Source organism: Uloborus diversus, unplaced genomic scaffold (genome assembly GCF_026930045.1).
Source record: "Uloborus diversus isolate 005 unplaced genomic scaffold, Udiv.v.3.1 scaffold_831, whole genome shotgun sequence".
Lineage (NCBI taxonomy): Eukaryota > Metazoa > Arthropoda > Arachnida > Araneae > Uloboridae > Uloborus > Uloborus diversus.
Genome location: NW_026559046.1, coordinates 28,570 through 90,212, shown reverse-complemented (window position 1 = coordinate 90,212; position 61,643 = coordinate 28,570). Strand labels below are relative to the sequence as shown.

At 33.3% G+C, this 61,643-nt stretch overlaps 1 protein-coding gene across 1 annotated transcript; it reads left to right on the top strand.

Moving 5' to 3' along the window:
- Nucleotides 1–1,755: 1,755 nt before the first annotated feature.
- On the top strand, nt 1,756–31,094 carry LOC129233959 (seipin-like; the record flags this gene model as incomplete). The annotated part of the gene is made up of 4 exons (XM_054867871.1): nt 1,756–1,890; nt 8,290–8,387; nt 11,910–12,121; nt 30,874–31,094. Coding segments are annotated over 4 exons (666 nt in total), but the record flags the coding sequence as incomplete, so codon positions are not given.
- Between the last annotated feature and the right edge of the window lie 30,549 nt (nt 31,095–61,643).

The window sequence follows — 61,643 nt, the reverse complement described above, 5'->3', positions numbered from 1 at the left end:
CAACTATATGTTCTGTTCTTAATTTTTATACAATAATATGAGAAAAATGTAAATCATACCAAAGTCTGCTTCTTCTTTCTTTAAAAATGTGAATAGCTCAACATTATAATTTGTGTTGTAAAAGGGTTTTTCTCAAGCTAAAACTTTTATATGAACTGGAATCAAATCAACCTTTATTTTATTAGTTGTAACAAAAAAATCATGCTTTCTAATAGTCCTAATTAGTCTTTGAAAAAGCTTATTTTATCTTACAAAAGTCCTTGAATACTCCTTGAAAATTCTTTCTAATTCTGTGTTCAAACCATGGTCAGTAAAAAAAATATTTGTATGCATTTAAAATTGTTATGCTTATTTTACTTATTTTTAGTGAATATTTTGATGGTTATTTAGTGCATATGAGCCAGATTCTGGATATTGCTAGCAGGGTTCGTTGATATATATCAGTTGATATATACCACAATATTTTTCTGATAAATCTAATAAATAAAAATTTTTATTTATCAGATATTTATTTTGAAAATATCATGATAGTTTGATATTTTTGATATTTATTTTTTCAGCTACGGTATTTTCAATACAAAAAATATATTATTCATTGTAATATTGTTCCTTTATTATTAAAAGTAACCAAAAAGTTATGTACTATATATTTTTATGATGCATTTATACATAATTGATGTAACAAAGTAATATAATATTCCTTTTTTATTTTATAGTCATAAAATGATTAGTAATGTAACAATTTTAACTCATATTAAAAGTGCCTAATTAAATATTAAATGTTGGTCAGAAAAAAAAAAGAAAATGTCTTATGACTGTGCACCGACTAAAGCACATTTTTTTAATTTCTGAATCATATAACTGTGTGAAAGCGGCTAACAGAAGAAAAATGAGTACAACAGCTAATACTAAATCAACTCCATTAAAATTGATAAAAGATTTAAATGAAATATCAGATACAAATAACGAAAGAAACCTTAAGTTTAAGTCTACATGTCGCTTTAATAATAATACAAGAAAATAAAGAGTGATTTGAGGATTCATTTACTATTTATTATTACCGCCAGCTCAGTTATTCCATCCGAGGACTGCAGTTTCATGCTTTTTAGCACTCATCAGCCCGGAATAGGAATCACGTGAGCTGGAGGCGAAAAATCTCTTAAGGGAGCCAAGAGAGCCAAACAAACTGGTAGCTAATGCAGAATTAGCAAGCCAGATGAGCGACCGATGTGATTCCTATTCTGGGCTGATGAGTGCTAAAAAGCACGAAACTGCAGTCCTCGGATGGAATAACTGCGCTGGCGGTGTATTTTAAGTATTTCTGCCTTAGCCCTGGCTTTAGGGTGGTAACTTACTACAAAATACCTTAGCTTTGCCATCTATCTTTGAGTTGAACCGCACCATTGCTGGGGTCGCTCATCTGGTTTGCTTATTCTGCATTAGTTACCAGTTTGTTTGGCTCTCTTGGTTCCCTTAAGAGATTTTTCGCCTCCAGCACATGTGATTCCTATTCCAGGCCGATGAGTGCTGAAAAGCACGAAACTGCAGTCCTCGGATGGAATAACTGAGCTGGCGGTGCATTTTAAGTATTTCTGCCTTAGCCCTGGCTTTAGGGCGGTAACTTACTAAAAAATACTTTAGTTTGTGCTGATCGAAAATATAGGATAGATATCAAAATATCGGATATTTTCTAAAATATGATATTTTCGAACCCTGATTGCTAGTATCCAGTGACGTGGTATGTTTTTGTTGCAGGCACTGCTCCATTACAAGACTCCATTGTTCAAAATCATTTACACCTTATTCTTCGCCCCGGGGCTCCTCGTTGGATCTGTGGAGGAAAAGCAGACACTCGTCATTTCGCTGTTTGAGAACTTCGTGGAAGATGGCGTAAGTATCTGCTGGTTTTCGTTCTCGGAATTATGTCGTCCTTTTCGAATTTCTCTCGTAGCCTTTTTTGGAAAGATTTGGAGCTGCTGTTAGGGGCCATTCATTGATTACGTGAGGATGAGTTTGGCAATGGGGTCGTTTCCAAAAATTTAAATGTATTTTTTTCTGAAAGAGCATGCTTAAAAACATAGGATCTGACCATTTTTTAGATAATTTGACCAAGTTTAATATTAAAAAAACTTAAATCAGTGCGCTTTCATTGTTTACGCTTCTGCTGATGACATCCCAAATGATGAAATGCCATTCAACGTTGCCAATCACTGAGCAAAGTATTTAATTCACATCTTTACTCACGTGTACTGGCAACGATAGGGTTGATAGCAAGAGTAGGGCGCAATGTTTAATTTGCTTCTTGATTATCATAATGTGGAAACGCAGTAGAAAGATGCGCTAAACTGCATCATTTGTGACGTCATCAAGACCAGGGCTTCGCAACCGGTGTGCCGCGGCACACTAGTGCGCTGCGACAAGGAAGTCGGTGTGCCGCGGTATTTTCGTAGTTATACAAAAAAGAAATGGCCTTGGTGTATTTTAATTTAAAGTTACGATCGAAGAGCGTTTGTAGCGTTCTGTAACTTCTTAATTCACCCTGTCGATCATGTGCAATCAGACATACCCAACAAGGGGAAAGGCGGGATTTGCTGGCCCACCTCTCCCCAAAACTTCTTGTGATCCAATTACTTTCAGTTTTTGAAAACGGATTCTAATTTCTACGAAATCGTCTGATTATATAGAATTTTTTCTAAATCTTTCGCAAAATCGTCCCCTTCCCCAGGCAAGGATCGTGCCCTCCTGCCCAGAATTTTAGCCCTAGCTTTAGCTTTTATTTTCATCTTTTCCAGTTCCAATACAAATTTCTTTTATTGTACTTTCTGAAAGCTCAATTCTGAGACTTAGCAAAATAGAAATTAAAATAAAGCAAAAAAATAAAATCAAACTGAAAAAATAAAATCTAGGAAGAATGAATATTTTTTCAAACATACTTTTTCACATAAGTATTATTCACCAGCAATGACATTCTGTCTTCTCTTCATACGCTCAGTGTGTTATTCGGATTGGTGCAAAACATCCGCTATAATTACGAATGTGATATGGAAAAACTCTTGATTAGAAAAGGCTCATCAGCTGCTAAGTCTGCGACTGAATGTACTGATACAGATGGAACTCCAAATAAAAAGACTAACTCACTGAGTAGGCAGTGCAGGGAAGGATACCTGGCTTACGGGATTTTGGGGATCGAAGATGTAAAATCATCAAAACTTGAGTGGAGTGTGTCATTTGCAGGGAGAAACTTTCAAATGAAGCGATGGTCCCTAGCAAATTAAAACGTCACCTGTCTACTAAACATCCTTTTTGCCTAGGCAAAGGCATCGGTTACTTCAAGCGATTGCAGGAAGAGAACTGGAAGCAAAGTTCCTTCATGAAAGCCTGAGCAAAAGTTTCTGAAAGGGCTCAAGTGACTAGCTATAATGTTCCACGGTTAAATGCCAAAACGAAAAATCCACACTATCAGTGAAACGCATATTTTACCAGCGTGCAAACAAATTGCACGGGGAATGTTAAAACCCGGAGCAGAGATGGAGGTGGTCTGAGTGCCGCTTTCTGATGACACTATCAGAAGACGGATTGATGACATGTCGGAAGACATAGAAGCAACATTGGCAGAGAAGTTATGAGTAGCTGGAAAACTTGCATTTCAAGTTGATGAATCAACAGACATCGGAAGATGTGCACAACTCATAGCCATTGCGCGCTTTGTTGATGAGGGAAGCATTAAAGACCATTATCTTTCCTGCAAAGAACTTCCTGAACGTGCAACCGGTGATGAGATATTCCACATTACAGATGAATATCTGAAAAGCAATGGGATCCAGTGGCAAATTTGTACAAGTGTTTGCACCAACGGAGCTGCTGCAATAACAGGACCTATCATAGGGTTCCTGCCGAATATGAAAAATTGTAACCCAAGTGTTCAAACCATACACTGTTTCCTCCATCGTGCAGCTCTCATGGCAAAGAACTTACCAGATGAACTGAAGCCAACTTTGGCTAAAGTCGTGAAAATCGTGAATTTCATAAAACCGAAGCCGCTCAATTCTCGTCTTTTCTCCGTACTTTGTGAAGAAATGGGGGCAGATCACTACTCCTTACTTCTTTATACAGAGATTCGCTGGCTTTCGCGTGGTAAAGTACTATCAAGAATTTTTGAATTAAAGGACGAGGTACGACAGTTTTTTGTTATAAAACATGAAATACAGAACGCCAGTTTGTTGCAAGACAAATATTGGCTGGCAAAACTAGCGTACATGGCTGATATTTTTGAACATCTCTAACGAATTGAATAGGAAAATGTAAGGACATAGAGAGAATTCGGTTACATGTGTGGACAAGCTGAACGGGTTCAAATCAGAAATTCAGCTGTGAGGAGAAGAAGTAGATCGGGGCTCATTGGACATTTTCAGACGGACTATCAACATGGTATGTGAAGGAAATGACATGAAAGAAAAGCTGTGAATGTGGTGACAGATCATTTAGTCATACTTCAGGACAAGTTAAAGAACTATTTCAAAAATGCTAACATAGCACAGTATGACTGGATTCCCGATCGATTCTCTTCATCTGCGGATGCATCATTTAAAGACCTTTCTTTGAAGGGGCAAGAAGAATTTATGGACCTAGAGCGACCGTACTCTTGAACTTAAGTTGAGCGAAATGCCTCTGGACGAATTTTGGTTGCTGGTTAAAAATGAGTATCCCACCATCTTGCTATTGATGGGCTACTACCATTTTTAACTACATATCATTGCGAACTCTGCTTCTCAGCGCTCACACTTATAAAAAATAGCAATAGATCATCTCTAAAGAGCCTGAATTCATGCAACTCGTTCTAGCATAGAGCCGAACATCAAACGTCTTTGCATCTCAAGGCAGGCTCAAGTGTCTCATTAGCAGTCAAGTTAGGTGTTTGGTTTTAATTTCTTGCTTGCTTCTTTCTTTGAAACATTTTTTGATAAATCGTTTAACTGCAGTGTGCACTTAAATGACATGTTTGACAGAAATGCTTTGAAACATATCAAGCATAATTTTCTGTAAAGTCTGATATAGGTAGTTTTGTTGTTCATTATCAACCTCAATATATTCGAAATACTTCTACTTTCTAAATAAATTTAAATACACTACGTTAGTTTGGTTATTTTATTCATATGAAAAAAGTCTCCCTCCCCCATCTTTTTACTAGTGAATGATAAAAATATTTCTATATTAACATTGCGAAATTAAGTTCAGTGTGCCTCCTTGATCTAGAAATTTCTTAAGTGTTGCGCAAAGTAAAAAAGGTTGAGAAGCACTGATCAAGACCACGCCTTGTTTGAAAAATCGGACATTAAAAAAAATGAATTAAAAAATAACTGTTGGGGAAATGTATTTTCTAGATCCATGTTATTTTTTTTTTTTTGCTTATTCTATCGATTTCAGTGACTAAAAGTAGTATTCCTAACTGAAGGAAACAACCCTATTTTTGCCCCCCCCCCCTCTGTAAGGTTACGTAAGATTCCCCCCCCCCCACACATTCTTACGTAAGATTCCATTTCATTTTTAAAAATAATAAAATGTTGTTAGAAAAGGATCAGTTACACTAAAACTCACAGTTTGACGTAAATCAAAGATTTTTATTTTTCAAATATATAATGTGTTGCGATACTAATTGATACTACCACATGCTATGAATAGTGAGAGTCTTTAATTATGTTTTACGCTATGCATTTTTTGAAAAACAAAAAGCAAATAAAATATGAACTCTTCCAAACTACTTGACCGTGCAATTTCTGATATAAAATAACGACTTGGAAAATATTATGTAAGAATGGGTTTGACCCCTCCCCCTCGAGACCCTTACGTAATTAATGAATGGTCCCTTAGCTTTTGCAGTACCTTTCAGAAAAAAAAAGAAAGAAAGAAAAGAAAACAAACAAATTGAAGAAATTAAAAGCCTCTTGAACATCAATTTTGCAGGAAAAAAATAATTCACCCACATGATAGGAATTTTCCCATTGACCAATTTCCAACTAATAAAAAATATTTGTAGAATTTTTCAAAGGTATTACCGTATTACCCCACATTATCCAGCATGCCACAAAATTTGGGGGTCACCAGATTTAATACCACTTGCCCGGTCCTTTCCGGCATGCCGGAAAAATCGCCAAAAAAATTAATACTACAAAAAATATGTGTTCCGCTTAAAAATGAATACAAGTTTTATGCATATCTTATTAGTTTTAATAAACAGTTTAATTTTGTAAAAATATTTACTAACAATATCATTTTTTATTTTAACATGAAAAATAGTGTTTAATAACGAATAATTTTATGAAAATTAAATTAAAACTAAGTAAGAAATCGTTTAAACAGTAAGTTACCACCCCTAAACCAGTGCTAAAGAATTTACCATAGCTATTCGATAAATAAAAATTAAACTTCCTCTCTAAAAGGAAGGTAAAATAATTTATTAAAAAAATTATGAACAAATCGCAGTAGCAATGATTGCTTCTGAACTGATTACTTGATTGGCATATAATTAAATCCATTAATAATGAGCTACCATAAATAACAAGCATATATTTATGCAAAATACAATTTTTTGAAAGAAGGTAACGTTCAGGATTTATTTATTTATTTCCTTACAGTGGTTTGCTTTCTGATTGGAGCTGAATGGGAAAATTTACCTTTATTTTGTTGCAAAATAAACCTTAAATTATTTGGCATGTCGGAAAATTTGAATTTCCTGGCATGCTGGTCTACCTCGCTTTTTTCCGGCATGCCGGATAATGTGGAGCAATACGGTATACATTCTATGTTCAGCAATACTAAAACCAGATAAGTGTTTGTCCAAATGACATAATACATTGTCATGTTTATTTCAATCTTAGTAATGAGAAACAAAAATTTTGATCGAGAAGTCACTCTTTCTGGCTTGTCACATTTCTGCCCCTGAGCCCTTCAAATATTTGGATTCAGAGAAGATAATTGTTTTTTTCACATGCATACTTCAAAATTATTAATTTTTTGCTTTAAAATAAAAATAATTTAAGGGCATAAGGAATGTTAGTAAAATTTTTACATAAATGAAGGTTTAAGTTAGGAGTATACAAAAAATATTATGTTGTAGAGGGGATTGGAAAAGATTAATTTTAAAATTTCAATATAGTATCGAGACTCTTTGAAATAAAAGAAACTTCCATTCTTCTGCCCTGTGCTAAGCCCGGAAGTCGTATCTGCACTTTAAATATCAAAATTGAGTTACTGTCACCAGGTGACTCTTTGTGACATATTTTTTTACCCAAATGCAATGTTTTATGAGAGAAATGCTTGTGAAAGAAATGCAGTGTAAAATATATTTTATTTAATTATTAGTAAACCTAGAATACAAGCAGTCTTACATGAGAAAAAAAGCATAGTACTGTGCGTATACTTATTGTTCTAATCAGTCAAAGTTTTAATATTCAAAATGACAAGGTACTCCTTTTTAACCCCCGACACACAAAGGAAGGGGGTTATAAGTTTGACATGTCTGTTTTTCTGTCTGTGGCACTCTAGTGCCTCAACGGAAGGATCAATTTTGAAAAAAAAAATTGTTCAAAAGGAGATTTGATCGTGAGTGTTCTTAGCTAGTTTGCATCTTTGGATGACATTCATTAACGAAGATATTAATTAAAAACCTCTAAAAAGGTTTTTTGCCATTTTTGCAGGTGAAAACCTAGTTAAAAATTTTTAAATTTAATTCCAAAATTAAGAGAATTTTTTTCCGCGCCTGATAGAATGTGTTTGGAACTTCCATGTTTCATAGAATTCGAATTATAACGTTTTTTAAAGCAGATTCTAATAAGGGCCAAGCCTTTATTCACTTGATTGATATCCGAATTCATTGTTGGCCGACAAGGAAATAAAACGCAATGATTTAAAATTTTTATCTGTTACCAGTTTCTGTTTAATAGCAAATAAAATACCTGTCATTGATTTTTAATAATATAAGGCTTTTAAAATGGTTTTCAATTTTCCCTCTTGATTCTACAGTTGCGACTCAGTCGGGGTTTTTTAAAAAATTTTAATTTCATTGTTGCTTGTAGGAACCGATGATCAAGTGTTTTTATTACATGTAGCAGGCTTGATGAAGGAACAATGCTAACTTCAAAAATTTCACTTACCTTACAAGTATTTCATCTTGGCGACCTTCGGATTATGGGGGTTTTTATGTATTGGTATTGAAATGACACTGGTCTATTTTATGTGGCTTCAAGATGTGATGTACTTTTATTCCTGAAGTAATATTTAATCTTTTCTCAGCACAAACCCGCACACTTTGCTTACATCGAGATACAAGGGAAGACGACGGAAATTTATTCTGCTTCGCTGAGGATTCATGCTCGCTTTACCGGGCTGAGGTATTTATGAATTAATTAACCTTTTCTGATAACAAAGCTCCCATTAGCGATTGCAATATCATTATATTGGACACTAATATTTCATGCTTTTTGCAATTTCGTAAAACCGGTATTTGATAAGAAAAATATACCCATACTTTCGGTAATATAGCTGCAAATAGAAAAAAAAAAGGGGTTTTAATTTAGTTATTTTAAACATGTATTTTTCTGATTGGACAGTTTCAAAATCCATCATTTAATGAAATTAATTGAGTAAGAGTTTCTATATATAAAGAATGCAAAAAAATATTTTCACTACTACGAGGTGTGATCCATCACATTTCCATGAAAAAAAGAAAACTTTTTTATGTGATACTATATTGTTTATTTGGTATACATTTTGTTCTTTTATTCTAATGATTCATTTTTGTCTCTTTTTCATTTTTAGTGTTATAAGTTATTATACTGCTTTCATTTGTAATATTTTATTACATCATGTGTCCCTTCATTTTTTGTTCTTTATTCATAATAAAATTGCTTATATTTTCATGGTTTATGCATTTTTTTGTATTATAAAATATGACTATAAAACAAGTAGGGTAACTGCACAAGGGCCGCTCCATAATGGGGGGAGGGGGGTAAGTGGGGGCTCAAGTCCCTCCCCCCTTTAGAATTAGAACTTTCTTGCTTTTAGTACTTTTTCTTCGCAAAAATGTGAAAACATTTCTTCTCCAATAATTAATGAATAAGTTATTACAAATGTCAAATTTTAAAAACTCTAATCTATACTGAAATCAGTTTCTAGGGGGAAAGAACTCTCACTCAAGAAGAAAAGATAAATATTTTTCTGCAAATAAATATTTTTTAGGGTTTTCAATTCGGTTATTTTAAACATGTATTTTTCCAATGAGACAGTTTCAAAATCTACCATGTGATGTAATAAGAAGGTAAAATTGAGTAAAAGTTTCTAAAGAATGCAAAAAGATATTTTCACCACTAGGGAGATGTAACCAATCACATTTTCATGAAAAGAAAGAAAGCTTTTTTAAGTGATATCATTTGTTTATTTATTTTTTGTTATAATGGTATAAGGTAAACACACCAGTAGTGGCCAGTGCTTTAGTAGTGGACGACACTTTAAGGTTTATATTTGAAAAAAAAAAATTCCTGGTTTCCCAATGAATTCAATTGATGCACTTTTGAATCCATTGGGAGACATGGAAAAAACTTTTTAAAGTAGTTAAAATGTGTTTTCATTATTTCAAATATATATAGGTGAAAAATAAATTTGTTTGGGCAGCATGCTAATATCGAACACGTGCGTTGCCAAAAATGACTCGCCATGTTTGAGAATTCAACCCTTTTCCATCCTGTTAATATTTCATTTCTTTTGAAAGTTGCAAGCTATTTTCGCATCTTCTATCTCAATTCAATATTTATTGTAGTATTTTCTCTATTTTACCCCTTTATTTTTTTTGTTATTAAATAAATGGTAGTTTTTAACTGTCTCAATAATTCACTTTTAATGCATTTTATAACATCTTGATTTATGTATGCAACTCAAACTGCCTGTTCCTTTTGTGGTAATTTTTTATGTACACATGAAGTTCAGCTTTTTAAAATAGCACTTTCATACATGGGCGCACATATGCAAAATTGTAAGGGGGGGGGGGTTCAGATATTTTAACGATGGTTTAGCAGGATAATTTCCCCATGGAAACCGATTTCAGGACAGATTAGAATCATTAAAATTGGCATTTTTAATAACTTATTCATTAATGGCTAGAGAGGAGATGTTTTTACATTTTTTCAAAGAAAAAAGTACCAAAAGCAAGAAGTTCTAATTTCCAAAGGGGGGGGCTCGTGTTATGTACAGAATATCAAACGCCATTAGCGAAGATACCTGACATATTCTAATACTGTCTAACTCTAAGCGGAATGAATATGACACATTATAAGGAAAGATACTTCTGCTATAAAAAGCTTTTATTTAAAAATCTAAAATAGTTGGTAAGTTAAAGAAATTACAGTGTACGTTTCAAAACAGGATGGATGAACATTTACCTGTAAGGTGAATATTCTAAATATCACACACTATTCGGACATGAGGAAAAAGAGCATCATGCTAAAAGACAGCCACACACCAAATACCACACAAACCCTCTGTGATCTTACTTCTTATATCCCACAGAAAACATAAAGTTGATGCCCACTCGTGGCGCTATCTACCGGACTGTGAGACAAACAATGAAAAAATTGATACGTATATATTTATGATGACAATAGAGCAGGGTTGGCAAAAACCCGGGTTTTTTTTAAAAAGCCCATGGACCCAGGGTTTTTTTAAATAAAACCCAAAAAAAACCCAACTAAAGCTGGGTTTTTTAAAAGAAATGTGCGTTTTTTTTTTGTCTTTTTTTTAGGGAAAGTGTGGGGTACTTGTAGCATATTGTAGCGTAAGTATATTGACAAAGCGCAAAAATTGTCTTGGGGTAAAAAAAGCTGGAAAACAGTTAAAATTCAGCGTTTTCTGAAAAAAAGTATAAAATATGACAAAACCGAAGAAAGTTTCAGATTTTTTAGTTTCTATTTTTACCAACAGTTAAGGCAAATTTACTTCTTGAGTGATAAAATCTATTGTTCATTTGTTTGTTTTTAATTACTTTTTTTTTTTGCATTTTACTTTATTGTATTTTATTTTGTTATGCAGAACTACTGTAAGACCTCAAGTAGTTTAAATCCCTTTTTACTGAATTCCAGTTTAATCAAGACATTTCTTTGAACTTTATGTTGCCTGTTTTTCTATTTCTGTGTACAGAGTAAGAAATATTAAACTTTTTCGTAAGATATTGAAAATACTGTACATCCTATTGTGTTTTCTGTCTGACCGTTTGAGAAACCTGTTAATTTCTAAAAAATATACCTTGTTTATTTGAGATTTGTGACGTGTTGGTTTGCAGAAAATTATTAACATGAAAGCCTTTTGCTAGAGTAGTTTCCTCTGTACAATCTACAAATATTGAGAAAATCAGACGTGACAGGACTTAGTCAAGATAATTTGAGTTATTTTTCAGTTAAAGAAAAAGTTAAATATATTTATTCAAAACCTTTGAAGTATTTTTTTAAATGCCGTCAAGAGTTAAGAAATGCTATTTAAGTTCAAAATTCATTTTTTATGTCCATTGTCTGTGGTGAAGAACAAATAAAAAATAAATTTAAATTGTGAAAGTATTTAAAATAATCGATTTTTTTTTTTCTAAAAACTTCTCAAAATTTTTAAAAAACCCAAAAGTGGGCTAAATAATGGGTTTTTTTAAATGGGTTTTTTCAAAAAAACCCATTGGGTCCAACCCAATTAGGTCCAATCCGGCCAACCCTGCAATAGAGGGTTGTTTAAATGGCAAGACCAATTATGTCTGAATATATTATACAGCAACTCGAGCCCCCCCCTTGCCCCCCTATATGGGCGCCCTTGCTTTCATACCCTATCGACCCAAGTAAATGAGAACTGTGGCAGTGATACGTTTTGACTTCTTCGCCCAGGTACCTGATGTACTACTGGCCCGTGCTCTCTGCCCTGGTGGGCATCGGGACCAACTTCTTCCTGCTGGTCCTGGTCATCGCACTGATCTGGGCCAGGCAGATCGCCAACGGCAACTCGATCAGACACTCTAATGTGGACCCCAGGGAACAGCAGAAGTTCACCGAAGAGATCAGGAGGGCCATGCAGAGGAAGTACTCTCAGAAGCATACGGGTGAGATTGATTTATTTTTTCCATCCATGCAGTAGGACCTCATTCATCCAGGATCCGGGCCGTACGACCCAATGAAAGAACTGAGGTTCATAAGCTACCTATACGCAGAAAAAAAACTGTATTCTTAATGCATGAGAGAAAAATACAAAATACGGCCCACAGCAAAGCATTACACTGCCGTGCTAAGCACAGATGTGGTATCTGCACATTTTATCAAAATTGAGTTATTGTCACCAGGTGGTCGTTAGTAATTTAATTTACCTAAATGTCAAGTATTTTGCCGATTTGTGAACGCGAAATATTAAAAAAAGCTTTAAGAAAAAAGTCGTAACTGCTCAGTTTGCTAAGGCAATTTGAAAGTAAGTGACAAATACTAAGCCTTTAAAGTGGTATCTGCGCAGTTACCACTTTTTTCCTTAGTATTTTTTGTAGATACGACTTTTATACCTTAGTAAAGCAGCATATTTAATAATGTAGCAGTTTATTGTAACACAGAGTATTAAAATTAGTTTACCCGTTGAATAGTTGACACAGGTTGATAATAAAAACTAATACAACTTTGCATAATTGTTAAAGTAAATATTCAGCTTTTTCTATTTAAATGTTTATTTAAAATGCAAATTCTAAAAATGAAATGCATGTAAAATGTTCATATCTAATTCTTTCATGCAAAAAAAAAAATGCATTTCACTCTACGGCCAGTAATATTTTTATTTTAGTATCGTCTGCTGTCAAAATTATCTTCATGCTCGGTAAAAATGAATCTAGAAAATAAAACATTATAAAAAAACACATTCTGTGAATATAAAAAACAGAAAATTGTTATGGATTACAGTTTTAACTGTCCGGAGTTTTGAAAATAGTATCTTTTAGAAGGTAGAATCTGTTAGATTTGTATTAACAAAATAGAGCGAAACAGCCAAGTCCAAAGAAAGCAGATGTTTTCAGTATTATTTAATGATACATTGAGCACGTTTTTCTAAGCTACTTTTGTCGTATCTGTGCAGATACCCCTAAAAATTCCTAGTCATTGTCACTTACGGTGAAAATAGCTTAGCATATGAAAAGGTTTTGAAAAGAAAATTTGTCGTAACTACATTTATTAAATTTAAATTAAGATTTTTACAAAAATACTCTCTCACGGTTTTTAGATAAGTTATTTACGAAACAACTACCGTAAGTTGAGCATTTAATTAAGTCATAAATCAAAGAAACGGGTTGTAAAACTTTAATCGTCCATTTCTCATTTTGAGCTCTACTGCAGATACCACATCTGTGCTTAGCACGGCAGTACAGTAAATTTCCGATCATCCGTGGAATTGGGTGGCACGCAGAGTCGGCTTTCTGCCGGCAGAAACTAGTTTTTGCCGTGCCAGTGGCAGAAACTGGTTATAGCCGGCAAAAAAAGGCAGAAACTGGCAAACACTTAAATGTGTCTTTAATAACTCAAGTAATTAGTAAATGATATTTGTTTAAGTAAACTAAAAAATCAAACATTTCATCATTTTAAAAAATAAAATCCAATGCTAGTGCCCTTGATTTAGTTCGGAAAGGGAATTTTTCAATTGCAGAGGCTCGTAGTATTTGGATTAATTTAACACGGGATAAAAAATCATACGGAGGTGCTTAGGAAAGAGGAATGACATACGGAATTAAACAGGCATTACTGATTGTAATTTGCTCTCTTATATGCTTCCTCTAAATTGTTTGTGATTGAAATTATCATGCCATGTGCTTCAAGGAGAAAGTGCCGGAATTTTACTTGCCTAGAATTTTGTACCTAATGTCACACAAATTGGCCCCATTTCTCAAAACTTATTTTTCTAGTCAAATTTTTACCACAACCCCAGTTACTACATGGTGGACCAGTTATGCAACAGATGAAAGTTTCACGAACAATTGCTTGCTCCTTGATGCATTGTCTGCTAGCTCTTCTGTTTAAAGAATATTCTAAAGTTTCTTATTTGTGCATATTAAATTAAGAACCTGTTTAGATTTTTGAAACCACCTTTTCGAAGAGGCAATTGCAGGCTCCCAACAATGTAACATTTGATTTTGAATTGTGATAATTTTGTAATAAAATTACAGTGCTTTGGTTAACAATTAATTATTTTTTCCCTGCATTTTCTGTTGTATATCAAGAATTAATTTTTCATTGTGTGAGTTTTTGCCAGTTTCTGCCGCAAATGTGGCAGAAAGTGGTTTTTTGCCATGTCGGTTTTAACCGGTTTCTACCAGTGGTTTTAACCGCCTCGGCAGAAACTTGCCAACCCTGGATAAGCAAATTCTTAAATGATCTGCAAAATAAGTAAAAAATGCATGTGTGTTGTGTGCAATAACTTAACAAGATCAATAAAACTCACATACATTTAAATCAAAGCTAAAATGATAACAGTGCATGTAAAAAATGTCGGTGTAAGCTAAAAACGGATCCATCATTATTGCAGATGAAATTTATACGTACGCCAGCAAACAGATGAACTGAAACAGATCAAGATAGGTTATACAGATTAACAAAGTGCATAGGGGAGGGAATTTTTTCAAACAAGACATGTCTGGTCATTTGTTTATACTCAGAAGGTAGTGTAGGTCTAAAAAATCTTGTTTTAATTACTCGGATTCTGTTGACATTGGAAGGGAGGGGGGAAAAGAAATAGGAATGTCTAAAAATAGATGTTGAACTCCTAAAGTAAAAACGTGTGCATTTATCTACATTCAGTTAATCATCGCCAGTGGTTGGAAGTAGCGCGCTACAAGTAGCGACGCTACTGCAGTAGCTACATTTTTCAGTAGTTTGTAGTGTAGTGCACTACTTTTAAAAAAGAGTAGTGTAGCGAGTAGTTCGCTACAAAAAAAATAGTAGTTTGTAGCGATTTCTGAAAACTACTTTTTAATAAAGATTTTTTTTAAAGAAACAATTCGATTTTTTGACTCGTGCAAATCTTATGCGAGTACATCAACGGATGCAATGAGAAATAAGACTTATAAAAATACGAGATGACCTCTGGCATATCATTTTGACGCCATACGTTCTATCTGTTTGACGCCATTAGTTCGTTTGCAAATATTTTGCCAAAATTTGTATTGAATAGAGCTTGACTTAAAAAGAAATCCATACAACTCAACCAAAATAAAAAAAGTTGGTTGCATGACCAACTCGGATTTTCTTTAAATTTGGTACACAGATTGATGATATATATGATAGAGGCATGAAAAAGTCCAAATTTTTAGGTTCCTGCTCCACTTATTTTTTGAGATACGGGTCCTCGAAGTTTGTAAACCCGCTCAAAATACCAAGAAAGTGATGTCATTTAATTTTTTATTCTTAAAAATTCTACTCATCCAATATAGAAGTGTTTGGTATCTATGAAAATTAGTCACTCCAGGCATTCAGGAAAAAAATATTACTATGATTAAAATAAAAACTGTTAAGGTACAGTACTCTTAGAAGTTACTACCACAAAAATTTGATTTTGCCGATTTCGCTGAAATTGAGACATTGATTCCAAAAAAAGGGAAACAAAACCAATGGTTTGCTCACTTTCTTGTAGTCTACTGGTGTTCCCTATAAATAACTACACAATGAATTATTTGGGTTTCACACTCCTTCTTGGAAATATTTAAGCTGAAAGACAACCCTAAGTCAAAAAAACGCAATTTTGACCATTTTGGCAGCTGTTTTTCTCCTAAAGGGATTGCACTAGGAACTTTTTTTTTTTTTAAGTAAGCTACTGATATGTTAGCTATTCACAGGAAAAGAGTTTACTTTTGGTTATTATTTTCATAAAGAGATATCCGGCTGATAGCATATGCATGTTTTCCTCGTAATACCATGTGTTTGTGTTCGTCCCCTCAGACTTTACAATAATAGGAAAGAAAAATAATGCATTTATTAATTGTACTATATATAGAAGAATTCAAAAAAAGTAACATATTACTGCATTTAAAAATGTATTAGAAATTATTATAATGTTTTTTTTTAATATAATAATTATAAAGTACTAAATTTTTTTTTCAAATCAGTTTAAAAAAAGGAATTATAAATATTTATCTCTCAAGCAATATAAGTTGAATTTAGCATAATATTGAAAATTGATACAAACATAATTTTATTTAGTTGCAAGCATAAGTTCCTGTATTTTTTTTCTTCCCTGCAGCAGATGCGTTAATCTGATTAGGTATGTTTGCAGACACAACAGATACCGAAAGCTTAGATTTACTAATCGGAATAAATGTATGGTATTCTCTTTTAGCCTCGATTGTTGCGGCAAAAGCTAGTCTTTCAGAAAGCAATTCTCTTGTGTTTGCTACATGTTCTTCAGATGCGAAGAAAAATTTGATCATTTTAAAATTGCCTTAACAATAATACAGTCGACGCTCATTATAACGACCACACATTATAAAGACCGTCCCATTATAACGACCAGTGGTTAAAGTCCCAACTTTGTTCCTATAAACTCTATGTTAATTTGCTTTCGTTATAACGACCGTTCTGTACCGTCTAATCCAATACAGCGACCAAATCAGCGGACGCTATTTCTTGTGTTCTTTCCAATAAAACAAATTTGTAGCTTGGAGTGACATTATTGTTTACGGACATCTGCCTGAAGTTTTCAATGTCAAATCCAACTTTAAGAGGGGGGGGGGGGATTACCATTTACCACTGCTAGCACAGAAAAAATAATGGGAGGAAAAATCGAGAAATTTCCAGATTCCTAAGAAAAGGGAGTTGACAGACGTGTTGGTAGTTTGGTGTTTGAATTTAGTGGTTTTAAAGATTTGGGGTTCTCAAGGGACTTTTAAATGTTTCTTTGGAAAGCAAGAGAAACACAATTTATCACCTATATCTGAAACAGAAAATAATGTTTTGCAAACATCACGTCTGCTAAAAAGGCAGACCTCTGTTTCTGGTTTTATCTTCAGAAATTGTTGTAGTAGTTGTAGCAGATTTGAAAGTGTGTAACATTTTCCTCCCTATATTTTCTACTTTAAAACTTATTTAATATTCTGTCATAATATTTTGCACACGACTTTTCTAAAAATTCCTATCATAAAAAAAATTTGGGCATTTACTTGGGCATGCATGATGACGGTGTACATTTTTTAAATTTATACCTCTTATAACGACCACTCGTTATAAAGACCTTTTTTTCTGGGACAGAGATGGTCGTTATATCGAGCGTCGACTGTATATTTTATTCAAATACAAAAGTGACGACAAGCAACAGACTCTGGGCCCAGCTAGGCTAGTCTTTGTCCATTTATCAATCCCGAATGAAGGTTAAGAACCCTTCCTAAAACTGCTCACCCAGTTGTATCTAACAGCTGCTTCTAGTAAACTATACCAAATGCGTAAAGCACTGTTGATGTAGTAATTTTTAAGGCGCTACAGGAACTGAACGATGAACATTTTAACTAAAGTGAAATTTAAAATTTTACAAAAGTAGATCATGCTTTATTGTAGCATATTTCCTTCTAAAACCATAAGCCTTAAGAGTCTGAAATTAATAATTTATTTTTCTTTCTTTCCTTAATGCTTTACAAATTTTTCTTTATTTCCAAATCATATTTGTGCTTTCTGAAAAAGTAGCTTTTGCCGCTGCAATGGAGGGTACAGGAGAATACCATACATTTATTCCGATTAGTAAATCTGCTTTTGGTATCTGTTGTGACTGCAAACATATCCAATCAGATTAACGCATCTGCTGTAGAGGAGGAAAAAATACAGGAACTTAAGCTTGCAGCTAAATAAAATGATTCATGTATCAATTTTCAATATTATGCTAAATTCAACTTATACTGCTTGAGAGATAAATATTTATAATTCCTTTTTTTAAACTGGTTTTTAAAAAAAATATTTAGTACTTTATAATTATTATATTAAAAAAAAAAACATTATAATAATTTCTAATACATTTTTAACTGCAGTAATATGTTACTTTTTTTTGAATTTTTCTAGATATAGTACAATTAATAAATGCATTATTTTTCTTTTTTATTATTGTAAAGTCTGAGGGGACGAACACAAGCATATGGTAATACCAGGAAAACATGCATATGCTATCAGCGGGATATCTCTTTATGCAAATAATAACCAAAAGTAAACTCTTTTCCTGCGAATAGCTAACATATCAGTAGCTTACTTAAAAAAAAGAAATAGAAGCTCTCCCTTTAGGGAGAAAAACGGCTGCCAAAATGGTCAAAATTGCGTTTTTTTTTGACTTATGGGTTGTCTTTCATCTTAAATATTTCCAAGAAGGAGTGTGAAACCCAAATAATTTATTGTGTAGTTATTTATAGGGAACACCAGTAGACTAACAGAAAGTGAGAAAACCATTGGTTTTGTTTCCCTTTTTTTTTGAATCAATGTCTCAATTTCAGCGAAATCGGCAAAATCAAATTTTTGTGGTAGTAACTTCTAAGAGTACTCTGTACCTTAACCGTTTTCATTTTAAACATTGTAATATTTTTTTCCTGAATGCCTGGAGTGACTAATTTTCATAGATACCAAACACTTCTGTATTGGATGAGTAGAATTTTTAAGAAAAAAAAATTAAATGACATCACTTTTTTGGCATTTTGAGCGGGGGGGACAAACTTCGAGGACCCATATCTCAAAAAATAAGTGGAGCAGGAACCTAAAAATTTGGACTTTTTCATGCCTCTATATCATCAATATCTGTGTACCAAATTTAAAGAAAATCCGAGTCGGTCATGCAACCTCCATTGGTTGAGTTGGTATGGAATCACTCATATATGAATTAGCGATAACCGCCAATTTAGTAACTCCTTTGTTTTTTCTGACTGTCGGGAATGTCCCGTGGATGAAAGTTTTAAACTTCAAAAAGATCCAACACTGTAAAAACATTTATTTTCGCGAAAATGAAGATATCAATGATTTTGCGAATTGAAAATGTCGTTAATTTTATGTGAACAAACCTAAAGTTGAAAAGAAAAATAAATATATTTCGTGGAGCTCAAATTTTCAAGCTACTGTAAATGTTATACATGAGGATGATATTGAATTGCCCTTGCCGGCTTACAATGAATACGAGAATTACCGTGTTATGTAAGAGAAGAATAACGGACATTTTGGCATTGGGGGGGGGGGGGGGAATAAATAATAGATAATTCTTAGTAATATTCCATGTTCAAATGAGCTAATTTGTCAATCTAAACCTTTTTTCGTTCAATCCTCTTACCGTGTGTGTTTGCATTAGAGTGTCCGCCAAAAAAAGAAAATTGATTTTTCAAGTCGCACACCCTTTTATATTTTCCCGCTTACATCAAAACAATTATAAAAAAGTTTCATGTAATTTGAACAACTGCAACCAGTGCCAAATAAAAAAGAAAAAAAAAAATTAGAAACTCGAAATTTCTGTTGATAAAGCGTTGCCCCCCTATACCCCGCATGCACTACAAAAACATTTATTTAAATTAGAAAACATTAAGTATCCCCTACACTTGGCCTAAAATTATAACTTTCTTCAAAAAATTGTTTTTTTTTTTTCGATACATATTTTTTAAAATTTATGGTAAATTTTACGAAATTACCAAGCTGAAAAATATCAACAGTAAAGTAGGTAATTAGCGTTAAATAGAAATTTTTGCTCTCCTGCAATATTGAAGTCTTCCACATAGTACTCAAATATATGGATTTTTTCAAGGTTAAGTTGAATTTTTCATTTTAAATGTATTATTTTTTTGTTACTCATTTGAAAATGTTGATCTGAAAATGGGCTCGTTAATAATTTTTGAATTTGATTTTTTATTTAAATTCATGTGTAAATTTTTAAAAGATGAATAGGAAAAAAAATCAATTATTTGAAGAAAATTATAATTTTTAGGCCAAGTGTGGGGTATTCAAATGATTTTTAATTTGAATAAATATTTTTTGTGGTACATGTGGGGAGTAGGGTTTAGAGGCAACGTTTTATCAACAGGAACTTCGAATTTTTAAAAAGTTTTTTTTTTTGGAGGGGGGGGGGAGCTAGCATACAAGTACTGGTTTACACTTTCAGACGCAAGTTGGCACGGGTTGCCGTTATTCAACAAATTATATGAAACATATTTTCAAATTGTTTTGACATAACTGGAAAAATATAAGAGGGTATGACTTGAAAAATCGACTCATTTTTTGTGGGACACACTAAACCCACTTATTTTATTTTATTTCATTTTTTTTTATTTTTGTTTATTTACTTATTTTTTGAAAAGTAGCGAAGTAGCGACTAAATTTCAAAAGTAGTTTGTAGTTGCTACTTTTTTAAAAAAGTAGTTGTAGTTAACTACATTTGTAAGAAAGTAGCTGTAGTTGTAGTTCGCTACCAAAAAAATGTAGTTTTTCCAACCACTGATCATCGCCAATGTTACTCTTTTTTTTTGTGTGTGTGAAAGGTTGCAGATACTTAGGAGTTTACTGTATTACACTAACTCACCTTTTATTTATGCAGTATTGAACCCCACATCCAGAAAGCTTGAGACTGCGACTTTTCCATATTTTGGATAATGATTCGAAAAATAGTAAAAACTCTCCTGTTGTGCAGTGTTTTTCATGTTTTTCCTCGTTCGCCAAGTTTCGCAAATTTCTCGATCAATCTGAATGAAAGTCTACTTCATTATGCTTTTATGGTTGCTTTTTATTATTATGCCATGTGCCGATCGATGCCATAAATAACAGGGTTGGCAAAAACCCGTTTTTTTTTTTAAAAAGCCCATGGACCCAGGGTTTTTTTGGGTTTTTTTTAAATAAAACCCAAAAAAACCCAACTAAAGCTGGGTTTTTTAAAAGAAATGTGGGTTTTTTTTTGTCTTTTTTAGGGAAAATATGGGGGGTACTTGTAGTATATTGTAGCATAAGTATATAGACAAAGCGCAAAAATTGTCTTGGGGTAAAAAAAGCTTAAAAACTAGTTAAAATTCAGCGTTTTCTGAAGAAAAGTGTAAAAGATGACGAAACCCAAGAATGGTGAAGTTTCAGATTTTTTAGTTTCCATGATTACCAACAGTTAAGGCAAAGTTACTTCTTGAGTGATAAAATCTATTGTTCGTTTTTAATTAATTTTTTTTTTTTTTTTTTTTTTTTTTTTTGCGTTTTACTTGATTGTATTTCATTTTGTAATGCAAAACTACTGTAGAACCGCAAGTAGTTTAAATCCCTATTTACTGAATTCCAGCTTAATCAAGATATTTCTTTGAATTTTATGTTGCCTGTTTTTCTATTTCTGTGTACAGAGTAAGAAATATTAAACTAAACTTTTTCGTAAGATAATGAAAATACTGTACATCCTATTCTGTTTCCTGTTTGATCGTTTGTAAAACCCGTTAATTTCTAAAAAATATATCTTGTTTATTCGAGATTTGTGACGTGTTGGTTTGCAGAAAATAATTCTCATGAAAGCCTTTTAGCTAGAGTATAGTTTCCTCTGTACAATCTACAAATATTGAGAAAATCAGACGTGACAGGACTTAGTCAAGATAGTTTGATTATTTATTGACCAGTTAAAGAAAAAAGTTAAATATATGTTTTTATAATCTTTGAAGTATTTTTTTAATGCCATTAAGAGTTAAGAAATACTATTAAAGTTCAAAATTCATTTTTTCCGTCTCTTGTTTGTGGTGAAGAACTAATAAAAAAGAAGTTTAAATTGTAAAAGTATTTAAATTAAATTAATTTTTTAAAAAACTTCTCAGAAAATTTTAAAAAACCCAAAACTGGGCTAAATAATGGGTTTTTTTAAATGGGTTTTTTCAAAAAAAACCCATTGGGTCCAACCCAATTGGGTCCAATCCGGCCAACCCTGATAAATAAGTCATATTTATGCTAAAAATAGATTTGTGCATTTGTTCAATAGGCTTTGTATTGATATTTACGAGACGAGAAAAGAATAATCGTTAACCGAAAGTGAATGTTAAAAGATTGTTGCAAAAGGATAGCAAACTGCTAGTCGAATCAAAGAAACTTAAAAATTTGCTGGACTGAAGGTACTGTGCTTTCTGTAGGTAATAGGACAATATTAAAATTAATATACATTTAAAAATGAAAAAAAAAAAATGGACAAAGTATTGGATTTCGAAATTCGGGTTTCGTGCTGAAGCTTTAGATTAGAGGGCGACCATTTCATTAAAAATATCTACTAGATACTCAAATCTTATTCACCAAAAGTGGTGACCATATGTTTCCGTATTTGTTACAAGTTATATCGTTTATTGTGCCCATGGCTCAAAAATTATATTTCCCGACATGCATGTAAAAATTCCGATTGGGCATGAATCTTTTACCTTTACATGCCTGGCTGGCATGTAATTATTATACTTTTTTGATTCAGTATTGACAGAGGTAGAAGTAGTCCTATATATCCTATATTTTCAAAAAATAGCATCAAAAGTGTCCTGTATTTCCTATATTTTTGCCAATTGTCCTATATGTCCTATATTCCCATAGTTTGTTATAATGATTTATAGAAAACGACTATTGAAAAGCCTTTAGGTTACTTGATTTGCACTTTATCTCACAAGTTGACAAAAGATAATTCAAGACTGCTTAAAAACGAGATACATAAGTAATTTTTTTTTTTTTTTGAAATGTTTGCTGGCACCCGTCTGTTTAAATTTTGTTGTAAGTGTAAAGTATTTTTGACAAAATTTAAAAATTGTTTTAAGAGAAAGCTTCAGTTATCCATATTTTATGACAAGCTCTCCAAAGTTTTAATAATGCACTTTGTTAATGAATCTTCACTAAAATGCGGTGAAGATTCAGCCATTATTAATACAAAAAAAAAGATCTATTTAAAATATTTAAATGTAGGTAATTATGCAAAAAAAAAAAAAAAAAGACAGAGAGAGATTAATATAAAAATGTTTGAGGAATGGGGATTTGATGTACTTGGCAAAAGAGGAAATGCAGAAAAATGTTAGGAAAAAGCTTTTCCAAAATATAAATAATCAATGATTGTAAATAGTTGTATTAAATGTAAATAGATTTCAGATTGTTTAAATTTGTTTTAAAATATTTTTTGTATATAAGTAAACTTATTTTCTTATTGCATTATTCTTTCAAGAACAGGAAACTCATTCTAAGTATCATTTTTATTTGGGTTTTTAAACTGTATGCAGTATGATTCATCGAAATCATTGATAATAATTGGTGCAGAAATAATTAGAAAAATAAACTATGTATTGTTTATTTTTTCACATCATAATCATTCATAAAACATGTCCTATATTTATCCTATAATTTTTTGTGGTAAATGTCCTATATATTACAAGTCGATCACTTCTACCCCTGTATTGATAATCTCAATGACTTATGTACTATTTATTTAAACTTTTTTTAATGTTTTAGATTGAAATATCAGATATAAAACTGTTAAATTAATTTTTTGTTGAATTAATGCTAAACGACCAAATTCAAATATTTTTATTATTATGCAATTTAAAAAAAACTAGGCATGTAAAAAACTTTATTCGGGCATGTATTATTAATTTTTTTTTTTGGACAAACTTGCCCGACAGGGCGTGTAAAATTTTAAAGATTTTTCTAGCCCATATTGTGCCACAATAACACTCTCACTATTATTTATTTATTTTTTGCTGAATATATTTTTTTTAAAAAGTGACTTCTCTCACTCTAACATTCAGTTAGATTCCTAAATTTAAATTCTTATTTTTAGCACTGCTTGAAATACTTTTTTGCTATTATTTCTTAATAGTTTGATTCTCCTGAATTGTTTATTTGTATTTCAGTGGAACGACCATTCATTTTTTTTAAAAAGATAATTTGTTAGTTTGTTTTTGTCACTTAAAAAAAATCTATTATTATTTTAGGAAGTTTTTACCAGGTCTATTTTTGTTTTTATTTTACATTTGTTAGAAAGTCATCATTGAATTCTTTTATAGAATTGAAAGGAGAAAAAGTTCTCTCACGTCAGAGGTCGAAGAGCGAGAGCAGGATGAAAAGTGAAAAAATAGAAAATCTTCCGATGTACCGAGGTAAAATTTTTTTTATTCTAGTTCTTGTCAAATGAATGTTTTTTTTTTTTTTTTCTGTGTAGAAGAACCTGATAGTTAAGGGTCATTCTCCAGAAAATGTAACTTTTAAACACAACTATTTTGCAATTTCAAAACCCTTTGTTTTCTTTTTCATTCTTATATGAAAGTGTTACAGGGTTTAAGCTGAGTTTAAAACTTCTTCTGCAAAAAAGCTAAAGTTGGAAAAAAAAAGTTTAGCAAAATGCTAAAACATCGACATTTAATGAAGCCCAAAAATTCATTTATTAGGAGGTCAGATTGCAAATAAAGACATTTCTACTGGCTGTTGAACTTAATAGTAATTGAAACATTTTCTGAACTAAGAATTGTAATATGATTAAGTTGAGAATCGCCGTTCTTGTTTAATAATCTCTCGGATCATGCTTCATGCATAGTTTTGTTTTTTTTTTAATTCTTTATTCCTGTACTTTTTTATTTGAGCAAAAAAGCGAAAACGCCTTGTTTAATTTTCACAATTTAAATAGGTTTTTCGCATTTTGCGAAAAATGCGACCGTAGCGCAAACTCTGAAGTGTTACCTACTAGAAGTCACCATAAGCAATGGCCCAGCTAAGTTCCAATTATTTTACTCATAAATTTAAAAAAAAAAAAAAAAAACTTTGTTCACAGAATTTTTTTTTTTTTTTAAATATTTAAATATCAAGGCCAATTTAATATCAAAGTACTAATTTTATTAGTTGTGCAAACAATCGGCTATTTTAATGATTAGTGGGAATATAATGTAAGCTCTCTTAATTAAAGTATGGCTTAGTTAGTAGTTTCAAATGTGTGTTAAACAAATAGTATTTAGTAAATTTTTTAGGATGTACTGGCAATTTATAATTTTGGTAGAATGCCTATTATTGATATATTTCCCCTCCTTCGTTTAGTTCCACCTCAGAAATAATGACATTGTTAAGGTCTGTCACGAAGGTGAGTATCTTTCCATTAATATAGGCCTAATAGATACATTTTTTGGGGAATTTTTTTTCCCCCCTTCTTTGCTACAATCTGCACAGGTCAAGCATATGAAAGCATGTTCACTTATTTTTTTTTTTTACATTAATTTACATCCCTGAAATTCCAGTTCACGGAGGTGAGAAGTCAGAATAACCAAACTAAGTTTTTAAACCAAAATCTATCTTCTTGTTTTTCGGCAAAAATCTCACAACTTCCAACTATGGCTGAAAATAAACAAGGGGGCTATCTTGTATCATGGAAAGTAAAATTTGATGTCATTGCTGCCATGTGTTAATGAGGAATGGCGTTTTGTGTTTAGGTAACGGAGGTGAGAATTATTGTGTGACATGACTCCTTGTCCTTCTAAAACAAACTAAAACACGATATTAAAAAATTAAATATATTTAAACAATTAGTATATGAGACACTTGTGAAAGGAATAATTAGTAGATAAGTATATGCTTTTAATTAAACAAGTTATTAAGCAACATAAAGAGTCATACCGGGTGTGTGACATGCCACGGAGGTGAGAATTCACATGTTGTGAACCAAAAATATCCTAAAATAAAAATTATTATTAAAAAAATGTTGACAGTTTTAAATATATATATTTTCGATGAAATTGAAAATCATTGTTAAATGATTTTTTCCTTAAAATTTTTACTGTAAAAGGCGTGTGACAGAAAAGTTAACACTTTTTGGAGAATGACCCTTAAGTGTTTCAAGCAAATATCTCTCAGCATTCTAGGATGGATCATTTTTTCCGTCAAGTACGGATGTAACAAAGTAATAGTGTTTTCATATCATTTATAGGTACACTTGCCAGACATCCCGGTTTTCAGATAAAATCCTACTTAACGTCATGTTAAAATTTCGTAATAGGCAAATTTTTGATGGTGATTTTATCCAATTTTAACCACAGTTTTTACCATTGTGTAAAAAACCCCTTCTTGACATAAATGTTAAAAACCTAATTTATATCTAAAATCTGTCTGAAACTATGATATTGGCAACAAAATTACCTTAACAAGTGATCCTTAGTTTTTTAAATTTTGATTTTGTGCAGCAAAGTAAATTTTTTAACTGTTTTAGATTTTAAATTGATGTGCTAGAAAAAATTCCAAACATTATTTTGATTCAACAAGTTGTTGGTGTGTTGAATATAAGGCAGGGTTCAAAAATATCCGATATTTTGATATATATCGGATATTTTGATATCTTTTCAATATTTTCAACCAGCACAAATTAAGGTCTTCAAAATAGTAAATACATCCTCAAATCACTCTTTATTTTCTTGGATTGTTATTACAATACGTAGACTTAAAAATTAAGGTTTCTTTTATTATTTTTATATTTAATTTAATATTTAATTTTTATCAATTTTAATGGAGTTAATTTAGCAGTAGCTGCTTTACTCATTTTTCTTCTGTTAGCTACTTTTACACAGTTATATGACTCGGAAGCAAAAAATATGCATTCTTCGGTCAGAGTCATAACACGTTTTCTTTTTTTTTTCTGACCAATGTTTCATATTTAATTAGGCACTTTTAATGTCAATAAAACTAACATTACTAATAATTTTGTGAATATAAAATAAAAAAGGACTACTATACTACTTTGTTACGTTAATAATGTATTAATGCGTCATAAAAATATAGTACACAGCTTTTTGGTTAATAATGAATGAACAATGATTAATTTCATTTTTACATTGAAAATACTGTAGTTGAAGAAATAAATATCGAAAATATCAAAATATCATGACATTTTCAAAATATATATCGGATATTGATCATTATATATATCGGTGAACCCTGATGAAAGGGCTATTATTAAAAATAGCAATATATTTAAAAAATAAATAAATAAAATAGACATCTGTAGTGAACATTTACATGTTAAATTTAGTCCCATTCTGAATCTTTTTTCCCTCAAGCATGCTGTAACAAAATACAAGTTTTGATTTTTTTTTGTACTGATTTCTAAGTTTGGAAATCTAAATCTAAAGCTGGAAAAAATGTTCTCAATTGATACTGAAATATATGAGCTATGTTGGTTTTTCTACCATACTATAGCTGTTAAAACCTTAAATGAGTTTGATTGTTGCAAGCAGATATTAGCTTATTTATGAACAAAGAATAATTATATTAGTTTACAGAAAAAGTTGATTGCAAAAGAAATACAAATAGTGTTGTCTAACATATTTAGATAATGTATAAAAATTAATCGTTGAGTACTGATCAACTTAGCTTTACTCAAAAGAAATGAGCTGTTGTGTGCATCACATGACTTCCTTTTACTCCAATTTAATGTCATTTCCCCATTATTGGCATTTTTAATGTGATTCAATAGTTTACTCTCTAAATATCTCCAACAGTGGCCAAATTAAAAGCAGATTTAAAACATCAAAATTAACAATGATTCCCCCCAAAAAAGGGGGCATACACCCTTTTAGAAACATCTGAATGCAACCTAAAGTGGAGGTGCCTAACTAGACTCCACTAGGAGTCTACGTACCAAATTTCAACTTTCTAGGACATACCATTCTTAGGCACTTATCCACGTTTGGTCAAGTCGGAAAAAAAACTCGACATTCATTTGGAGGTGAGTAAAATGGAAATTAAGGTTGATTTTCGTGTGAAATTTTTTTCTCGGATACAATACTTCCTTTTTTGTAAAAGGAAGTAAAAAGACATTAAATAAATCCTGACTCAGAAATTTTTTGGTTAATAAAATTACTTTTAACCAATTGCTTTAGTTATTAAAAAATTGAAACAGAACTACTTTGAAAACTGGAAAATCAATATTAGTATCCCTACTTATTTTTGGTTCATCCCTAGTTTGGCTGACATTTAAAATCCCCCCCCCCCTCAAATATATCAAAAAGTAAGATTGAAACTGAAAAACAGAGGGGAAGGAAATATCGTGTCTGCAAATCTGGGGGGATAGCCTATTTTTACAGCATAACAAATTAACTTAAAGGAATATTTATAAACTAATTTTAATTAAATTTATTTATTTATTGTTTAATTAATCTGATTGATATGATGTGTAAATTATAGTTCGCTAGTTTTTCAGCATAAGGAAATCTTATGTGCTTATAAGAAATGGCAAAAATGACTGAATTTGACAATGTCATTATTTGACAAGTTTTTTGAGTTTTGGTCAGGTTTTTGACACGTCATGTCAAAACCTAACCCTGTGGATAACCACATAAGTCTTAAAATAATTAACTGTGAAGGACAATAACAACAAATGAAGGTATTTTTTTACAAACACTATTATACATAAAACAAATAGTTTAGAAAGTGCGTAAAACTGAATGAAATATTAAAGAATAACCCTCACAGCTGATATTCACATGTCACTATTTTATAATGAATAGTTAAATTCAAGAGTTTTAAATTGCAATGCGCAAAACATTCGAGTAAAAATCCCCCCCCCCCCTCCCAACCACAAATTCGTAATAAATACAAAGAATTTTCAATCCGTATCAAATGTCACATCATTATTTACCCCTTCCTTAGGCACTCTTTTCACATCACCTGCTTTGCAGCTACTCTTTGTTTTTTTTAATGTTTTTAATATTATTTATTTATTTATTTTTTTTTTTATTTTTTTTTTTTTTTTTTTTTTTTGAAGAAAGAATAGAAATGTAGCAGAAATAAATGTGTTTGATTCCTCTGCAGCCTCCACTTAACTCTCTTCAATGAAAAAGAAAAAGCTTCTTAATGTTTTTTCTTTATTTCTTGAAGAAAATCAGAATCATTTTCTAAGGTTATGTTACGATACCCTCACCCTAGCTTTTGATGACATCCTTTTTTTTTTGCCAGTTATTGTGTTCCTTGTAACTATGATTGCATCGTACAATTTACAACCCACTCTTTAAGCTATTAATTTTTGATGCGACAAAGAAAACACTTTTTTTCAAGCATTTACTATAAAATCAAGTAGTAATCAATCAGACGGTTGAATTAGTTTAGTTACAAGAAATTGTTCAATTGTTTGTCTCAATTGTTGTAAAATGTACATTTTAAGTCAATCGTCTGGTTTTATCATCTTTTTTTTTTAAATTGATTACTCATAATTATTGATTAAGTAGTTATATCTATGTATGATTTTATTTATTTTTTGTGACTCAATCAAGGTACTTTTTAACCTCAGAGAATTCCACTTTACCCCTTCGAGGTTAATTATCCCCCACTACCCCAAGTTTCTGGAATTGCTGAACTATTGTCTAAAAATACTTACTTGCTTAGAGCCCAGCAATGGAGAACGAAAAGTTACTGCAGCATACTTGCCAACTCTACTGTTTTTAACGGGAGACTCCCGTTTTTTGCTTCCATCTCCCGATTTCCCGTTTTTTACGATTTTCTCCCTTTTTTGCAGTTTTTTCAGTCAATCATCAAAATGTTTCACTTTCTTCTCAATAGATGGCGCCCTCTTTCTAGTCTACCAATGTCAGGGAATAAGAATTTTTCCAATTAATCACTTATTGAGTAAAAATTAATTTTGTAGAAATTAATTTTTTCACAGTTCATGTTCAACAAAGCACGTGCTTTGCCGAAAATGGCAGCAGATTTCAATCCTTTTGCATCTTGAAATTATTTCAATTATTTTGAATGTTTGAAGTTATTTTAAAATGTGCTACCCTATACCTATTTATTTTATATTGTATTTTCATTATATATTTCCTTTTTTTTTTCGGATTTTAGTAATTAAAATTTTGTAGCTACTTTTCTGGTAGTGACTGAAGAATGTTCGAAACTTAAAGCAAATTCACTCCTTATTATTCAGCTTTTCCTTTGCAGTATATTTTTCTTGCTGCTACCAGTTTGCTTACATCTGCAAAAAATCCCCATGTCACTTTAAATTTAGTATTCATGTTATTTAGAAGCATAATTTAATAATTCTGTAGCGAGGATATGTCTGATGAATCACCTTTATACGGTAAAGTGGGGCTACTTGGACCCGAAATTTTATACTTTTTGCGAGTTTTACACTGAATGCTTTGTTAAACCCATAATGTGAACTGATAACCTTGTTTTCGCCACTTTTCAGACGTTCTGCTACCACCTGAAGCCGTTTTTGAACAACAATTTCAACTCTTTATATTTTTTTTTCTATTTTTAAAAATTGGGTTCAAGTAGCCCCGCACTGGGGCTACTTGGTCCCACTCAGCAAATCCGTTAGAAAAAGCTGTAAAACAGGTGGTGGTATCAAGAAAGAACAATGATTTTGAAAAATAAACTCAAAACGTACATTCTAGTGAGCAAACTATTTATATAAATTGCAAATTATTTATATAAATTAACTAGCATTCCCGTACCCGGCATTGCTCGGGTAATGGAATTAGCAGGGGTTAACAGTGCTTGGTGCACCTAGTTTCGAAAATCCCCTATAATAATTACTTATTACCTATAACTTTTTCTAATTTGAGGAGGATCCCGTGGCCCCTGAACTCCTTACATATATGCCTTTGTCCTTAACCGATCTTTAACTGTTATTAACGATCCTTTTAAAGTATTGATTATCTTTGCATTTATATATATATATATATATATATATATATGTATAATCGCTTGGAATTTTTCCCTTTTCTTCTTTTTTTTTTCTTTCTCTTCTCTCTTCTTTTTCTCTTTTTTTTTTGAGACTAACTTTTCGGGGGGGGGGGGGTTTGTCCCCAAAACCCCCCCCCCCCCCTTAGCTACGCCCCTGGGTATGCCACAGAACGCAAACTTATTTTGATGAATTTCTTTGCAGAGAAGCTGCGCACTTCCATCTCCGAGGAGGAGTTCGAAGATGCGGTCCTGGTCCCCGACGACGGGGAGGGGGAGCTCTCCCGGAGCCTGAGGAGGAAGACCGAAGAGATCTTTGGGGAGAGCCCCCCCATCGGCCAGCGGATCGTGGAGCTGGAGGAGGGGGACACCTCCCCCCTCCTCAGGAGGAGGAAGACTCTGGAGCAGTGCGAGACGGAACTGTGATCTGTATTCGGCGACTCCGTTCAGCTATCGTATCGATGAGTTCATCGGTGGATCTTTTCGATTCAGTGACTCTGTTCTCCAATCACTATTGTATCAATGTATTCATCGGTGGATCTTTTCGATTGACTGATTCTGTTCTCCAACTGCTATCGTATCAATGAATCATTTGGACTCGGTGGTTCTGTTCAGCAATAACTATTGTATCGATGAATTCATCGATGGATCTTTTCGATTCAGTGACTCTGTTCTCCAACCACTATTGTATCAATAGGTCACTCTGATTCAGTGACTCTGTTCACCAATCACTATTGTATCAATGTATTCATCGATGGATCTTTTCTATTCAGTGACTCTGTTCTCCAACCACTATCGCATCGATGAATCATTTGGACTCGGTGAATCTGTTTACCAGTCACTGTGGTGTTGATGAATCGCTCTGATTCAGTGACTCCGTTCAGCAATAACTATTGCATCGATGTATTCATCGATGGATCTTTTCGATTCAGTGACTCTTTTTTCCAACCACTACTGTATCGATGGATCACTCCGATTCAGTGACTCCGTTCACCAATCGCTATTGTATCGATGTATTCATCGATGGATCTTTTCGATTCAGTGACTCGATGAGTCTGTTTACCAGTCACTGTGGTGTTGATGAATCGCTTCGATTCAGCGACTCCATTCAGCAATCACTATTCTATCGATGGATCTTTTACATTCAGCGACTCTGTTCTCCAATCACTATCGTATCGATGAATCATTTGGACTCGGTGAGTCTGTTTACCAATCACTGTTGTACTGATGAATCACTCTGATTCAGTAGCTCCATTCAGCAATCACATCCGTTATGAATTCATCAGTGAATCATTTCAATTCAGCGACTTTGCTCCGGAGCACTGTTATGTCAATGAGTTAACCAATAAGTATTGTGTCCAGGAATTGATTGCCGAATCATTTCAGTTTGGTGGCTTTGTTCACCAATCACCGTTGTATCAATGAATCATTTTGATTTCGTCTCTCTGCTCACCAATCGCTATTATATCAATGAATTCATCGATGAATCATTTTATGCCAGTGACTCTGTTCACCAATTGCTATTGTATTAATGAAGAATTCGTTGCTGGATCATTCATGTGATTTGTTGAAATGGCAGTTCATCCGTAAACTGTTTGTATTTTGCATTTAAAATACAATTTCAAGTTTATGTATCGGAGACCATTAGGGGGGTAGGAAAACTCGGGGCTCCCGACCGGTCCTTATTTCCCCCGAAAGTCCTCTTTTCAGTTTCAAGTTCCTAAAATCGGTTCAGTTTTTTTCTTTTTTTTCAACATGTGGTCTCTATTTCTCCTTTACCATGATTATATGTAAATTTTAAATCTGATGGGGGATACAACAACTAGAGTTCTAAGCTTACTGACAGGTGGAATATATTCATTCAGCAGTTTCTTGCTCCAGGCAAAAGTAATTTTAACATTTAAACAAAAAAAAATCAAAATCGTGCAATTAGTTTCAGTTCAAGGGCGCCCATATAGGGGGGTAGGGGGCTCAAGCCCCCTTCCCCCCCTAAGAAATTTGAACTTTCTTGCTTTTAGTACTTTTTTCTTAGCAAAAATATAAAAACATTTCTTTTCCAGCCATTAACGGATAATTTATTAAAAATGTCGAACTTTAATAACTCTGATCTGTATTGAAATCGTTGTCTATGGGGAAAATATCCCTTTAAACAATAGGGAAAATATCTGCCCCCCCCCCGCCTAAAATTTTGCATATGGTGCTGCAAATATGTTGCAACATATAATGCCATGTTGCTGTTGGCCAATTCTAAATAATCAATATAAGTGGCCTGTTATTGAATACTGCAGATTAATCAGTGAATCTCGAATTTTAACCTGTAAAAATTACGATTGAGGTCCCTTTTCTCCCAAGGCACAAGTTAAATAATCTGTTTGGAGTTCGGAAAACTGTTAAAAACAGCTCGTTAAAAACAGATCATCAACCTTTTAATGATGCATGTATTTTAAGAAAACTGACAGAAGTGCCTGTTTTTCATTAAAAACAATCGTGTAAACTTGTAAAATGTGCCGATGATCTGCAACTGCACAATAAGGTACCGTCTGACCATCGATTACATGGAAAGGCTAATTTCCGGTTTATAGGCGGAAATAGACATCTATTAGTTTATAGGGATGTTAGTTGGTTTGTTTCAGATGTGCACTTTTGCCTATCTATTATTTAGCCTTAGTTTTGTAAAAAGGAAAATTTGCTCACAGCAGCATTTTTTAAAGCTGAAGTATATTCGATCCATATTCTCGCGGCAAAAACTAATTGATTTATTCATTCACAACAAAGTTTTGATCTTACCATTTTGCTTTTACGTTCCTGAACGAAATGAAAATATTTTACTTACTTTTTCTTGTTTCCATGGTAACTATTCCCCCCCCCCCTTATTTTATTTTTGGAATGCAATGAATGAATAAGGCACTGGTGATATTATTAAACGTGTGCATCAAAATCCCATCATTATTTTCCCTTCTCCCCTGCTAGACTCATTCAGATGAAATCGTCTTTATTTGGCAGATTGCCAAATTACATACAATCCGTGGTCAAACAGTAGTCTTATTTTTTTAAGGAAATAAGATTTCTTCAGATATTTCTTAGATGATGGGGAAACGCCAATTCCCAAAAAGGGAGGGACTAGAAAATGTTGTGTTTATCATGAAGGTGTTCATTAACTAAGTTGCTGCACCATTTTATACGTTAATCCCCGAAAGGCCCAATGCAGGAAATTTTTTTTCTTGAATAAATACACATATCAATAAAAATATTTTTAATATCCTGTGTCCAATGCTACAGCTTTTAACGATCGGTTATAGAATCCTGAAAACTCGACCTATTGTGGACTAATAAATGGCACAGTTTGTGAAAATGCTGATTGTCGGGAATCAGGGGTGATTGCGTTTCGGTATTTTACCGAATTTCCGGTATTTTCAGACGTATTTCCGGTATTTTTATGTCCGAAAATACCGGAATTATGTATATTTTTTTGTTATGCTTTTATCTCCCTACCTCCGCAGTTTTTTAAAATTATATAATACTCATCAAATATACCTGCAAGAGCCTTAAGACGGACACCTATCCCTTAAGATGGACAAATGTCAAGATAACTTGTATAACACCAGCTCAAAAGTAACTCTGTAACCCGTTAAAAATTTAATCAAATGTACACACAATATTTTGACTCTGACTATTGAACTATTTAATGCTATGGCAAAGATGCACTTAAGTGATAGAAGCCAAAGATTACCCCCCCCCCCCTGGTCTCGCTTTGAAACTTTCAGGTATTTTTTGATGAACTCACAATCACCCCTGGGGAATGCAGGCTACAGGTTTTTTGTGCTGGTTTTTTCTTACACCCAGAATGTGACAGATGTTCTGGTCCAGAATGTTTTGGATTCGCTCAAGTTATCAGGTGAGGAGTTCTCGAGACTCTATTCTATAACGAATTCCTGAAAATGAAGTGGTGCTTAAGGGGGGGGTGACCAGTTTAGAAGGCAGGAATTTTAATGTTTTTCGGGATTTGTTCAAACTTAAAGGATATTTTATTCATATTTTGAAGTACACATTGTAATTTTTTCAAGTTATTTCTGCCAGAAATAGAAGAGTCAAAAGCTGATGTCCATGGATGACATCAGAGCTTCTAGCTGGTGTGCATTTCTGGAGTCGCAATTTTTATCTGTAATCATTACAATTTTTTTCTATCGTTAATTACATATACAGTATACTCCCGATTATCCGTGCTAATCACAGGGCGGCGTAGCACGGATAATCGAAAAACACGGATAATCCGGAAAATCGTTTAAGGAATATGCAGGGTAACCATTTAAGGGGACATTAGAAAAAACTATGTATATACTCACACAAACCAGGAACTTTTCTCCAAAATGTATTGCTTAAAAAAATCGATGATACATTTTTGTTTTCTTTGTTTGTTTAAATTGTTGCGTATGTCCGTACGAATTTTTCTTACTGCAATTATTTCTCCGTAATCGTAACCTCTTTCACTCATGTAATCCAATAAATGTACCACAGATTGTAGAGCAGTAGAATGTGAAATTGTATTTTCTTCATCTTCGTTTTCTGCATCATCACTTGCGTTTGATTCAGTAACAAGTTCAATGATATTAGACATTGAAATCCTGATTCACATTCGTCGCTTTTAAACCGCTCTTCGACATTTTCAACGACAACTGATTCGAAGCCTTCGATTTCTTTAACTTCCTCAATGATGTCAGGGTTCGTACGCTCCTTCAAAACTCCTCCAATGCTCCTCCATTTGGGAAATTTTTTTGAAGGGCCCTTCCAACTCCTTCATTTTGGTTTTGACTCCTTCAAAACTCCTTCTTTGTTAGTTCAAGGCTGCGTAATCTTCCTCTATGGCAGTAACTTAAAATCCTTCGATCGACAACTTAACTTCGTCATAAAGACGATTTTAATGTGCTAATTTCGTATATTTATTTTTTTCATAAAGATGTGATTTACAAAATGATCATCGAAGTCATAAAAGTTGAAGGTGAAAATATTATTAGATGACTAAGACATTTCATAAGTGAAGTAAAACATGCTTAAAAGGTGTTAGGCTGTATTTTCAAGTTTTATGATTATTGCTTTTCACTCCATTACACTCTTAGCAGCAAAAGTCAGTTTGTCTAATTGTTATTTAAAAATACACAAGTAGATATACTATATTATGTGGTTGTGTTAAAAGAACAATTGTTTAGTAAATCGAAGTTATGATATTGCAAAAAGGGTCATCCACAAGTGATGTCATGCCTTGAGGGAGAGACGGGTTCGTGAAATTGTGCCAAGGGCAGGGGTGATTGCGTTCCGGTATTTTACCGAATTTCCGGTATCTTCGGACGTATTTCCGGTATTTTTATGTCCGAAAGTACCGGAATTATGTTTTTTTTTTTCGTTATGCTTTTATCTCCCTACCTCCGCAATTTATTTTAAATTATATAATACTCATCAAATATACCTGCAAGAGCCTTAAGACGGACAACTATCCCTTAAGATGGACAAATGTCAAGATAATTTGTATAACACCAACTCAAAAGTAACTTTGTAATCCATTAAAAATTGAATTAAATGTGCACGCAATATTTTGACTCAGAACTATTAAAAACTATGGCAAAGGTGCACTTAAGTGATAGGGGCCAAAGATTACCCCCCCCCCCCCCCGTTCTCGCTTTGAAACTTTCAGGTATTTTTTGATGAACTCACAATCACCCCTGGCCAAGGGGAAGAGAGATGGTGACAAAAAGTGACATCACACAGATATGGAAACAATATGTTTATAAAAAAATACGACGTGACAAGAAGAGGAGTAAGGTGGAGTGTGACACTTTGTGACAAAGGGGGGGGGGGAGGGGTTAAACATGTTGAAAAAAAAGTGTGACATCATTTAAGGACAGCCCATTAGTATTCCTTCAAAACTCCTTCATTTTATTTCTGAAATTGAGTACGAACCCTGGATGTTATCGATATTATCGATAGAAAAGTGTGATTCCGAAATGATGCACGGATAATCCGCAGACTGGATAATCGGCACACGGATAACCGGGAGTATACTGTACTTCTTTTGCTGCGATTTCAAGCGTTTGAAATGGAGCGCAAGTGTAGCGGTAGGATTTGGCACATGTTTGTTTTGAAACAAAACCGCGCACAATGTGCTATCAAGAAACCTTTCAGTAGCAAAGTTACCATTTTGTGTGAGAACATAGCAATGTTGTGAAGTAAAATGGAAAAATGTTAACAAAGCACCTCATTACATGAAATACACCGCCAGCTCGGTCATTTCCAGCCGAGGACTGCAGTTTCGTGCTTATTAGCGCTCATCAGCCCGGTATACTGGGCTTTAGCCCTGGCGATTGGGCGGTAATTTACTGAATATACCATGCCTTGCCTTTCAATATTCGAGTTGAACCGAACCATTGTTTCGGTCACTCGGCTGGTCTGCGCTAATTCTGTATTAGCTACCAGTTTGTTTGGCACTTTTGGCTTCCTTAAGAGGTTTTCCATCTCAGGCTCAGTCACTTTCCTAAGCCGGGCTGATAAGCACGAAACTGCAGTCCTCGGCTGGAAATGACTGAGCTGGCGGTGTATTTCATGTATTTCTGCTTTAGCCCTGGCTGTTGGGCGGTAATTTACTGAATAAAGCACCTCATTGTTGCGGAAGATTTTTGTTCCAATTTGCTTTATTTACTATCGATTTTTTATTTTACTCGAATATTCATGCATCCATTTTAATCTGATCTAAAACTAATTTAAATAGTTAAGGGTACACTGGACCTTGAAAACCCTCTTTTTTGCTTATGAATAGATTTTCATGAATTGTTTTTACACATGTTTATAGTATAAATTAATATTTAAATATGCATTTTTTGCCAAAATATATTGAAAACATTTTGATATATTTTTTTTTTCTTTTTCCGATAACGGATAGTCGGTATTTTTTAAAAAAAGCTCTGTGCGGCACCGATTTTCACAGAAACAGATAAAAATCAAATTTTTGTGCTCTTTTTAAATGTAAAAATAAATGTTACTAGAAAACTTTTGAATATCATAACATAGAATGCAAATAAAAAATAAATAATTAAATTTTTTCGATTTCTACGATTTGTTTCTAGAAAAAATTATGCTTGATCCTTTCTACAGTTAGAAACAAATAATATAATGAGAGATTTTACCCCGAAAATCGTAGAAATCGAAAAAATTTAATTATTTTTTATTTGCATTCCATGTTACGATATACAAAAGTTTTCTAGAAACATGTATTTTTACATTTAAAAAGAGCACAAAAAGTTGATTTTTAACTCTTTCTGTAAAAATCGGTGCCGCATGGGTCTTTTTAAAAAAAAATACCGATTATCCATTATCGGAAAAAGAAAAAAAAATTAATATCTCAAAAACTTTTCAATATATTTTCGCAAAAATTTATGTTTGAATATTTATTTCTACTAAAAACATGTGTTACAATTTTCATGAAAATCTATTAATAAACAAAAAAAGTGGGTTTTCAAGGTCAGCTGTACCCTTAATGATAATTTCTTAAGTAAAAAAAATTGCTAATCAAATAAAATTTTGTTGATTGTTTTGTTGTAGAATTTTTCATGTACTTAATGTTTTACCAAGGATTTGTACTGCCGTGGAAAGGTGGAGCGCAGTATCTGCAAACTTTAAATTTTTTTTACATTTTAGTCATCTATTGTACAACCTTGCTTATTTGGTTTATGCCGAAATCAAAGACCGGAAGAAACCTCGAATTCCGACATTTCGCAATTGTTCATGAAAATCTGAAAGACGTTTCTATAAGTGTCTCAAAAACTCATTTTTGCAGATATTGAAGACTTTTCGCACGGCTGTGTGATTTCCTCAAGGGTAATTTACTATTCTTATACATTATTGAAACAGGTCTGGAAAAATTTTGTGTTCTTTTTCAATCTTAATCTAGTTACGAATAAATGTTTATTTATTATATATTGTTCTGCATAATCCGGAAATATATTATTTTGACTGAGATGAATATTCAGTTGTGTATTTATTGCTTGTATAATTATGCATGTATTTGAATGTTATTACAATATTGTGATACAGTGAAACCTGTGTAAGTTGACCACTTGCGCAGTGTTGCCAGATTGGGGGAAATTTCCCCATTTTGGGGAAATGGGTTTTGAGAATTCTTTGGGGAAAAATTTTTTTCTTGGGAAAAACCTGGGGGGGGGGGAAACCTCGGGAATTTTTTTTTTTTCGTATTTAAATTCGCATCTTGACATCTGGTAGTTACATTGTTTGTATCAAACAGCGTTGGTTTAGCTTTGCTCAACTTTATGGAATTCGCATTATGTGGAATATTATGCTACGGAATTCGCATTAATGCTCTGGTTGAGTAACTAGTTATAAGGTGAAACAGGTAAAAATAAGTGTGATGAAGAATGTTCTTGGATAAATATATACAAAAATCATAGTTTAAATGCACATACAGAAGCAGAGTAGTAAACGCGAGTAGAAAAAAATTTGGCTATTTCTTATCTCTCGGTCAGGCGCTTGTATTTATGCTTGTATACCCACACGGTTTTGCCTGTAGTCGAAAGTTAAAAGGCTGTTTGGTTCTCCTGTACATTTACAAATAATGCATGATGAATTTCTCGCCAATTGGCTTGCCCACGTTACGGTTCCACGTTATGATAACTTGGTAATTTTCTTAAATATGGAATAAATAGAAATGGAACAAAATCGAATTTTCGAAAAATCGCTTAAAGGTGCACACTTCCATGCTACATACTAATTCCTTGCTAAATTTCATGAAAATCGGTCGAACGGTGTATGCGCTATGCTCGTCACAGAGATCCAGACATCCTACAGAGAGACTTTCAGCTTTATTATTAGTAAAGATAAAGAAGACAAAAAAAAAAAAAAAGCAAATGGGAAGAAAAAATAAGTTGGGGAATTTTATAAGAAAATTTGGTTGTTTGGGGAAAAAAAAAATTTTTCAAGAGGCAAAAATATCAGAGGAAGTCGATTCATTTTATGAAAATATTGGTGGAAAAATAATTTTTGAATTTGGGGAATTTTGATAGAAAACATCGCTTTTTGGGGAAAAGTTGGAAGGGAATTGGGGAAATCTGGATTTGACCATCTGGCAATTACTGGTTAACTTAAACAGGTGGTCAATTTACAGAGGTTTATTTATAGGAGAAAGACTAATTTCATTCCTGAAAAAGGTGGTCAACTTAGACAGGTGGTCAACTTACAAGGGTATGACAGGTTTTACTGTGTGTTGTCACATAGCATAAGTCACCGACTCTTCTGACTCATTCGGGAGACTCCCAATATTTTATCTGGAACTCCCCAATGAAATAAATACCTCCTGATTTTTCATCAGAACAGCGAAACTCCCTAAAAAGGTATTTTTTAGGGAGGAATTTGTCTTCAGCTTTCACATGTTGGCAGCTGTGATATAGTTTTAAAAGTAACCAAAGGTATTGTAATGTATGTAATTATTATGTAATCAAAACATTTTGTGTATTTCCCTTTTTTTTAGTCAAGTATGTTATGTACATACAAGTGATGTTGTGCAGTTCCTAAGAATGAAGGCGTTGACATTATAAAATTTCATTTTATGCATTGTGTTTTATTTCATATGTTTTTTTTTTAGAGACAGTATGTTACTAAAAATCATTTACGGCAACTTTGATCCTGATGACTCCTATTTGAATAATGTTAATGCATCTGTTGGCACAAAACAAATAAAAAGTTCCGAGATTATTATAGAGTCCTCCTTGTTTCTAAAATTGAGAAGTATTAATCATGAAAACCTTTTTAAATAAAATGAAGAATTCATAGCTGCCGGCTCTCCCGATTCTTTTGTCAGATTCCCGAGAACCCCTATAAAGTTCATATCTCCCAAATTTTTATTCGAAACTCCTCAAAAAAGCTTTTTTAGTTGTTAGAATTCCCAAAAAAGAAAAAACCCCATAGTATAACAACCGCAAAAACAAAACCTTTTCCAGGGCTGATTGTGTTCCGGTATTTTACCGAATTTCCGGTATTTTCGGACGTATTTCCGGTATTTTTATGTCCGAAAATATCGGAATTATGTTTTTTTTGTTATGCTTTTATCTCCCTACCTCCGCAATTTATTTTAAATTATATAATACTCATTAAATATACCTGCAAGAGCCTTAAGATGGACAAACGCCAAGATAATTTGTATAACACCAGCTCAAAAGTAACTTTGTAACCCATTAAAATTTGAATCAAATGTACACACACTATTTTGACTCTGACTATTGAACTATTTAATAGTATGGCATAGGTGCACTTAAGTAATAGGGGCCAAAGATTCCCCTCCCCCGTTCTCGCTTTGAAACTTTCAGGTATTTTTTGATGAACTCACAATCACCCCTGCTTTTCATGTACAGGTATGAAAATTATGTGCAGAGCCCCCTAGTATCTTCAAAAAAAAAAACCATAAAAAGAAATTAATTGCATTAAGTTTAAGGCTCAATCTGAAAATCTGTTCACATCACATTTATCAATGACTCAGATTAAGGCCCCTATATATACGAGCCGACACATCAGCTTAAGATCAGCCTTTTTGGATCGGAGCGCGTGTTTGAGTGGTTGTCTTTTCTGGCGAGTTATCGCGTTTGGCGATTGTTCACTGTGAGCAATTATTAGCGGCACGTGAATTGTTTATTAAATAAAATATTATTTTCGGCAAATTTGGCGAAATCCGAAACTTTGCTGTGGTAACCCTAGCAGTGCAACAATGCGAAATCCGATCCAAAATGGCTTAACTTAAGCTGATGCGTCGGCCTGTCTATATGGCGGCTCTAACTCTGATGAGACGCTAGAGCTCTTTACTTTAGTAATTTGTGTGTAATAAAAATGATGACAAAAACAGATTAAAAGACAATAAAGTAAGAAAAAACGTCAAAAAAAAAAGCAAAAATTGCCAATTACAGCAGACACGTGTTTCGGCGTTACAGGGAACGCCTTTTTCAATGCAAAAAGCTCTTGGCTTTTGTCGGATCTCTTTTCATCCATAAGCTCATTACTTTTTGCATCGAAAAAGGCATTCCCTGTAACGCCGAAACACGTGTCTGCCGTAATTGGCAGTTTGTGCTTTTTTTTGACGTTGTTTTTTCTTACTTTACTGTTCAGCACAAAGGTATTTATTTATCTTAAAAGACAATATTTTACTCTCAATTTGCATCGAATGGGGGTAGGGTTGTAGGATTCTTTAGCTTCTTCCGCCTCTATCAGCGATTCCGGACATCGGCCCCGGCAATGTAAGGATTTATCTAAAAAGAGAAAAGTTTCACATTGATATAGAAAACTTAAAATATATAAAGCCAAATTCAGAGCTATACTGAACATATAAATTAACTCAGGGGTATCTTTAGCTTATAGAAAATTCCAATCATAACGGCAAATTATAGCAAAAAAAGAGGGGGGGGGGCAAAAATTTCAACAAATTTGATCATGATGACGAAAGGTTCATGTCACAGTTTTCGACATGAAAAGAGTAAAATTTAGACACTTAAGCATAAAATAAGGGTGATCTTGCATGAACACATTTTGGGACAGAAATTTGAGGGTAAAAGGGATTTTGAAAATAGGAGTCGGGATTTACTACATTTAGCCAGTACAGGACCAGAAATTCAGAGGCTGAAAAAAAGTTTTTTTTTTTTTTTGAAGTGGAAAGAGGAAAAAAAGGAGGGGGGGGGGATTTGGAAAAGAAATGTTTGTAAGATTGCATAAGTTGACTTAAGTTTTGCCATATTTTTCATTTTGTCAAAAAAAAAATGTAAATTTTAAAACCGCAAATGCTAAAGGGTTGTACAGTCGATAACGATTAAATATATCTGTCACACACAAAATTACTCTGCCTTAGAGGACTGAAATGCATAACATATGACATAGCAATGTACAAAAGGAAGAAAAGCAAGCAAACTTTTAATCTGAAACTATTAAAAACAAACACTTTACCGAAACACAGATCCTTAGTACAGTAAATGAATTTAAAAGGCATTACAGTAAAATATGTTTAAAAAAAGGCACGTCAACAAAGAAATTGTTTACTCAAGAAATTAATCTATGGACATTTTCATAGGTTATTAACATGCTTACTATCTACAGGGGTGATTGTGGTCCGGTATTTTACCGAATTTCCGGTATTTTCGGACATATTTCCGGTATTTTCATGTCTGAAAATACCAGAATTATGTTCTTTTTTCGTTATGCTTTTATCTCCCTACCTCCGCAATTTATTTTAAATTATATAATACTCATCAAATATACCTGCAAGAGCCTTAAGCCGGACAACTATCCCTTAAGATGGACAAATGTCAAGATAATTTGTATAACACCAACTCAAAAGAAACTTTGTAATCCATTAAAAGTTTAAAATGTGCACGCAATATTTTGACTCAGAACTATTAAAAACTATGGCAAAGGTGCACTTAAGTAATAGGGGCCAAAGATTACCCCCCCCCCCCGTTCTAGCTTTGAAACTTTCAGGTATTTTTTAATGAACTTACAATCACCCCTGTATCTAAATACATCTGGAGGCATTTGTTTCCCTCTTAGTGACGAATTTGCATTCAAAGAATGTTTTATGTCATAATTGATCATTTTTTTGTGTTTATAAATGATCCATCAAAATTTTTATAAAAATGGAAAAAAGTGACTATGTGTTTTTAGGAGCATTTAATTATGTTTAAAGGAAGAAGATCGTAATATGCATTTTAAGTGAGTGTATATACGGAAATAATATATTGTACTCTTTATATCTAAATTACGTCAATAATAATATCAACAGCAAATCTGTCGTAACTATAGGTCACAATTAATTTACACCCAGTTAATCTTGTAAGTTTGTTACGCATTTCAATAACCCAGTTTCTGTATCTCAATTGTCATTTTTTGCATGTTGCATTTCCTTGTTCAAACGCTTTTTTTTTTTTTTTTTTTTCAAATACTGTAATCTTATTAATTGGATTTTAATTTATGCTATTACATTGGTGGCTGGTGAAGGGTTAAACCAGGGGTAGAAGAGCAAGTTAGGTGGAAGGCACATTTATTTATTTTTTCATTTAAAGGCCATAGCCGAGTTTCTATGTTAAATCTGCCCTTGCAGCTTTTTCGACTCACACTCGATGAACCATTTTGGTGTCGCATAAAAATAATTTAGCCAAATTTTCAGCTTTTTTTAATCAACCGACCTTCGAGTTTTTTTAAAAAAAAAGTTTTTTCGATTTTAATTTTTTTTCCATAGTAAAATTCAAAATTAATGAATGGTAATTTTTTCCCTTATTCTTAGTAATAAAATACATGAACATTTGTACTCGCAGTAAAAAAAAAAAAGTAGATAGTGGAAAAATAAACAAAAGGGGAAAAATTTTAAATATCTCAATTGCAGGAAAAGTCTCCAAGCAAATGCAAGAATTTTATTTGTTTTCGCTCAAGAAAAAAATGGCAACAGCATCAAAACGTCTTATTGACTTTATTCACGCTAATTAAAGCTGAGCTTGCTGTAATTCCATGAGCAAAAACTGCGGAGAATACTTTAAAAATAAAGATAAGCCTTGTTTTAAAATATGAAACTGACTCCAAATAAACAATTAGGTGTTGTTCTAACTGTCCCTCAAACTTCAGGTAAAGTTTACACTGTGCCACATTTTAAGGGCTTTAACATGCTGCAAAAATCGAACAAATACGACCATTTTTCGATGAGACACACTCAAATTTACGATTATCTTTAAAATTGGAGTAAAATCATGCATTACTTTTTATCTAAACAAAAAGTACTCTATGTATGTACGTGTGTAGCAAATTTGATGATGATCGGTTGGGTAGTTAAGGTGTGAAAAGGTAACAAACAAAATCACTTTCGCATTTATAATCTTAGTAAAGATAACTTGAAGAGAAGATAAACACACTTGTGAAGTCGATTCTTCTATCTTTAAACACGTGAATCAACCAATTGTATCATTTCTTCAATCAATGGCTAAATTTGAACTTAGAAACTTTTGAAAGTGATTGGGCGATTGCAGTGGCGTAGCTAGACCCGACTTTCGGGGGGGGGGGGGTTACTTTTATATATAATATAATATATATATATATATTTAAAAAAATATATATAAATAAAATTATATATATATATATATATATATATATATATATATATTCTTTTTCTCTTTTTTTGAGACTTACTTTTTGGGGGGGGGGGGTTGTCCCCAAAACCCCCCTTAGCTACGCCCCTGGGCGATTGCACCTCTTCCCCCCTCCCCCCTGGTACGAGCCGCTCATGTGCCACAAGCTCATTTCATCCAGTAGTACAAAACACCAAATTTGGGATTTGTGCTTTTTGGTATTGTTCTGGGTAATTTACTGAATTAACTTATGATATACTTTCTATCAAAGCCATTGAGAACATTTTTTTTTTTTAAATCCAAAATAAACTGTTATTACTACCATGAATAAATTAACCAAATTTTTCTTTTAAAAGAGGAAGATTAATCGTCCTGCACAATTTGCCGATCTATTTTACCGTGTCCAAAAGGGCAAATACATTTCCAACTTATGAATATTTGTGTTTTTAGAGCAATTTTGCGTTGAAATTAATTTAAAGCTTAAAAATTAGATGCTGAGGTTTTTGAGTCACGAAACACAATAAACAAGTGCAGTACTTCAACTTTATGCTAATGCTATTTAATTCACAAAAACAAAAAGGTTAAGTAACAAAAAAGATGAAAAAAAACTGTAATGATGGAATTAAAAGATTACCCTAAAATAGTTTTAGTACCATCATACAAAAAATTATACTAAAAAAGTTGATGGGGGGTGGGGTGTGTGCTGCACTCACATTTTTAAATCAACTATGGGTTGTAGTTATACAAAGACTGAAACTATCACTTTATCCTTACCCTGATTGCTGAACCCGCGTTGCTTGACGCCACTTTTGTTTTTGAGGTAGACCGTGCAACGCAGGTCAATGCTGCTTGTTTTAAACATAAATCACCGTGCAGCAGCAAATGAAGAGCACTGAATTCAATGTTTTCAGACACACTGTTACCATCTAATAAAATAAAATACTCACAAAAAACAAGTGCTTTTAGGAGGCTGTTATGGCTCAAGTACTAAACACATTCAATAGCCAACTTTCTTTTCCAACAAACTCATGCATCATTATTAAAAGACATATATCAATCAGGGGTGATTGTGAGTTCATCAAAAAATACCTGAAAGTTTCAAAGCGAAAACGGGGAGGGGGGGGTAATCTTTGGCCCCTATTACTTAAGTGCACTTATGCCATAGTATTAAATAGTTCAATAGTCAGAGTCAAAATAGTGTGTGTACATTTGATTAAAATTTTAATGGCTTACAAAGTTCTTTTTGAGCTGGTGTTATACAAAATTATCTTGACATTTGTCCATCTTAAGGGATAGGTGTCCATCTTAAGGCTCTTGCAGGTATATTTGATGAGTATTATATAATTTTAAAAAACTGCGGAGGTAGGGAGATAAAAGCATAACAAAAAAACATAATTCCGGTATTTTCGGACATAAAAATACCGGAAATACGTCCGAAAATACCGGAAATTCGGTAAAATACCGGAACACAATCACCCCTGATCAATAGAGACAACATAACAAAACCTGGTTAATGAACAAGTGTTATATTAATTGCACACATGTAATCAATTATTATCAGTCCAAATACTAATATAAAACATATACCACACCTAAATATACTACAAAAAAGTATACTAAACTACCTCAGAACATCAGTTTCAGATAAATAACCAAAGCTGTCCAAGGAAGAACAAAACACCATTTCCTGAAATTGTAAAACAGAGATGAGTAACAAGAACAATATGTACTAACAATATTAAAACATTGAAGTTTTTTTTTTTTTTTTTTTTGCTTCCAATAGCAAGTATTTAAGACAGCAGTACATCAAAGAAAATGTAAAGCATAAAAGGTAGATGAGAAAGAATTAAAAATTGATGAGAGTAACCTAGTGAGTTTCCAGCCCCCCTTCCCCCTCGGATCGGAAAACGAGGGAGCGAAGGGCATTTAGATGGATGGGGCAAATACATATCTTCTAGCATGAGAGTGCCGGTTTGCAAAAAAGGCTGAACTCCCTGTGGATTGAAAATTGCCATAATAATAACCAGGTTTGCCGATATATATCAGTCGATACATAGCGAATATTTATTTTGAAAATGTCATGATATTTTGATATTTTTTATATTTATATTTCAAATTGCAAGATTTTCAATATTAAAATTAAATATTTATTAATCAGATCAATATTATCGATTTATTATTAAAAATGACTAAAAATAATACATTATATGGGTCATTTTCCCTAAACAGCGCAATTTGGACAGGGCAAGGAATGGCATTCACTGTGCCAGGGGAATGACACTTAGAGGAAATAATGCGTTTTACTGACGATATTATAATTTATGTGGGAAAAGGAAACACTACTTTTATGAAACTGAAAAAGATAAAATGTCGTGGTGTCCAAAAAGTAGTTATTGTGGTTATTTGTTTCCTTTACATCTTACAGGGGAATGACAAAAATTAAAGTTAACTTATATATTGTCATAACTGCAAACAACAAATATCAATGTCACTTAAAGTAAGGGGGGGGGAACTCTATACAAACAAGAGTCAATCATTCATTGAGCGATTATTACAAAATTAAATGAATTATCAGAGACAGGGTAATGACAGTCATTAAAAATACTTATCAAGATTTAACTTGATATCACCCGAATATACTGGACACCGTGTATTTATTCAAAAAGAACTAATTAAGATTATTTCTATGATGAGACCAGAATTCAAAGATTAAATTATGAGTTAATACAACTATTACCAGGTGTGAGAAACATTCATTCCATTCCTCGACAGGGGAATGACAAAAAATCAAAGGACATTTTTTACTATTTTTTTTTTTAAATTAGTTCAAACCTTGAAAATTTTTTATTTTTCTATTTTACAACATTGCATAACACTTGTTAAGAGGTTAAACAACAATTTCTGTACAAATATGCATGGCTTCCTGAATCTTTAGAGCTGATTTTGCTTTAAGGTGGAGGTAGGGACACACAGGGGAATGACATTTATCATGTCAAAAAATTATTAAAATGTATAATAATAATAGAGTGTTTGTTTTAACTTATTTTACAAACATAAAAACATGTTGTTAAAGCATTCTAGCGTCAGTTTTATTTCTATACTAGTTAGTTTGTTATTTTTGGAGCAAGGACAAGAATTTAGCAGTTTAGAGAAAATGACCCATATGACTTATCCTTCCAAAATCCAGTGTCTGCTCAGGAAGTAGCACTTTAAAATACCCAGATATCATTTTTCCAATCTTAATTATCTGCCTTAATTCTCTCATGAATGTTCAATATTTTTTTTAATGATTGTGTACTAATGGTGAATTGTTATTGCTGTGTTTAATTAATGATGATTTATCAATTTAGTATAATATTTTCTTTTTAAACTTTTATGTTTTTCATTCTACTTGCATAAGAACATAATCTACACTGTTAAAAAATTTCCGGAAAATTTACGGTAACTGTTACTGGCATCCATGTTGCCAGTAACTATTACCGTAAAAATCAAATGTTGCAGTAAAATTTTACTATTTCCTCGGTAGGTCACAGGAACCAATTGGAACTGGGATCGCTTATTTCTCCAGTATAAATTACCGTAAAAATCAGCGATGCTGTAAGTCCATCATTTTACAGTAACAATTACCAGAAAATTTTCCTGAATTTTTAGCAGTGTAGTTATGGTATAGGATAATATTTATTATTAAAAATATAACAAAAGTTGTTTTTGTAATGTGATTCAACGTGCCCCTCCAGGTGGTTCAACGTACCCTACGCATGGGGCACGATGATCCTCGTTACAAGGTTCCGTTAAAAAATTAATTAAAAATATATAAAATGAATTTGAATTTTGACATCTTGAATTCAAATTATGTTTTTCGCAATCACGAGTGTGTGCTATGTAGGCGTGTGTGTTTGTGTGTGTGTGGGTCATGTCATAGGGTTTGTGTGTACGGGTTATGTGTATGTGTTTGTGTCTGTGTGCTGGCATAAGTTTGTGGGTAGTTGTGTGTATGAATGTGTGTGGGGGGGGGAGGGTATGTGTATGTGTGTGTAGGCATATGTGTTTGTGTCTGTGTGCAAGCAAGAATGTGTGGGTAGTTGTGTGTGTATGTATGCGTGTGTGTATGTGTTTGTGTGCGTAGGTGTATGTGTGTGTAGGTGTATAGGTGTATGTGTTTGTGCGCGTGTGTGTAGGACATGGATGCAACCTGGAGACGGCTTTCGTTATAGGAGCAGCATCGTGAGGAGCCAGCCAGTCCACGGTGATGGTGCGGAGGGTGGCGGTGGGAAAATAAAATGATAGGACATCAAAAAACAGTCAAATGAAAGCAATATGCAATCGTGATTGCTCAAAAAAAAAGCTAATCAATTAGACATCTTCAAAAAAAAAAAAAAAAAAATGAGATGAGCGTTTAGGGAAACGTTTTTTAGAAAATGGAACTGGCTCATTACATTTTTTTTCATGAGATATAAAATGAGTGTATGAAAAGAAACCAACGCACCTCATATACGCAGAAGAGTCATGTGCGGATCCAGAGACGGGGGGGAGGATGGGAGTCACGTCCTCCCTCGTTAAGGGATCAAGGGTATACAAACAGGGGTGATTGTGAGTTCATCAAAAAATACCTGAAAGTTTCAAAGCAAGAACGGGGGGGGGGGGGGGATCTTTGGTCCCTATTCCTTAAGTGCACCTTTGCCAGTGTTAAATAGTTCTGAGTCAAAATATTGTGTGTACATTTGATTAAATTTTTAATGGGTTACAAAGTTACGAGTTGGTGTTATACAAATTATCTTCACATTTGTCCATTTTAAGGGATAGGTGTCCATCTTAAGGCACTTGCAGGTATATTTGAGGAGTATTATATAATTTTTTAAAAATGTGGAGGTAGGGAGATAAAAGCATAACAAAAAAAACATAATTCCGGTATTTTCGGGCATAAAAATACCGGAAATACGTCCGAAAATACCGGAAATTCGGTAAAATACCGGAACACAATCACCCCTGTACAAAGCTGCGTTTTACAGACTATGTTTCAAAAAATTGACCCCGAACACCCTAAATATGTGCAGAAGACCTTTATGACCCCTTCCCCCCCACCTTCTGCAAATAACCTCCACCAAAACCAGAGGCTGAGAAAAGTACGAGAGTAAAAAATGTACACTTTCAATTTTGAACTCGAAACAAACAATTCATATTTTCTAACACTTGAATGAATAGTTTAAACAAAGTGGAATAATAGCATTAGTTGTACAATAAAATTACTGGATAATGCATGTAAAACAGCAAATAAAACAATGGGTGTTCATGAGTAAGGAATAATGAAGAATATTTTTTACAACTCCATTTTATGCATTGCGTACTTTTGGCCGATCCTTCATGCACATAAAGCAATATTTTTCCATGACCATATTTAATTTTAATACTATCCGATAAAATAAAAACGTGTATTTTTAGCAACAAACGCAAAAACGCTAGTCGTTGTCGGTCACCGTCCCAAAGGGCACCTCGAACATAAATTTTCGGGATGCGAAAGATTTCCAAATTGCCGAACGAAACTTCAAATTTTACCGAATGATAAAAATGCGATTATCCTATGAGAAAATATAAGCATATGAGGGGGAAAGAAAACTCCAATTCTGTACTTGTATTTTCCAACTAACCTAATCATCAGAAAAAAAAAAGTTCCAAATAAGAATCTTTTGGGAGGTCTCAGTGACCTCAGATGGGATCCAATAATCAATTTGGCCTCCACGCATAATAACCAATACATTGGCCAGACTGTCACATTTATTTAACACTTCTACACTTAAAAACAATTTAATTTTAAAGTATTCATCGCTTTAAAATGCTAACGGAATTTCTTTTAAAACTACAAACCTGAAAAAACCCCGTAACTTCCGATGCACGCGGAGAAATGCTTAAAATACGATAGAGATTTCGGCGAAAAACTTTATACACATTTAGAAGGTTCTAGAAACTAATAAAACAATTCTGTCTTAAAGAACATCAAAATTGTATGATTTTATTAACTTACGAAAATGAAATTAAGTTCCAACCTGAATGAAGATGGATGACCCGAACATAAAATCCAGTCTTGAAATCACACGCACAGAAATTGAATCACGGGTCAAAAGATAAGAGAACGGGAGTTAGCTTCGAGAGCACCGCGCTCATTAATTATGAGCGCATGCGCACATCTTTTTTTAATGTGATTGGACGCCAGACGCAGTTCAAGAATAAAGAAGAAAAATTAAAAGCAATCGGCATTATTTCAATCGAAAAACGATCAATTTTAACAATGATTGCCGAAAGATTTTTTTCTTTTTATTTCATATAAATTATTTCTTCTATAATATGAAATGAAAGTTTATTTTCACGTATTCCCAAGTATTAAATGCCGCAGGCTGACATTATGGACATGTTCGCATAAAACAACCGGTTAGTTGATTTAATGACGTCGCGATGATTGTCCATCGAATATTTTAATTATTTTCACTAACCGGTAGCTCTATTAAAACGCGCGCCCTGTTAGACACCGGATAACCGCGGTAGACAGGTTGCTTGACACGAGAGCTCGGTTCCTGGGCTTGAAGAAAAAAAAAAGAATTTTTACGCGTCTGACGGAATTAAGGCGTATTTCATGCGAAGACCAGTTCTTTTTTTTAAATTAAACCCTGGAGCAAACATGTATTTTTCTTTTCTGCTGTCAAGTGGCATGACAATTTACTGAGATGTGTTCCCGAAGATCTTATACTGGTAAAAAGCCGGGGAGGGGGGCATAAGAAAAATAAAATAAAAGCAGATTGTTTCACGTTTATTCAGGACAACTGTTGATGAAACTTTTTGTACAGATGAATCTCATACTTTGTAATTTTAAGTTACAAAAAGATCATTATTTTAATTGATCATTTTTTATTTATTTTATTTATTTATTTATTTATTTATTTTGTTTCTAGCTTCTTTCTGAAAAAAGTAAAGTTTCACTCAAAATTTCAAGATGTGTTAGAGTGAAAAAAAAAAAAAGAAAAACGTTATTTGAACAAAACAGAATATGTGTGTGTGTGTGTGTGTGTGTGGGTATACTCGTGTGTATATATGTATACAGTCAAACCTTGATATAAGGTCACCCCGCATCCTGCATATAAGGTCACTTTTCTTTAGTCCCGGCTTACTGAATAGGAATTCTACGTTAGGAATTATCTGATACATAATCAGGTCTTGAATACCATAATCGTTTCTGAGGTCATTTTTACCTGACTTTTTTAAGGGATTTCAATATTACACAGACTTAGTTCCAAGAATTTTCCGTGGTTTGGGGTCTTTTATCGGTGAAAAGTTATTTTTTCTACTAACGTAGTATGCAAGTGCCGAGAATGTAATAGAGGTGGATATAACGACTTAAATGTTGACAAAACAGAAGCACTCGCTGGGGGCATAAATATCATATGACATTTTTTTGAATGATATGAAACTGATTTGTTTTCTTCTGAAAATACAAACCTCATGAAGCACTACAAAAATTAGAAAAATTGTACCAGTCCTGTATTTTGGATTATTTTTAATAACATTAGTTGCACATCAGTACTTTGCTCAAGCTTATTTGAACAAAACTTTATTCCGAATAAAAATTTCAAAAATATATTTATTGATTCCATTAACTTTTATTGGTTCAACTCAATTAAGAGCTATAAAAAACAGATAGTTTTGAAAGAATTAAATTTTACCGAGAATTGGACTGTATACTTGCCTATCGTATTGTAACGGATTCGGTGCGACTTCCACTTTCTTGAAATGAAGACACAGTTCTTGATAAAAACACAGGAAATTTATTTACACTATGTACAGGAAAGATCTTCAACAACTGCTAAATTAGTCATCAGCAATTAAGCAATTATCACACCTCACCGTAAACTCAACGTTTACACACGTAAAGTCAGACCAAACAACGTAAGTAGAAGCACAAATTTGTAAATAACAGCTATGCTGTTATTTACAAATTTGTGCTTCTACTTACGTTGTTTGGTCTGACTTTACTTTTCAGCACAAAGGTATTTATTTATCTTGTTTACACACGTATTTACTTCCAAATACGAAAACAACACAGCGAAATGCCTCGCAGTAAATAAAGCTAATACACTCTCAGAACAAATTCTCAATCGAAACTAACTTTTTATTATGCGTAACGGCTTATATACAAACCGAAAAGAAATCTCAAAGATTCCAGAAAATGCTACAACGTTCTGCAACTACACTTTCATTGATAAAATCAGTGAATGAAATAAGAAAAAAAGAATAGGGGGTTGTATACTTTAGCCATATGTTAAGGGGTTGTATATTCATTACGGGAAACTATTTACAGGTTACGTTACTACAATAATTACTATTTACAGGATTTGTAACAGTATTAATCGGTTATAAGGTCACTCCGCTTATAAGGTCAGTTTCAGTGAGACCCGAGGTGTGACCTTATATCAAGGTCGACTGTATGTATATATATATATATATATATATATATATATATATATATATATATATACCTCCTCCCCTCCGCACACAAACTCACACCCAGTTTTTCGAGGGATGGAAGCTTGTTATTCTTTTTCTAGAAGCTGGATGTTCTTTTAATGCCAATAAGAAATTTTTAGGGACTGCTTTCTTCACTCTGTTTGGTAAAGCGGATCTGATGGGATAATCGACGTCATTTAGGCAGGTTTTCTCTTTCCCATGAGCATTTCCGGTGACTTTTCAGCAATTTGATAGGGATATTTAGGGACTGTAGTCTTTATTTTATTAGGAATTACTCTCAGTTTAATGAATGTATTTTGGAACGAATGTTCTGAGTAATAAGGATTTTTGGGGATTGTTGCAATTATTCTATTGATGATTTGTGGCAAGTCCGCTGTCTCTACTTTGGGACAGTTGTCTTCTTTCTGAATGCAAATTTAACCCTATTTCTCTTTATTTATTGCGGAGAGAATGTTGGATCTCGAGATTTGGTTTTTTCCAGAGGATTCAAAACTTTATATGTGAATTATTGTCCTTTCATTCAAATGCGAATTGTAAGGGACAGCTCCTCCATCTCAGAGCAATGAAGCTGAATAGATGATAAGCGCCTAGGGCGAGATAACAATACCCTACAAATATTTATTTCTAAGCTTGAAAGAACAAGAAAGGAGTCCGCCGTCCCATCTGCTCAACGATTAGAGGCCATAACTGACATTATACTGATGGCAAATTTTGTTAAATCTCCATGCTTCCATGTAAGCATGTGTCACTTATTTCTTCTCGAGTTACACCGTTCAAAGTACATAAGTACATGTAGATTTACCATAAATGACATTTTACTCAGCTAATCATCAATTGTTTTACGAATTAGCAACCAGCGAATATTGTAACGTAATTATAAATACTAGAAATTCGGTTTGGATCCAAAGCCGTATTGGAACCAAAATGTCGGATAAGTCGGCCTGTCCCTTTCAAGGAATTCTACCCCCTGTATACCTTCATTTTACAGCTTTTCAATCAAACTTCTTTTGTCCATTTTTAGCCAAATATGTTTACTTTATTTAGTGCATTGAAAACTGTCCACATACGTATATTTTTTAATGCAGCATGTATATTAGGTTTTATATTTTGAAATAACACTTAAGAGGTCTAAGGACCCTTAACCTTCAAAATGTTCGACTTTCTGGAAAAAATATATGTTATGCATATTTTAATTCTGAACAATTTGATACCTTATTTATTACCATACGCCAAAAACTTTTCAAGTTATCGTAAAAATGCGTAAACTTTCCCCGTAGAGATTTATGTTAACAGCAGCTGTTTAAGCCTCTTTTTCTCAGGTGCCGGTTTCTTCGGTTTTCTCGTTTTGCGCGCATAATATCTCAGAAATTTTCTTATATATTTCCGTAAAACTTTTCATACTTGTTTGTCTGGTTTATATTTATGACCTAAACCTAAATTTGTTTAATTTTTTTTAAATTATTTATTTTTTGAAATTTTACAAGTCATAATCAAAAATTTCCAAAATTTTGGGCAAAAATATATATATATTTTAATATTACCTTTCATTTTTAGTTTAAATTTAGGTTCAGATCATAAATATATACCAGACAAACTTGTATATAAAAGATTTACGGAAATATATAAGAAACTTTCTGAGATATCATGCGCGCAAAACGAGAAAATCGAAGAAACCGGTAACTGAGAAAAAGAGGCTTAAACAGCTGCTATTAACATAAATCTCTATGGGGAAAGTTTACGCATTTTTACGATAACTTGAAAAGTTTTTGGCGTATGATAAAAACGCAGATGCAAATTACATTACCAAACATAATCACTAATGCATCTTCACAGGCGTAAGTTACAGAAAAACTTCGGAGAGAAAGTTTTTTTTTTGTTGTTAATAAAAGACTTTTGCCCCAATGGGAGGGGTTTAACCCCTAAAACCCTCCTCTTGGACACGGCTCTGGTCAGTAGGGACATGATTCAGTTGTTTAAATGCATCTAAATTGAAGATGTTAATAGAAAAAAATTTTGCACTGTAAGCAGGTGTCGTTTCTTTAACCAGGAAATTAGGAAAAATAGCTAATTTGATTGGGTTGTGGGCATTTGGGACGGCTTATAAACTGACAAGAACCGGCCTAGGTGGACCCAGAGCCTGTTTCTGGTCATCACATTTGAATTTGCAAAAGTTTGATGTTGCGTGCAGTGTATAGATTAACTGAGCAGAAAAAAGCTATCTGTTTATTCATTTAATCGTGTATTATGTGTTCCATAACTTATCAAGGGTCAATTTTAGTTCCTAATTTTTTTTTTGAGCAATCACGATTGCTTATTGTTTTCATTTGACTATTTTGATGTGCTATCATTTTATTTTCCCGCCAGCACCCTCTGCAGCATCACCGTCGACCGGCTCCTCACGATGCTGCTCATCTAGCGAAAACCATCTCCAGGTTGCGTCCATATCCTACACTTACACGCATACATACACGCACGTACAAACACATACACACACATTCATACACCTACACACAAACACATACACCTACACACAACTACCTACACACTCATGCCTGCACACAGACACAAACACACATGCCTACACACACATACACCTACCCCCTACACACAAACACACATACCCCCACACACACAAACACACGCGCCTACATACACACACACTCGTGATTGCGAAAAACATAATTTGAATTCCAGATGTCAAAATTCAAATTTATTTTTATTTATTTATTTATTTATTTATATATATATATATACTAGTGATACCCGCACGGCTTTGCCCGTAATAGGAAAATCAAAAGGTCTTTTGGTTCGCCTGTACATTTACAAATAATGTATGGTGAATTTTCTCGCCAGTTGGCTTGTACCCATCTTACGGTTCCACGTTATGATAATTTCGTGTCTCGCCAATTGGCTTCGGCCCATGTTACGGTTCCACGTTATGATAATTTCGTCATTTACTCGTCCATCTTATGATATTTTTTTTCTTAAAATTGGAATAGAAAAAGAATCACATCGAATTTTCAAAAAATCGCTTCGAGGTGCACACCCCCATGCTACAAACTAACTTTGTGCCAAATTTCATGAAAATCGGCCGAACGGTCTAGGCGCTATGCGCGTCACAGACATCCAGACATCCTACAGACATCCAGACATCCTCCGGACAGAGAGACTTTCAGCTTTATTATTAGTAAAGAAGATATATATATATTTTTTGTGTATGTGTGTGTTCTTTCTTTCATTAATCAAGTACGATGCTACAAATGGTGTGAAAATTCTTATTTCAGTGTATTCCAACAATGTAAACTTTTCGTATTGTTATCTACTGAAGAAAAAGTTGTAAAGTAACAAATAAAATTTCTTTGTTCCAACAATGGTATCCTCTACAACAGAGCGAAAGCTACCGCAAAACTTCACTTCGAAGCCGATTTGATACCTTATAGGTTGGATTCTGCTTCCGCTATCAGCAAATTTCAGTTTTTCGACGAAAATTTGCGAAATATTTCTGCGAAAAGTAAGTCAATACTTTTGTTCAGATTTCGTATGATGATGAAGTTGCTCTCTTTCAAAAGATTAAATCATTAATTATGTTTTTCGCGAAATAGAAATGATTCCCCCAAATGTGGTGATATTTTTGGTGCTAAAACTTTGGTGGTTTTGTAACGTACAAACTGAATGACTAACAGAGATGGCAAATTTCATATTAATTCAAGAATTTATCCCTGTACTAATACAGTTGATGTTTCTGGTACTTTTCCAGGTGAATTACTTGTTTTGGCGACCTTGGTGACAACAGAAAAAATGCTTAAAGCAATTAACGATACCTACAAGGACTATATGGCAACCGTAGAAAAAATTCAAGTTGTTGGCTGTCGCAAACTACGAAATATTTAGATTAATATATCGCGGATTAATGAATTAAAACCGCCAAAAATTTTAAAAATGCGCCAAGTGACATACCTTTAACTGAAAAGTACCGGGTCATGAAAATAATCAGATTTGCTCTTTTTATTAAAATTAAATCCCAGTCAAAGAAGGATCAAGTATAATTGTGCAAGCTTGGGAATTTGATGTTTGAGGAATGACGATACAAACGCCATTTTAATGAAATTTGAAACCAAAATATACTAAACATGTGCATCCATTAAGCCGGGTCATTCCCAACAACTTAAGAAAAACTTCGCCCGTGTTTGATTGGCCAGCAGGTGTGGTCCCCTAGTTAGAATTAACATCCGTCTTAATATATGCCACGTCATGATGCACTTTTCTGCAGCGTGTGATAACTTCAAAACGAACTTGTTTTTACGTTTAAGGGGGTCCGAGACACATTTTGCAATTTTTTTTATTATATACTTTAGAGTTTTGAAATTTTTTGCACTGATTCACCATTTATTTAGTGAGAAAAATCATAACATAAATATGAAAAAAAGAAAAATTTTATTTCAATTTAATTAGTTTTTTTTATGGTTGCTTTAAATTGCTATAACTCAAAATATTCTTAAACAATTTTCAATTTTTTTTCAATGAATTACGCACAAATATCTAAGCTTTAATTTTTATTCGGCGATTTTAAAAATATTGATTCAATAAAAAATATTTGAAGAAAAATTTCGAAAAATTCGAAGATACTTTTTTTTTTAAAAAAAATCGTAGTTTTTGCAGTAAACGTTTTTTTCAAATTCGACGAATAAAATTTAAAGTAAACTGTTTGAAAAAGATATGCTCCAAGTTTCATTACTTTATCTTTATCGGTTCCTGACTTATAAGGGTTTGAATGCAAGAAATCGGGAAAAATTGCATCTTGGAGAAAAACGCGTCAAAAGTTTCAAAGTTATGTACACATTCGTTAGATGCATGCAACAAAAATAACTATAACTTTCGTTCTATTTAAGGTAGAAACAAGATTCAAACGTCCTCTTAAGCAGAAAAAACGGAGCAGTTTTTCAAATTATAAAAAAAAATTGCAAAATTTGAGGATTTTTGTGTCCCGGACCCCCATAATGACCTTTTTTTCAGTTATCAAACTTTTTGTGCAGATGAAGATGGTTCGAGAAACAGAATTAACTTAGTTCTCAGGACAGTTTCGTGGGAAGTGTTAAATTCTTATTGATGAAGTAATAATCCATTTCGCATATTTTATGCAAAAACTTTATGAAAAGGCACTAAGGCATTTTTTATGTTATGTGTAGGGGAGTTAAAAGGCATTATACAAACATATTTTAATACTATTCCAAACGAGCCAACAGTGTCACCAACAGTGGCAAAATTGAAACCAAATTTGATGTTTAAAAAAAATCGCCAAATGTGTCGCCAAGTTGACGACAAAACTTGGTGACCAAAAGACTGGCGATATATCGCCAAGTGTCCGCCAAATTATAACAGCACTTGAGTTTACATCGAAATTAACAACGATTTCCCCCAAAAAGGAGCAAAAGACCCCTTTAGGAGCATCCCAATGCAACCAAAACGTGAGGTGCACAACTAAACCCCACTAGGAGTCTACGTACCTAATTTCAACTTTCTAGGACATACCTTTTTGAGTTATGCGAGATACATACACACATACATACGTACAAATGGACGTCACGAGAAATTTCGTTGTAATTAACTCGGGGATCGTCAAAATGGATATTTCGGGTGTCTGTACGTTCCTTGGCATATATCCACATGTAGTCGGTCGGGAAAAAACTCAACATTCATTCGGAGGTGAGAAAAATGGAAATTAAAGGCGATTTTTGAGTGAAAATTTTTTCGCGTATACAATACTTCCTTTTTTGTAAAAGGAAGTAAAAATGTACACATGTTTAAAAATATTTTAATTACTAATTGAGTAATGAAAAAAGCAGAATTAAAAAAAAAGTCCTTTTTTTCCAGGATCATTTCTCCTCACTAAACAAAGAGTAAATTGATCCTTCATTTTAAAATATTCGTATTTTTCTCGTGAGCTAATCAAAGACATGAATGTAATTGATTCGATTTTTGCATTCTGAGTTCTAAGCAAGGAAAGTGAATGCTTAGTTTATGAAAGATAATTTAAAATAAAATTTTTTATAGATCACTTCTACACTTGCTCCACTAGTTTAAGTGCCACGCGGTACTACGAACAAGGATACTTTTATTGTTTCATTACTCTATTAGTGTATAACTATTATTACCAACAGTATTACTGTTCTAACTTTTATTATTGTTACTTCATTTTAGGTACTTTGAATGAAAATGGATCTCCAAAAACCATCTCAAGACATGAAGGAATACTCTAAGTAATTAATTTTAATTAGATTTTTTTTTCATAGACTTTAACTAATTGTACTGAAATTAATTTTGATTTTCGCAAAAGTCGATAAGAAATTCACACACACACACAGTCCTTTTCACTCACTTGTTTTCGTGATGCATGGTGTATCAAAAACCGAAAAAATACAAACACAAAACACAGCAAATGATTTTGTCAAAGCTGTTGGTGACAAGGCGATGGCCTTCTACGCCTTGGCCCCGGGTTCTGACCTGAGGTGGCGAGTCGGTGGATTTTCGAGGTGCAGAAAATCGTCAGCCCCCATGTTGTATGGTTATGCGGCACTTAAAAGATCCCTTGGATATTCACTTGGCTTTGAATTCCATCGGCAGAATTAAATTCCTGGTGCAGTTTCGCAAACTGGGCGTCAAAAACTACTAGTGTCCATGCATCAGTGCCTTACTGGTGGCACATGAAAGACGGATGCCTTGTCGGTTAGCGCACTAGGTGTGGTAAAGGCCAAATGGCCTCCTCCACAGCCCCACTAGTAAAAAAAAAAATGAATTTTTGGCATCTTGAATTAAAATTATGTTTTTCGCAATCACGAGCGTGTGTATGCGCGTGTGTGTTTGTGTAGGCGCATGTGTGTGGGTGCGTGTGTGTGTAAGTGTATGTATGCATGTGTGTGAGTGAGTGTTGTGTAGGCGTTCGTGTGTGTGTGTGTGTATGTAGGCATGTGTGTTTGTGTCTGTGTGCAGGCATGAGTGTGTGTATGTGTGTGTGTAGGAGTGTGTGTGTGTGTGTGCTTGTGTAAGTGTGTGTATGCATGCGTGTGTGTGTAGGATATGGACGCAACCTGGACACTGTTTTCGTAAGAGGAGCAGCATCGTGAGGAGCCGGTCGACGGTGATACTGCAGAGGGTGCATGCGGGAAAATAAAATCAGCGTAACTCAAAAAAAAAAAAAAAAAACATTGTTGGTGAAAAGTTATATTTATTTCTCCCATAGCATATCCCGTTCCAGACTCAATTAAAATTAGTTTCAGAAAAAAAAAATGCACAAAGTGCAGTTTTGCACTCGGCATTTGAGCACTCGTGCCTTAGTGCTCAAACGCCTCATAGAGTTTGCGAATGGATTCTGAGAGCTCAAAACGTGATGGAGCAGTCATCCAGCTGGTTCTAAACCTAGGTTTAATAGTCCCTTTTTATTTCGTAGTCGGCTCTGGTTTTCTCTGCTCTACTTATTACAACTACTCTGGAAAGCTCGAAGTCCCAAGAGACCGGCAAAAGCCTTCGAGTTGTTGGTAGATTTAAAGGAAGTTCCCACGATCTTCTTAAGAGTTTGGGACCCAGTGAAAATTTCGTGGTCAAAGGAATATTCGAATTGTGAGGCTTCGAACTATCGTGTGAGGACTGCACTTTTTTTTAAAATTATTTTATAGGTTTCTAACTTTTTATTTTAAATTTAAAAAAAAATTCAAATATTCTTTTCCTTTATTATTAATTTACCTTTAGTTTTTAAGCACTCTTATTATGCTTAAAGTGCGGCTCAAGTCATTTAAAATCAAACTTTCGCCGAAAAATATGCATGTTTCAACACTCAAATTTATAGTAAGATAATATAATAATAAATTCTCTCCCTGACTTGAGCCGCACTTTTCTTCGTTTGTCGTGTCATTTTCTTAGAATAATTGAAAACTACAGGAATACTTAATTTGTCCATTCTGTCCCAGACAAGTTATTTTGTCCTTTTGAGAGCATTACGAAAAGTGCTTAGTATGTTTTTTGCGCAATCACGATTGCTTATTGTTCTCACTTGACTGTTTTGATGTCCTTTGATTTTATTTTCCCACCGGCACCGGCTCCTCACGATGCTGCTCCTCTAGCGAAAGCCGTCTCCAGGTTGCATCCATGTCCTACACACACGCGCATACATACACAACTACACACACACGCACACACATACACATGCACACACATACACCTACACAGACATACACACAAGCATACATACAGACACCTACACATACACACACAAAAACATACACACATACATACACACAACTACTCACATATTCATGCATACATACAG